At 36.7% G+C, this 72,089-nt stretch overlaps 1 protein-coding gene across 6 annotated transcripts; it reads right to left on the reverse strand.

Moving 5' to 3' along the window:
• Window positions 1-6,632: 6,632 nt before the first annotated feature.
• LOC145000364 (homeobox protein knotted-1-like 11) lies at window positions 6,633-27,116 on the reverse strand. 6 transcript variants are annotated; one of them, XR_013661202.1, is made up of 8 exons: window positions 26,488-27,116; window positions 16,439-16,750; window positions 15,818-15,938; window positions 15,518-15,711; window positions 15,183-15,314; window positions 14,938-15,074; window positions 14,677-14,799; window positions 6,633-7,024 (listed from the first exon to the last, which is right to left on the reverse strand). XR_013661202.1 is itself a non-coding variant. In XM_078959576.1 (7 exons), exons 1-7 carry the CDS (start codon window positions 26,983-26,985, stop codon window positions 14,785-14,787), a joined length of 1,398 nt encoding a protein of 465 aa, XP_078815702.1. In that variant the 5' UTR covers window positions 26,986-27,116; the 3' UTR covers window positions 14,486-14,784. The 6 variants fall into 6 exon arrangements, 3 of the variants coding, with proteins under 3 accessions (XP_078815702.1, XP_078815701.1, XP_078815700.1); XR_013661204.1 differs by lacking the exon at window positions 6,633-7,024 and adding an exon at window positions 13,494-13,662; XR_013661203.1 differs by lacking the exon at window positions 6,633-7,024 and adding an exon at window positions 13,494-13,684.
• Between the last annotated feature and the right edge of the window lie 44,973 nt (window positions 27,117-72,089).

Raw genomic sequence — 72,089 nt, forward strand, 5'->3', positions numbered from 1 at the left:
GAAGTGAAATAATCATAAGGAGGATGAATTATACTTACTAAGAGTGGAAGAACACTTGAAAATCAGCCTTGAATCTCGAAATTGGAGTGGGAAAAGTTTGAGAGAAAAGTGGTGTTTGATACTTAGTGAAATGAGGGCAAATGAGAGAAATGAGGAGAGAGGATGTTTGTTCCAGCTCTAAAAACGTGGGAATGAGTGTAAATTGAGTGTGAGGGACATTGAAGTGACCTAGGTAAGGTGGGGAGGTGTGGTTAGTCAAAGAGTGGGTTTGGGGTGGTTGCTTGTGACATTGGATAAGACAAAGTGAACACTCCACCTTTAATAACTCACCCATTTGATTTTTTTTATTATTTAGATAATGATTTTCATCAAAATATGTTTAAATTATGAATATTTAGAGTTTATTATGTTAAAATATAATTTCTGGAGAAAATCCCGCTTTAAAATCACGAAAAACGGGCTTAAAATGTTAAAAATATCAAAAATGGGCTAAAAGTGACAAATTTCCGAATTCTGGCCGAGGTTCGGTCTTCTGATGCTGAACCGAGAGAGAGGGAGGCAGAAACCGAGAGGGAAGAAGAGAGAGGGAAGGAACCGAGAGGGGGGAGGAGAGAACAGAGGGGCGCGAAGAGACAGAGAGGAGAGAAGGAGCAGAGACCGAGAGAAGAGAAGAGACAGAGAGGCGAAGTAGAGACCGAGAGGCGGGTAGAGACAGAAAGTGGAGAAGCGACAGAGACCGAGGCTCGGTCCTCGCGTGCATTAGCCAACAGAGGCTCGGTCCTCGCGTGCCACAGCCAACAGAGGCTCGGTCCTCGCCTAAGAAGCCTCTCTTCTTGGTTTCGGTTCCTAAAGCCTATTTTTCTCGTTTTCGCCCCGTTTTGAGCCGTTTTTGACCCGGTTAAGGGTCGGAATGACCCGAACGATTCCAAAAAGTTACGGGAAACTTTTGAGAGAGATTTGGGAGAGATTTCTCACACTTGGAGAGATTTGACATTCTTGGAGAGATTTCTCATACAAAGAGATATTTGCGAGAGTTTTCACATACTTGGAGAGATTTGGGAGAGATTTGATATTCTTGGAGAGATTTCTCATACAGAGAGATATTTGAGAGAGATTTCACATACTTGGAGAGATTTGGAAGAGATTTGACATTCTTGGAGAGATTTCTCATACAAAGAGATATTTGAGAGAGATTTCACATACTTAGAGGGATTTGGAAGAGATTTGACATTCTTGGAGAGATTTCTCATACAAAGAGATATTTGAGAGAGATTTCACATACTTAGAGGGATTTTCGAGAGATTTGACATTCTTGGAGAGATTTCTAATACAGAGAGATATTTGAGAGAGATTTCGCATACTTGGAGAGATTTGGGAGAGGTTTGACATAGATAGAGATAGATTGAAAACAATTGAGAGAGGTTCCATGTGGGATAGTTGTGAGTGTCCGGCATCGCAATGCATGGTTTGTAAACTCTGTTAAGCCTTGTTTAAGGATCTTACACACTCCCGATGAGTATGCAACATTGTTTTATCGGTTTGGCTCGCCACGTACTACCGTTTTAGGTTAAGGAGATCTAGATGTTCGCACTTTTTGCTTTATGATTTCTCATTAGAATAGAAGTTATGTAGAAGTTTCATAGTGTGAATTTTAGTACTCATGGGCAAATTGAGTCAAACGGTTTGACTTGCTGACTTTAGTTGACTTTGACTTGATCGAAATTTGACGGTTGTCACATCATCCCCCCGTTAGAGGGAATTTCGTCCCGAAATTTGAATTTAGGCAAGGAGTAGGCATGAATAATCAAGCCGAGAAGTGAGGATACTTCCTAATCGACTAATTCTCGCGCTCCCATGTGACTCTAGGTCCTTGGTTAGTATTCCAGCGAACTTTCACTAATGGGAAGTGACGTTGTTTCATCCGCTTGACCTCGATCCATGGTCACCATGGTTCTTCTAAGAAGGTGAGGCTCTTGTGGAACTCGATCTCGTCGAGGGGAATTGCAAGAGTCTCGTCGGATAGATACTTCCTGTAAATTTTGGGACGTGTTGGGTAGGGTGTACTTTACCAAGCTCGCAGGAGTAGATTGAAGTAGTGAGTTACATGGCTGATTCTGACAAGAATTTCGGAAGACACAATTATTTGGCATATTGGCTTTCCATGCTTTCCGAAGCGTACTAAGCCTTCCCAGAGTGAGTGTTTCTAGAGGAATTTGGTCGGTTATACCGGCGTTCTAAAGGTTTCTTCCTCTTGCTTCTCTTCCTGTCAAGGGTTGCTCCCTTTAGGGTCAAAGTTGGGAGGGGGTCCGTATTTTTCGAGAAGTTCCAAAGGAAATAAGACGATAGATCAGCGAGACCCAGAGTTTTGGCGTATTTCTGCTAACGCCTTCGGTGCTGACTGTTTCTCAACGGTTTTGATCAATTGAAAGGGTCCTTATGAATTTCCACCTTGGTAACGATGTGTCTTGCGAATTGAATTCCTCAATTCCAAAACTCGTATCTAGAGAACTTCGGGTAATACTTCTCTGATCGTATTTCTTCCGTGGTTTGTTGTAGCTGCTCTCCTTGGTTTCCTTCTTACTACGAGGGTAGATAAGTAAGTCATTTGTAATGCCGATGATGAACTGATCCTAGCAAGAAGGGTATATCCTATTTATTACGTTCATGACTCCAACGAGTGGTTTGGTCCTATCCGAGGGTTATCACTACGAACTTTCAGCGTCTGCATCGAAATTGGAGGATTGTTCTCGGATATCCTTCTTCAATACTCGTGACTGGTGATATTCAGATCTTAGGTCCAATTCCTGAAGGGTACCTCGTTTCTTGAGGTTGGTCGGCCTATTCGTCAATGCGAGACACATAGTAAAGGTTTCTATTAGAGATGTTGTCGGGGCCTCTGAAATCGATGGAATTGTGAGCAATTTGTCTTTCTAATTTGAAGAATAAGACGAGAGCTTTTCAGGGTGAGAAACTTGGTTCTTCAATTTCATTGTTGAGTAGTTCGGCAGGTTTTCCCTGACAGCTCTTGTAGCTGGGTAGGAAGTATGTGGGTTTGGTTCGCGCGACTATGACTTTTTGAATGGTAGGACATTTACTCGTCCTTTTGGGCAACCTTAGCCTGAAGCTCATGGCAGGACTCGTACTCTATCTGTCCCAAGCTTCTATGCTTAATTTTTGTTTGCTACATGCGCGGCATTCCCGAAGGTCTCCCGTATATACATGTGATAAGGCTTCGGGAAGTATGACACTCCTCTGATTCGTGTTTTGGAGTTCCACAGCGAGAGATGACCCAAAGGTCCGTGCTGGGTGTTTATGAGAGACGATAGTTTCGATATTCAGGGGTTAGGCGAAAGGCCCTTTTGTAGTCGTTTAATCAGGAAGACGAGGGCAATATCAATCAAAATTGGAATACGACAACACTATCTTTTTAGATAACATGAGATAAGTTGTATTCAAAGGAAGAGATCAATAGAGTGATAGAGTGTCCTGTATTTCTTTTCTGTGTGTTCCGTTTTGTTTGATGTTATGATTATTGTAGATGATTCCTACCACAGTGTCTAGCACTGGTAGTGGGTGTGTTTTCGATAGCCAGTAATGATACTTGATATCATGATTCCTGACAGGTCTCCTTACGATCGAGCGGTATATGATTTGTCGTATGTAAATTGACATCGTGCAATCGTCGAGTGGGTGACCCCACTCAACCCCTAATACTAGACATGGAATCGGAGTCAGGATGGAATTATCTGTTTCAAGAATTTAGTATTTTGGTTTTAAATTAACCCCGATGTATGGACAAGGTCATCACAACTTACAAGTAATGCTCCTAAGGTCACATATGAATGTCTTTGGTTTGATTTGTATGAGAGAGAAATTATTTTAGCTACTTTTTAGAAGGAAGGTTACTTTAGTAAGCGTACCAAATTCATTACAAACATATAGTACTTAAACGTATTGTCGTTGGGAACATTACAAAAGTCCTAACATGGTTCCCTTGCTGCTCTTGTTGGTGTGTTCATCACATTCCTCCTGTTCCTTCGTCATTCTTCTCAGTTGGACATTCTCTCTTGAAGTGTCCCGTTTCACCGCATAGGTAGCATACTGGGCCTAACTTGGTGCAGGTGATTGAAGGGAGGTGATGGGCCGGGGCCCTACAGAAACGAACGGTATGCCCTTTCCTGTTTCAGTTTTTACAGTGCATCTCCCGGCAAGCCCCATGGTGATGAAAGCCACATTTGTTGCACTTTGGGAGTGATCCCTCATATGGTCTGGCAGGCATTTGGGTGGCAGACCCCGAGGCTAGTATCGAGGCATGTGTCATGACTGCTGTTGTAATGGTAGGGGCGGCCCTAGGTTGTTGTCTTTTAGTGTATCCCTTAGATTGGTGGCGCTCTTTCATGTCCCAAAACTTTCTCTTCTTGTTCGTAGGTTCGTGGCCTGGGGTATTTTTGTTGGTAGGTACCCATTGGTGTCCCTGATTGTTACCACAATTTGTATTGTTAGTACTGCTTCCACCCCTGTTGACGTTGTTAGTATTGAAATGCACCATGACGGCTGCCACGGCTGCCGTGACTGCAGCTTGAAAAGTAGCAGCGTCTATCTGAAGTTTTGGCGCCTTGCTAGTTGGTTTGTTGCCTCTTGGTGAAGACATAGCTCTGTTTCATGATGAAAAACGACTTCGTTAGTGGAAATGATTGTCTTAAGTGCATCCTTACAATTTATATTTACGCATATAAATTTTTGCACATTACTGTACTATCCTTAGTGTTTCTGCTAACGCTCCCGAGATGGAGTTATGGCAGTAGGTAGGAGTAGGTTTCATACGGACGTTAAGCTTTACTCCTCTTAGAATCATGTTTGTCCGAACACACTTGGCTGAGGAATTTTGATGGGATCCGGTGCATTAGTCCTGGTATGATCGCACCCATAGGTCTATGAAGAAGAAACTTCTCAACAAATGCTTAAAGGTGAGACGATAATGAGTTTCTAGGATGGCTATATGTCGCGAGTTTTCTAACTAAGTTAATCTCATATCGATTTGTATCAAAGTTCGGTTGTTTAGGGTGTTCTGAAAACAATTTATAACGAGATTCTTTGTATAATAAACTCATGTATTTTAGTAGTTCTGTATCCAAGTGAAACCTTATACTTGACCCAAGCTAGGTCCTTATCACGACCTATTGATGTATGCTTAGTTATATAATTAAGGCTAGATATTCCTTCGAGTCTGTTAGGTACATCCTAAGCCCATCTTGTTAATATGACTCTAGAAATCATGGTTTCAGCGAAAATTTTGACCTCGATGCAGGTCTACTTCACATTTGTGCATGGGCGGGCTCTGATAGTAGATAGATTTCTCGATTAGTATGACCACTTAATTTGTAGTGTCGTGATTTTACTTACAATAGAGTAGCACCAGCGCATACTTATGAAGCTAATTTACCAGGTCTGGTGAGCGGCATGAACTCTACTTACGATGATCCATCCCTTGTGATGCCTGAGGCAAGGTCGATGCAATTTTGTAGCTTTGCCAATCAACGCTTGGCTACAATCATCCTTTCTTTGAATGCTGTGTGTCCTACCCTGTTACTCTCTTTCCTCTTCATGAGTGGCGATAAGGTCCTAAAAAGAGAGTTGGTCTCGGGAATAGTAGTATAATTCTGAGTCACCGGTACATGAGATGGTGGGGTCTATAGTAGCGCGCAGTTTTCTGAACTCAGATTGTAGTCTTCCTGTTTTGATCCACGATGATCGCGATCCGCCGGGTCTTTGCCGGGAGGGCTCTGTCCGTCAGTCCCCCGTGGTTGAGGTCATAGCACCCTCGTTGGTCTCCACATGGTGGTTGTTTTCATTGTTGTCGACATTCAACCCTCGATCACGATTGTCCAAAGGGGTACAGGTTCGATATAGTCGAAACGGTTCGCGGAACCCTTGCTATGCATGGAGGATTGATTACCTCCGGTCCCGCTTATGATTCTTCTCATAATCATTCACCATTCCTCGAGTTCGGATTAGGAAAGTAAGGGTCGTCCGGTAAGTAGGATTTTGTTACGCCGTATTTGCGAGAATAGAAGTGGAGGAGATAAGTACTATGCATCTAACCCTATTCTCAATTACTTATAGGGGTAATCCTTATTAGTTACTTCTATAATGACATAGTGCATACTAATTACATATAACAAGATACGATAGACCTTTGAATAAGTGATCCCACTCTAGGTCCACATCCAAACAAGGAAAAGGAAGTAAAGTAATGACCACAAATTCTAAGTCTATAATTTCTAGGTTATATATAACCTTAAAGTATCCACTTAGGGACTATAGACCTATTATTAAGGATCTATTTACTTTTCATATAAGTTATGATATTACAAAATACTCCTATAGTATTTTAAACTCATGTTCAGTTCTAATGTTCTCATTGTGGTAGTGTTGGTAAGTTTTTAGACTTGTTGCCATATCACAACTATTCTTGGGCATGTGCTACTCACTCCTCGGACCAGCATAGTTGATCAGGCTATGCCACTCCCAAGACTGACCATACATCCTCGAGCTTAACTGTGATATTCAACAATCATTACTTTTCTTTTATTCTAGAGTGGTGCTGACCTTAATATGTATGTATGCATGTATACCTTTAATAAGAAACTATTTATTTCTAAAAGTATAGTTGTTTTGAAACTTTAAATCAGAGACTTAGTCCCAATGCATTTATAGTTTCTATATCTTATGCGGTTTGATATACTGAGTTCACTATAAACAATGCTCTGATACCAATCTGTCACACCCCCAAACCAAGGATGGCGGAAACGTCCGGGGGTGGAGGACTTCATGTAGAGTATCACAACAATGAGTATAATAGTGCTCAAAGTAAATACAACCAACACAAATATAATTGAAAACGTTACATCAACGCACATGTTTACATGATTCACCTCAATTACATTATAATACAAAATGAACTGTTTGACGATTTATCGTCCCATCCTCAAAACGTTGTTGATTTCCTGTTTTCACTGAATTCCTGAGAATACAAGTAGTTTTGAAAAGTGTCAACACACAGGTTGGTGAGTTCATAAGAGATTTCGTTGGAAAAGTAAATCGTTTTCCTTGTAAAAGCGTTAGAATATGTATCCAGAAAATCCGATATTTTCTTTAAAATCTGCGTAATGTAGTCTTATGACTGAAGACCAAATGTATAAGTAACCTTTCTTATTAATAGAAAATGTTATGTACTTAAATGGACATGGACGCGTTTGAATTAAATGAAATTTCTGTATGTTCTCATGTTCGTTAATACTTTATATATATGTAGTCCTAAATTAGAGGACCGAGAAATAACAAGTATTGACCATACTTAAAAGTATAAATGTGGTTTCAAATGATGTGTAGTCGTAACTACCAAAACCAAAAGTGTACAGTAATATCTGTACTCATAGAGATAAAAAGTGATTTTAAATCGACATAAAACTCATTTAGGTTTTAAAAATAAAATCCCGTAAACTTATGGATTGTTATATCCCTATGTGAGTCGCTATAATCATACTATGACTATGTGAACCTGCCACGACGTTCTCAGGTGTCGCGAAAAATAAAATGACATTTGTCACCCGTAGACCTGCAGGTCCAACTGTAGCTAGCAGCAAGGTGTGGGGTGTCAAACCCAATATAGATCTATATACAAGTATCACGTTCTCCCTCAAGGAGATTCTGATTATAACTACCAGGAATTATATCCCACACTCGGACGTACGGGGAGAGAGAGAGAGAGAGAGAGAGAGAGAGTCTCACAATATAGGTTAACAAGTTTACGTGAAATGTGTGTGAATATAAATATTTCTTGTATGAATGTACCCTTCTTGTACGAGTGTGTTGAGTGATGTATTATAAACTATACCTATTATAGTTTATCTAAAATGTATGTAATATGTATGAACTCTTTTATGAAAATGTATTAGTATTATGAATTTATCAAACTATAGGTTAACAAATTTACGTGAAATGTGTGTGAATATAAATCTTTCTTGTATGAATGTACCCTTTTTGTACGAGTGTGTTGAGTGATGTATCATAAACTATACCTATTATAATTTATCTAAAATGTATGTAATATGTGTGAACTCTTTTATGGAAATGTATTAGTGTTATGAATTTATCAAACTATACTTTTTATAGTTTAATATACGTGTTCTAAAATGAATGAATAATATTTATTATGAATGCCTTAGTTTCAGTTCATGATGATAAACTAACAAAGAAACACATTCAATAATTAGAACTTATGATTATACACTTTGCTCAACATATTACAAAGTGTTATGATATTTACATGTTGTTGGCTAAATTTAGCCATTCTGCCCTGTTTTGGAAAAAATCATAGAAAAATCATACAAAGTCGAAAACTAGATCCGTAAATTCTGAGAGTTCACAAAATGTGTCTAGTTTACTCATAATTTTTATCACGATTTTTAATGACCTCCAACTTGGGTGAAAAAGTCCATAATCACAGACTGGTCCGGATTGTTGTTTGAAATGATAGGCAGTTTTGTAAAAATCACCATAAATTGTAGAAATATCGTATGGAGATGTGCAAGTAGTCATTTTAAAGCTAAAAACTTGAACTATTTGCAACTTGTACAGTTTTGAAAACAAAAATGTTGAAGATGCCCAAAACAGTCCGTGAATGGAGTTGAACTTTTCTGATGAAGACTGTTAGAAAAATTTAGTTATGTTCTTAGTGTTTTAACTTGTATTCCCCCCCCCCCCCTAAAAACTTGAGAAAACATGAAAATTTAGGGGTATGAACTCACCTTGAGTGATTTCAGTAGATAAGTGTTGAAGAAGAGAAGTGTTCAACCCAAGAACACTTGAAGATTCGAAGCTCTAACGCTAATATGATGGAGTTTGTGTAAGATATTCATGATTTGAGTAGAATGAAGTGAAATAATCATAAGGAGGATGAATTATACTTACTAAGAGTGGAAGAACACTTGAAAATCAGCCTTGAATCTCGAAATTGGAGTGGGAAAAGTTTGAGAGAAAAGTGGTGTTTGATACTTAGTGAAATGAGGGCAAATGAGAGAAATGAGGAGAGAGGATGTTTGTTCCAGCTCTAAAAACGTGGGAATGAGTGTAAATTGAGTGTGAGGGACATTGAAGTGACCTAGGTAAGGTGGGGAGGTGTGGTTAGTCAAAGAGTGGGTTTGGGGTGGTTGCTTGTGACATTGGATAAGACAAAGTGAACACTCCACCTTTAATAACTCACCCATTTGATTTTTTTTATTATTTAGATAATGATTTTCATCAAAATATGTTTAAATTATGAATATTTAGAGTTTATTATGTTAAAATATAATTTCTGGAGAAAATCCCGCTTTAAAATCACGAAAAACGGGCTTAAAATGTTAAAAATATCAAAAATGGGCTAAAAGTGACAAATTTCCGAATTCTGGCCGAGGCTCGGTCTTCTGATGCTGAACCGAGAGAGAGGGAAGCAGAAACCGAGAGGGAAGAAGAGAGAGGGAAGGAACCGAGAGGGGGGAGGAGAGAACAGAGGGGCGCGAAGAGACAGAGAGGAGAGAAGGAGCAGAGACCGAGAGAAGAGAAGAGACAGAGAGGCGGAGTAGAGACCGAGAGGCGGGTAGAGACAGAAAGTGGAGAAGCGACAGAGACCGAGGCTCGGTCCTCGCGTGCATTAGCCAACAGAGGCTCGGTCCTCGCGTGTCTTAGCCAACAGAGGCTCGGTCCTCGCGTGCCACAGCCAACAGAGGCTCGGTCCTCGCCTAAGAAGCCTCTCTTCTTGGTTTCGGTTCCTAAAGCCTATTTTTCTCGTTTTCGCCCCGTTTTGAGCCGTTTTTGACCCGGTTAAGGGTCGGAATGACCCGAATGATTCCAAAAAGTTACGGGAAACTTTTGAGAGAGATTTGGGAGAGATTTCTCACACTTGGAGAGATTTGGGAGAGATTTGACATTCTTGGAGAGATTTCTCATACAAAAAGATATTTGCGAGAGTTTTCACATACTTGGAGAGATTTGACATTCTTGGAGAGATTTCTCATACAGAGAGATATTTGAGAGAGATTTCACATACTTGGAGAGATTTGGGAGAGATTTGACATTCTTGGAGAGATTTCTCATACAGAGAGATATTTGAGAGAGATTTCACATACTTGGAGAGATTTGGAAGAGATTTGACATTCTTGGAGAGATTTCTCATACAAAGAGATATTTGAGAGAGATTTCACATACTTAGAGGGATTTGGAAGAGATTTGACATTCTTGGAGAGATTTCTCATACAAAGAGATATTTGAGAGAGATTTCACATACTTAGAGGGATTTGGAAGAGATTTGACATTCTTGGAGAGATTTCTCATACAAAGAGATATTTGAGAGAGATTTCACATACTTAGAGGGATTTGGGAGAGATTTGACATAGAGAGAGATAGAGTGAAAACGATTGAGAGAGGTTCCATGTGGGATAGTTGTGAGTGTCCGGCATCGCAATGCATGGTTTGTAAACTCTGTTAAGCCTTGTTTAAGGATCTTACTCACTCCCGATGAGTATGCAACATTGTTTTATCGGTTTGGCTCGCCACGTACTACCGTTTTAGGTTAAGGAGATCTAGATGTTCGCACTTTTTGCTTTATGATTTCACATTAGAATAGAAGTTATGTAGAAGTTTTATAGTGTGAATTTTAGTACTCATGGCCAAATTGAGTCAAACGGTTTGACTTGCTGACTTTAGTTGACTTTGACTTGATCGAAATTTGACGGTTGTCTCAAAAGTCCCGAAAAATCTACCAACAGAGGAGCCGACTCGTCGAGTCAGGCAATGGACTCGTCGAGCAGCCCCAACTCGTCGAGTCCCATAATGGACTCATCAAGTTCATCAGACAAATTGCATATTTTGATTTGCTTCAACTTTAAACATTCAACCAATGCATCAATACAACAGAAAACACCCTAAGCTCTGATACCACTAATGGGTTTTGAGCACCACAACAAATCTTATGGTGCACATGCAACCCTAATGCTTTGGATCTAGGTTTTCTCAAGTTATACATGCAATACTGAATATCCAAAGCATAAACCCTAACTAGCATATAATTTTTGAGAATTACAACATAAAAACAAGTTAGAAGAATACCTCTTTGACATATATTAAGCCAAAATTAACTTGATAGAAGTGTGGGGCTCATTAATACCTTTTCGTGAATATAAAGATCATCAAAAACTGAGTTGAAACGAAGAAGTTATGGTTGTTAGAAGTTGAGGTGGATTTAGGTGAAAACCGTCACCACAGTGTGGGGATCAGAGTCCACGGCATGGCAGTTTGTCAAGCCCAAGCCCATGATTTTAGGGTTTTCAATGTATTTAAGCATAAGGTTCTGTATTTTTGGGCATTTTAGCAGCCTCCACCACCTCTAGGACCCCTTGGGAGAAACCCTAACCTCCATCTTCAAGATTTGAGCTTCTCCTCTCTCCTTTCTCCTCATTTGGATGCTTTTTTGTGTTATTTTGATGAAGTTTAAAGATCAATAAGGTTCTTTTGGTTGCAATGAATGATGCTTCAAGTTTGGATCCATCAAAGACACTATATTTCTAGACTATTGTAAATATAAAGTTCCAATCTTACTATCTAGTTCTTTAGGTCTTGTCATTTGGGGGTTTTGGCACTTTTGGTCCATTTTATGGCTGATCTTGAAGTTGAGTGGACTCCAACATCTTTTAATCAATTTAAAATGCTTTTTGGACCTCATGGACTAAGAAAGTTATGATCTTTTTCCTTCCTTTCTAGCCATGCAAGTTATCTTGGTCCTTTAGGTCATTTTGGTGTATTAAAATTTAGATCTTGAAAGTTAGTGACTTTGTTCTGAATAAAGTTGGAAACTTTATCCATCTAAACACATGTTGATCCAGATCTGAAGGTTAGAGACTTGGACTTAATGGATTAAGTTAAGAAAGATGCATTTTGGGTCCCTTTGAGACTTAAAGTCCACATTTTGGTGGTTTGGACCTTCCTAATGGATAAAGTTATAAACTTTATCCATTAAGACCTTGGAAAGGATCATATATGAGCTTTGGAGCTATTGAAATCGAAAGAAAATGGATTAAGCTCGTTTGAGCGGTTCAGACCGATCCCCACGAAGTGGCCTTAGGCTACCATGACGTGAAGACTGGAGCGTCAATGATTATTTTAGCATCCCACGACGTGGCCAAGGAAGGCCACGATGTGGAGAGTTGTTGTTGACAATTTTGACATTAGCTTTGACCGTTGACTTTTTGACCACTTTGACATTTGGTCAAACATGGGTAGAATTGAGTATTTGACTAAGGGATGGCCTTGATTTGGTTTTGGGAAGCTTGGATTGGTTGTGTTGTTGTTGAGGTTGTTGTTGGGCTTCTGTCAAGTGGTTCAGGTAAGTCCTTCTCATTGTACTCGTGGGTCGAAGGCACCAATGTCAGCCCACTAGGTTATGTATCCTAGTATATAGGATGTTGTTATGCTGTAGTTACCTGTTATATTGGTAGATCTATATGATTGTCTGCACTTGTTGATTATTGTTTATCTGTTGCATATGTCGACATATTGGTGGTTGGGTTGAGATATTGCTTCGTGCGGTGGACCAACAAACCCGGATGGTTAAGTTGAGACTATGTGTCAACAAACTCAGATGGTTGGTTGGGGCTCTGGGCCAACACACCCTATATGCATTTATTGTAATTGTTATTGTATTTTGTGTTGAGTATTTTGGGGGAACTCACTAAGCTTTGACTCACAATTTGGTTTCATGGTTTCAGGTACATCAGATGATTAGGGCAAGACGAATGTGTGATCGTACACATCATCCTTGGTATTTTATTGATAGATGATTTTGGGATTCTCTGATTTATGGCTATGACTTTTTAGAAACAATGTTTTGTATGAAGTATGGGTTATTAAAAGGTTTTAAAAACAAAAAAAATTATCATGAATTTTGGGATGTTACACTGTCATATCACATTAAATAGCTTGCATGTTTTGTTTGATTGTTGGCTTTGACAAAGTTACTAGTCTCAGTGTGTTTCATAAATTCCGCATAAAAAAGCGCAATGGCCTGACAAGAACCTAAGATTACTAATTCGATCTCATCGATTCCGTCTTGTTTCAACACCAAAATTCCCCCATTGTTTCTTGTTGAGCAAAACCATATGAATTTTGAAACTATGGGGACTATTCGCATAATTTTTTTTGAAAGAATGATTTTGTGACTTTTAGTAAATTATAGATACAATTTGTTTAGTTTTATCTAAGTATTGCATATTTTTATAATTTACCCAACATCAAGCAATAAAACATAACATTTTATTGTTTGCAAATCTTTTAATGATGATAAACTTATATTTCAATAATAATGTTGATTTTAACAAAGTTACTAATCACAATTGATCAATTGAGATTACCATTTTATTGAACAATTTTTGTTACTCTTATTAAAAAACAATCATCAATGTCAAGTAAATTAATTAAATTTTTTTATTAGGGGTTGAAAAAGACATATGCGTTAAATATTTCCAAACTAATAGGGGAGGAATAACGTAAAGTAAAATCACGAATCTCCCATCAATACCACCCCCAAATCCAAGAAGCTCCGTTCAACCCCACAATCTCTCTCAATTCCTTCCAATGAATTAGAATAGATCTATTATCAAAGTTTAGTGATTTTCGTGGATAGTTTAGTATCTAAATTTAAGACCATGGACAAAATTTTATATAGTAATCACTTTAACCCGTTTTAGCACGTCAAATCGGTTGAAATAGGAAACAAATGTCAAAGTTTTAAATCATAAAGAATACCAAAATACAATGACTTGTACACATTCTACCATTTTTTAATCATCCTTCCATCAAATGATTTATCATTTATGATTTTTATTTATTTGACAAAATACATAAAAACTACTATACTTTGGTTATTTTTGTTGGTTAATTATTATTTAAGGTTAATGAAGATCATCAAGTTTGTCATTTTTTTTCAATTGTAGGTTAAAGTAGTTACAATAGAAATTCTATCAAAAATTTAGTGCCCTTAATTGAATATTTAATGTTAAAATTTTTAATAAAACCATTAAACTTTGATAAAGTTTTATGTAGTGACTACTTTAACCTGCTATTGCAGATCAAGGCGATCAACATTGTAAAACATTGGTGACTTTCATTGTGGAAACTAAAATAACATTGGTTAAACCAGAATAATAACTAAACCACAGTTATTGGTTTTTATGTAATATGACTTTTTGCATTTATATATATATATATATATATATATATATATATATATATATATATATATATATATATATATATATATATATATATATATATATATATATATATATATATATTCCAAAAGGTACCTTTAAGACAGTTTAGTTAAAAAGATTTTCTAAGCTTAATTTTTCACATAACCATTTGTAAAGTTCATTATTATTAGTTAAAAATCAATAAAAAAACATAATATCATACGCAATACGAAGAGTGCCTATGAATCGGCACACATAGACACTATAAGAATCACTAACATAATTATTATGATATACAACTGCTATCAAAAACACAACAATAATACAGTTAAAAACTATATATATAGTATTAATGGATCATCATATATAACTTTAAAAATGCAAATCTCACCATTTTCATCTTTTTGGTTTGAGATTTGTTGCATATCTGTGTGTGGGTTGGGCTCGTAGATTACATGTACAGGTTTGCTTGATTTACATGATATGATCACCATCACGATCACCTGCATTGCTTCTTTTTGCGATTAGGGTTGGTGTGTGCCCCTTTATTATTATTATTATTATTTTTTTTAAAGTACATAAGAAACTAATTTCTATAATTCTTTTACATAAATTAAATAGATGATGCTGTTGCATTAAAATATAATAATACCTTTTGCGTTTGCTCTTCAAGACTGTAGAAGAGGAAGGATTACTGTGCCAGTTTCGTTTTCTCTGATTGATAAACCAATTGTTTATCTGCTTCAACTGTAGCCCTGTTTCTTGAACCAATCGTGCTTTGTCTTCTTCCTACACAATAAAGTAATTCAAAAGCTATCAAGCTTTTAAAGTAGTAAAGTAAAGTAGTCGTTGTTGATTTTAAAGGAAGCTTAAAAGAGTTGTAGGCTGAAAAATTACAGTAGGGTATGGCCATTTGGCATGTGATTGCCACCAAGCTTTTAAAACAGAGGTAGTATCACCAGGCAGTTTTCCTGCCCTCCTTTTGCGTAATATTTCCTCCCTTATGTCCACAATCTTCTCCTTGTAACCCTAACAACAAAAAAAAAAAAAAATCAAGGATTTAATGTAATGATAATTAGTACATCATGACAAAACAGATTATAATGTGTTTGAGTTCATGCCAAAAGATGGGACAAGTATTGGTATTGATTTATTGTGTGTGTAAAAGACGGAAATGCCCTTGTTACCGTAGTCAATTAATTAAAATAGGTGTATGAGCTCATTTGTCTCACCTGTTTGAGTTCATGCTTTAGCTCTTGCCTAACACGTTCCATCAGTGACCTCTCACTCTCTGTTGGGACAAGAGGGCCGAATCCCATGGTGTCATGTCCATCAAGACTTCCATCAAACAAATTGGCATCACTATCCACCTGATCTTCATCATCATCGGACATTGTTGCCCCTGTGCCTTCTCCGGGGGATACCCCTGTTCCAACCAAAAAGAATAAATGAGGGCAATTTTGTAACAATTCCAGACTGTAACATTTGTTTGAAGTGATTTTGGGAAAGAAGAGTAAAACCTTATACGTCACCTGTTAAGCTTTGTAGGGACTGTTCAATCTCCCAACAGGCCATCACTGCTTCCATTGCATGAACTCGAACATGTTGCTGTAATTGTTCTTTGAAAGAACAAAGCAACAAAACATAATGTGTCTGCATTGTGAATATATAAGAGTACATAATATCATTGTTACATCAATTTTAGTTTTGTGCCTTTTTAAGATCTAATTAATTGTGAAAAATGAATATAAAACAATATTATAACTAGCGTAACTGTGATGATTACAAATTTACAATGACAAGTTGACAACGATCAATTATTGGTACCCCATCTACATCTTCACACAATTATATGTGGTCCTAGATGTCTAGATCAAAGATCAGAAGGCTCTCATTATGGAAATGATAAGACTGCTTTTGGTTTTTGATACACCAACAGTTTACTGATTCAATGGAATTTGAAGCAATTATGGCATTCGACATCAGAATTAACAATTTCTCTAAGGCTATGCTTTTTCTTCACAGCTTAAACCGATAAATCCATTGCAACATACAGAGTCAGATTAAGCAGAAGTTACTAAAACGATTCACTGATTTTAAGGATCATTACAGATAATATTTTAAGAAAAAAAAAATGAAATGAAGAGACGTACCATGAATTGATCAAGCTCCTTATCATCATGAACAAGATTACCATGGCCACCAAGAGCCGAATACTTCGAAACCACCTGCTGCGACTGCGCAAGTTGTGCATCAATTCTCGGCAGCTGATCCACCGGCGTTGCGATGCGCAGACAAGCCACATGAGCCGCTAGTAACTGTTCGTACAACGGATGCGACAGTACCTCTGCTTTTTGTCTCGCATTTTGCCAATTCATTAACGATCCACCACCACCACCGCCGTCGCCGCCACCTGCCTCGCTCTCTCCGAGCTCTCCTCCTCCTCCTCCGACATTGTTATCTACCTGTGATAGTTTCATCATTATGAGAATCGTAACCGACGGATTTGGTTTTGAGAGGAATGACACTTTATTTGGCTGCTTGGGTTTGTCATTAATGTACAAGGAATGATGCGAAAGGAACAATTATTGATGCACAAATGATAAAACTATTGATAGATTTGTTAAGAAAAGGTGGGGAGAAAGAAAAAGGATATATCCATAGCCAAAACACAAAAGGGTAAAAACGTCCAGAACACTTTTTTACCTTTTGTTTTGACAAAAAATTACTTGATAAAAGAACATATTTATGTATAATTTTAAAAAATTATATTATTAATCAAAATTTTAACAAAAATTTTAGAACAGATTCGAGAATAGTTTCCGTATTTTGGATTTTATCCTGTTTTAACCTTCAAAAGAATTTTTCTACTTAAATCTTTTTTGTTTAAAACAAAATCACTAAATAAAATCTTAAGTTTTATAAAAACATTAAAGTTTAAAAATTGGTTTGTTTTACGACTTTGAAGATTTTTTTAATGAATTAACCATTACAATTGAATTTATATAAAAACCATCTTTAATTAGAAAGTTAATCTTACGATTAACTTTTGCCATTCATTACTAGGAAAAAAAGTTCTATCGGGGAAAATTGAAAAAAAAAGGATTTTAACAAAAATAAAACTATAGTGGTTTGATAAAAAAAAATCAGTGGTTAAAAGAAAAGACACTGAGTTTTATGGAACTTAAAGAAAAGAAAAAACCAAACTCTAAGAAAAAGCAATCTTATCAATTTTCTAGTAATATTGCTGATAAATAAAAACAAATACTAGAACTAAAAATTTATAAAATTTTTCCCCACATCCTTTCATTTCCCTTGTTAAATAGAACTCAAAAACAAGAAGTAAGAGTTATTAGTCAGGAACGAAATCTACCAAAATAATATTTGCTAGTTATGCCAAAAAAAAAAAAAGAAGCTTAATGGCTCTTAGATAACAAACCATGTATTATCGTATAATCTACAAACTACATATGTGAAATTCTTCAAAGATAAGTTTTCAAAAGATATAGAATCTGAATTCTAATCAAGTATTGTGATTTGGTTGGAATATCTTAGTGGAACTCATAAACGTGTATGAAACTGAATACACATTATATTCCATGGCGATGCTTTGCATAAGTAAGGTGGGTCAAATGATCCACCTAATATTTTTAATTTATCTAAAATTTCTATAGAATTTTTTTTTACCTATCTTCGAAAAATTTAGGATTTATCTTACCAATAAAATATTTGAATGTGTATAGAAAATATTCTATAGAAAAATTAATTAACTGTATGGTTTTTAGTCTAGATTCGCTACTCGTCGTACCTAGGAGTTTAAGAAGGATACGGCGACACAAAAAGATAAATGGCACAAGCGATTAGTGGATGGATTTATACTCTAACTAGAGGGGAACCATTTATTAGTCGAACAAAAAACAAAAATGTATAACGCACGTGACTATGAAAGTCGACTTTATTGTCTTATATGTGTGCGGAAAAGCCAATTAAAGTTACATAAATTCTTGTTGATATTCGCATGTATGATGCTTAAATGCCCTTTATTTCCATGCACTATAATAATGATGGTATATTGTCTAAAATGTACAATGTTGTATATAAGGGGAAATTAGACAAATTAGTATTCAAAAAAATTATGTGAGACAATTCAGAATTGTACCATTAGTGTTTATTTTATCAACTCGTTTGGGAACATGGTTGATCCCCTTGCTATAAATGATATGCTAGTGTAAAGTATAAATAGTACACTGTTTTATAGTAAGACACATGAGTCTAAAACCATAATGGAAGCAATTAGTGATAGGAATTGGAGTTAGATTTATTGATCTTATCTCCTCATTTTAATTGATAATAACAAGTTACGTGATTGATATAAGGTATTATTATTCGATAAACCGATGTAAGGTATAAATAGTACATCGTTGTTGAGTAAAGGTTGGGTCTATGCTCTTAATAAAGTTTTGAGACATCTTAGCATCAAAGATGTTATGTGAACTTTAATTGCATATATAGTGTAAAGTTGGTGTTACCTCAAATTACAGAGTATCCGTTTCTCTTCTATGTGGCCATGAAACAAGATTTTAGCATGGTCATATTCATGCCAACTAAGATTGCAAAGACGGTACGTGGTGTATGTGGGTGGGCCAAAGAGGTCACTAGGTTTCCGATTTTAATAAAAAAGGATACCATGGAATTGATCTCTTATTGCACAATCGTAATCAAATAGGATTTAATCTTTATACCACCTATGTAACATCATTTATCGGAATATCAGCTAAAATTTGAAAATGGTGGGGGTTATTGGAAATTTAATGGGAAATGTTGGAAAAATTGTTCACCCGTCATCCCACATATATATTGTAACTTTCCATCAAGGGATGTTACATATATGTAGAAAAATAAAACTACTATTACACCCCGTTCCCGAATTCAACTTAACGGGAAAAAAGAAATGAAATGGGGGAAATTAAGAAGAAAATAAAAGAAATTGATATTCCCAAGTTTCATAAAGTACGTGGAAGGAAGTGGAGGGAAATAGGAGGATCACTTTCCCTCCTAGCTTTCCTTCCGATTTGGGAGGATTTGGAAAGAAAGAACAAAATGATTTATTTTCCTTCCACTTCTCTCTAACTCGGAAATATAAAAGAAAATTTTATTTTCCTTTCATTTCTCTTCTTTTCTCTCATGACTTCTTTTCTCTTCTCTTATTTTCTTTTGTTAAACTCGGGAACGAGACGTTAGGTTTATAAGAGATGTGTTCCCTTTGCCCATTTAGATGAATGATATGGTGTCATACAAGCCTGTGTGTGGTGTGAGCATGGACGTGTGTTGTGAAATTCGTAACGGCATGTATACACATATTGTGCACTTTGCACATATACAACATAATATTTGGAGCATTTTCATTTTAATTTGAAATGTGTTCTAGAGATAACATGTATTGAACATGAACATATTAATGCTGAAAGTTGATGGATCCTTTAAGGGGCCAGGGGAGGCCATGCCCGCCCCCCCCCCCCCCCCCCCCCCCCCCCCCCCCCGTTTTTCACCACATCTATGTTATTTGCCATAGATGTTTCAGAGGAAGGATGTCAGAATGGTTGTGATCAAGGCAACTACCCAAGGAAAAAAAAGGTGGGGAGGCATATTTGTTAGGGAATAATTTCTAATGAACACTCAAGGTGTAAAGATGCAAACAATGAAATGGAGAAATGACTGAAACATGATCGCTTCTTCCTTTCAACCACCACCGATTTCATATTGTATTCTTTATATCTCTTTCTCTTTCTCTAACTTTTCCTTGCAAACTCTAAGTTCATACGATTGTGGTTATGTATTAGATGTTTTTTTTTAATATGTTGATTTGATCTCTTTATTGCTTGAGAAAAAAATTATACATTGATATCTTTTGTACCACAATTTAATGTTGCTGGAAATGAACATGTGGAGTTGCACATGAAGTGTTTGTGAAAAATCCTCAATGAGGTTTATTTTGTGAAAATAAGTTTTGATGAACATATAAAGTTTCAAAATTTTATCTCTAAGCTCTTCTTTACTTTTTCCATTTGGAACTGATCTAGTGGTCTTTTATATCTATGATTAATATTATGGGTCTAACTAGAAAATGTGGTCTTGAAATTTTACATGCTAAGTGTTTTGATAAAAGTGCCCAGTGAGGGTTTTGGAACTGATCAGAAAAGGTCACCCTAATATTTTTATATATTTTATAGGTTTATCCATAATTTGAACTATAATTCCTCTTATGCAAGTCTATACAACCATATATGTACACATCATATACATGTATAATTGTGTCTATATGTATATACCCGTTCAAAAAAAAATGTATGTGTATATACATATAAACATGAACGGAAGGAGATACATACAACTATAACCTCATTTTTACTATGAACTTATTGATTGATATATTTTGTCATACTTACATGATTTTGTTTTACTGGTTAGGCATTTTTTTTTTGGAAAGGGAACTTCCCTAACGAGGGTTTCCGGGCCAGCTTTCGCGCACCGACTAATCCCCCGCTGCAAACATAAAGCTTTGCCTCATGCCCTGGAATCACTGCAGGCGAACTTCCATGGCCACAAGGGCTGTGTGGTTTCTAATATGTAGTTCCTAAAACATCTAACATCGACCTTTGGACAAGTAAGTGATGAAGTGTGTTTAGTTCTAGTGAAACTTTTTGGCACCACTCAAGGGCAGAACACGAATAATAAAACTGGGGTGTCAAAACCAAAACTTCATTAAATGTACAATTTGTGATCATTCAAAAAACATTTAATGAAGTTTTGGTTTTGACACCCCAGTTTTATTATTCGTGTTCTGCCCTTGAGTGGTGCCAAAAAGTTTCACTAGAACTAAACACACTTCATCACTTACTTGTCTAAAGGTCGATGTTAGATGTTTTAGGAACTACATATTAGAAACCACACAATACAATTCAAATCAATACTCTCTTTATTTATTTGATTAATCTCATCTTCTTTAATTTTTGTTGTACGATGGTAGTAGAAAACGCTGTCTTTTCTATGGTTTCCAGAGTCTTCTACGTTGCAATACCTTTGTTGTCACGCCATCGAATATCCATCAAATTCATGTTTATCGACAATAGATGTATAGCATTTTAGAATGTCAATGAGCCTTTAAGGAAAAAAAGTTTCATTCATATGGATGTCATGCTGGTTAAATTTAATCAAAGTTAGAATTACATCATAAGTATTGTAATTTATATTTTGTCTATCATCAATATATATATATATATATATATATATATATATATATATATATATATATATATATATATATATATATATATATATATGAACATGATCGGGTAAGGATTATTTATAAAGTGGGGACTCGTGAGGACATTTTAAAAAAATTGAAAAAAAATCTAAAAAAAATACAAATCATAAATTGAGCATAATACTATATCAGAGAAAAAATTTGGAAAAAAATTTTTGGATCATTAAAATTGAAGGTGGACTATTTTTATATCTATGATTCAATTTTTATGATATATATATATATATATATATATATATATATATATATATATATATATATATATATATATATATATTGTTTCTACCTCTTTCCTATATCTAAATTGACCTTGAAGGATCAATTTTGATTGTTGAGGTTTTTCTTCCGAAATACATAAAATTAATATTTTTTTAAATATGACTCATCCTTATAGTCACATGATTTGTTATGGATTTGGGCTACTATGTACACATAATTAGTGATAATCCTGATAAATATAGTTATATTTTTATAATTATATATAAGCTCGTTCTAAAATGTCTAAAGGTTGTATAATTGATGAGGCAACCTCGCTATCTTTTAAGAATACGGTGAAACGCTACGATCTCTCACAGAGTTTTCTAAATGATCGACGCCATCTGGTCACAATAAATGTATATGAAGGTATTTCATGGATATAGCTTATTGTTTTTTATTGATAAATAGTGAGGTTAAACATAATAAAATAGAAATACATAAGAAACCTAATCTAAACCCTAAAAGGTTTGAGCGTAAATCCTAATCACTAACAATAACCATATAAATATATTATATTATAAGTCTTCAGCCTATATGGATGGTCAAAATAATATATGAATGTATAACCGGATGTTACTTAAGACACCTTAAGAGAAAACTTTAACTAGATGAGAGGAAGACACGATACAAGCATTCCCAAGGATAATCAAACTGTTCAATAAGGAAGTTGAAGAAGTGATGTCGAGTAAAGTCACAAGACAAATATGTAAGCCGCCAAGTACTCAATGGTTGATCAAATGGAAGGATTACTACTAAGTGAATCGATTTGGAAGATTGAATAAGATCCAAATTGGAAAATTCCTTGACGCAATTCAACGCTGGAAGATGTTCATAAAGGCATCACGATTCACAAGAATAAGTGGGAAGAGTGTCACCTACCATACAAAATATTGCATTTTGAGTAGACAAAATATTCTACAATGACCTAAGAAATTGTAGAGAACGAGTCTTTTACCAACACTAGAAAACTAAGAAAACAATATTGATCGATTTAACGACGAAGATAATCCATTGTTATAATATAATATTGATGCCATGGATTTCTACATTGAAAACTTAGGACGGATGAACGATAGATTATCATGAGTTTCCCATACCATCCACTACGAGGTCCCTAGGATTTGAGGCTTTAGGGATGAGATCTGAACCCAAAACCTCTTTAATTTGTGAAGGGTTTATTCAGATAATGCTCTATGTAAGAACTTTGTAGAATGAGGACAAAAGTAGAATCCTAGATTCTTCCAAGAAATGGTATCACACCATAAATAGAAGACATCCCCTCGTTTATAACAACCACACATCCAAATGAAGGTAATCAAAGTAGTTTTTGGACATATCCTCCTACATTCTTCTTTCATACTCCATGTGACATGTTTTTCTTTCTTAGGTTTGATACTAACAAGTCATAAAGGACGATAAGTGTTATGGCATCATTCACTTAAAAAAGTTAAGCAACAACATAATGTATTAATTCTACTCATATTGATTCTTCGCATAAAGACGTGAAACCAATAAATGCTAAACAATAACATTTTTTATTCTTATTTTCATGCTCCTAATTTAGTTTTATCTATGTAAGAATATCTTTTCCGTTTATTATTATTTTTTTTCTACATTTTCTCACATTTAATCAATAGTTATGTAGTTTGGTTTAATTAAAGGATCGATGTTGATTTGTTTACATTTGAACATTTGTTTTATTGTAGGGTTAAGTCTTGATAGTGGCCTTGACTTAAATAATTGCAATACATTATACATAATTACTATATACTTTATGATTTATTTATATCCAACTAGATAAATTAGTTCGGATATGGAAACTTTAAATGAACTTCATCGGATAAAAAATGGTGATATTTTGTTAACAGCACACAATATATAAATAGGATTAATTTCCACTACTACGTACTCTAAAAAATAATAAAATAATAATATAAAATTTTAAAATATAACTTATTTTGATCATGTAATTTTTTATATAACTATTTATATGATAATATATATAGTTCGATCAAAAACACTATTGACAGTTATGAGAATATAAGCATCTTAGAACATGATTACTTCATATGAATTTTTTTTCGCACGCGTGACTATTTTTAGCCAAGGACAAAGTTAAAATTTAAATGATTTAACAATTGCAATTTTAAAGCAATGATTGGTTTTATGAAGTAGATTATAAAACAAAACACATTTGTAATCATAGAAACAACTAACATATTATGTTTTAAGATTTATTATAAGCCTTTGTTTTTAGTTCATCATTGTAAAACGGATTGTGTTTTAAGATTTGTTGCAAGTCTTTGTAAAGTTCATCATTGTAAAACTGATTGTGTTTTGAGATTAGTTGTAAAAACTCACATTTTAGATAGGTTTATAAAAGAAATCATTAATGTTTCACATGTATGTGCAAATTATATATATATATATATATATATATATATATATATATATATATATATATATATATATATATATATATATATATATATATATATATACACACACACTTGTTAAAACATGATTGTTTAATTATTTAAATATGACTATTTTTACTAATAACGAATCTAAATGTGATTACTTTTATTGACAAATATTAAGGTGTGTTTTTTTTTCAATTTATCTTTTATACAAGCTAATCAATTACATCATAGTACAATTAAGTTTAGATTAATTTGTATTAATATTGTTTTGTACTCATTACAGGTATATATAACTAAATTCTTATTACCCTTGTTAAAATAACGAGGAATTAATTTAATCTTTTTTCAGAGTATTTCAACATGTTGAGTCTATTATATTTAATAATTTTTACTAAAACTCAATACGAAATATGAGATACTAGCAAAATCTTACAAAGACTACTACTTGGATACCACATTTAATTTTTTTTCTCTATAACAAATTCAAGCCATATGATAACTTAACTTTTAGAAACCACATAAGATGGCAATGCCTATTATATTTCTTTACTTCACATTTAGTTTTGATGAATATGTTTAATTTATTTTGTAGAAGATATGAAAATATTCTGCTTTTTACACACCAGATGCTATATTGAACTGTTGTCTCAATATACTTTCGTTATGAAATATGTCTATCAATAATTTAGATATAAATGTGATTATTAAAATCTTTTCATGAAGTTCAATGTAGTATTTTATTGTTATGCTGATTAATAATAGCTATACTATCAAGATATATACTATAAAAAGTTATATATTCATAGTCCAAAAACCAAACTTATACATGCTAAAGTTGCAAGAAAGATAATATAGAATTCAAAGTTAACCAAATCAAATAATTTAGTACGTATAAATTATCAAGAAAGAAATTAAGTTAATTCGAAAAAAAAAAAAAAAAAGAATAGTGTTACACAGCAACGCTAAAAATATAATAAGATTCTATTATTGTTTGTATTTTAGGCTTAAAGAATCAAAATAAGAATTTATTTGCTTATTACTTTTACTGAAAAGTTTTGTGACTAGAATTGTCTATTTTCTGTTTTAAAATGCAAATAGACATTAATTATGTGACTCTCGTATAAGAATGAGAACAGAGGTAGCGTTTTTTTTTTTTTTTTTTTTTGAAAACTAATAAAAAAATTCTTTATCAGTTATCAATAGATAAATAAACTGAAGGTGCTTATTGTGGTTCATAAAAAATTTATATTTTCTCTTTGTTTAGATTTTTATGATTTTTTTTTATTATAAAAAATAAACATTATAGATTTAGGTTCACTATCATTTTGATGGCTGTCATCGAATTTGTGTTTAAAATGATTTCATCAATGAAAAATATTAATATTCATCATTAATTATCTAATATTTATTGTTACTTTCAGCGATAAAAAACGAAGAAAACTCCATGCATTAAAATCGATGTCACCAACAGCCTTTAATGACTTAAAATGGCCAAATAAATAAATTTAGATCCTCTTATCAGAAAAATCAAGGCATTATCACAGGAAAGTTAAAGAAAGAAAACACACACACATATATATATATTACGAATAACAACATGACTTTTTTAACTTTGGCTTTATATATGAATCTTGTGTTATCGGTTTTCGGTGAAATAATATGGAGATAAGAACTGTGGTATACGATTATGAGTACTATGAATTAATGATTGGCATCATATATTTTTTGTTAAATGAAATAGTTTCCTTTTCATTCTACAAAATAGTTTGGTTAATTACTTAAAAACAAATCATAATGAGTTGAAATGCCAACACCTGTTTTTGTACGTTTAATTTAGTAAATGCATATGATTTTTTTTTTTTTTTTTTTTAATCAAAACAGTCCTATAGAATATTACTTCAAACTTATTATATATGCATAATTTTGGAAGTCAGAAATTTGTTTCAAATCAAATACTACTATTCAAGTTAATGACGTGAAACAATGAGGTTGATAAGGGGAAAACCTAATATTTCGATCGTATCTTTCAATATGGGGAAAAACGAGAGACTTAATTAATAATTTATGAATTAATAAACCTACATGAACTTAAAAGTTAAATCTATACTTCATTTTTGAATGATACCGGAAGTAGTTGAAAATGAAGGATATACGAAAACTTGTGGAAATCTGAATTTCAGAGTGGAAAAGTTCAAACCTGACTTGCAGCGATGTTTCTAGAATGATTGTTCAGATCAGGTGAACTGTGAGAAGACATCACGGCGGCGGCGGCGATAATTGAGTCAGTAGAAACTTCCGCAACTCCGTCGTCTCCTCTAACATCACTAACGTTCCTCTGCAATATCGATCTCGATAGCCACTGATTGTTGTTATTGTTAGCAGCCTGTTGATGGTGGTGATGCTGAGATGACGTCGTAGCTGCAGAATCTGAATTATTGTGGTTCGTTTGCAGGTTGAGGAAGATATTATTGTTACCGTCGCCGGTTCCGCCACCGAATCTGCCTTGTTGCCGGAGAATTGCGTTATTGAGCCAGTGGTCTTTTCCGGCGGAACGGGAAGAAGAGGAAGATTGTGCGGCGGATGCAAGGTGGTGATGTTCTGGAAGAATCGTTCGGAGGACGGAATTGTTGTCGGTGTCGGAGAAATGTTGTTGTAGGGCCATATCTTGCGAGATATGGTTAGGATGATATGCCATTAGAAGACTACACCGTATACTGTAGCTTGTATAACAATCGATCTGGCCGGTGACGATGATGCGGCGGAGGTGCTGCAGCAGTCTTTGCTTTCTACCAATCAGGAGAGAGAGAGAGAGAGAGAGAGAGAGAGAGAGAGAGAGAGAGAGAGAGAGAGAGAGAGAGAGAGAGAGAGAGAGAGAGAGAGAGAGAGAGAGAGAGAGAATGAATAAAATAATTTGAATGTGTACTGTCTACACTATACATACACCTACAGCGAGTCACAGTTTAACGATTGCCGGGTAAATTATGAGCATATATAATTATAGGAGTATATATTTATTTACATGCATTACAACATTTGCAATATGATTTTATTATTATTATTATTATTATTATTATTATTATTATTAAAGTTAATAGCTAAATATTATATAAAAATTGGGTCATCTACAGCTGCCCACTTTACCCCGTCAAAACGCCCATATATATAAGAAATCTTCGAAAAAATCTCAATACTTTGAATTAGTTGACGATTTAATCTCAATACTTATTTTTTTTAACAGAAAAGTTACGATTATATAATTTTATATGATAATGTCATTTTCTATTGAAAAACCTTATTAGGTCAAAATATAAAATAATTGTGACTTTTCTGTTCAAAAATAAAATGTAACATCCCAAAATATGACTTAAAAATTTTTGTTTAATAATTACTAAAAACATCATATCAATATCATAAAATAAAACTCGTACATCAATATCTCAAAACCATAGCAAATTATCACGAGAAAACTGTATCAAGATTGTATCAATTCACGTCTATGAAAAGCTAAAACAACTCCCAGGACAAACTGAAGCTGTGGTGTGTGCGATACCATCAACCCGAGCTCTTCCATTTACTTGCGGAAGTACCTGAAACCAAAATTGAAACTGTAAGCACAAAGCTTAGTAAGCTCCCCCAAGCTACCACATACCATACAATAACATATAACACATACTGGGCCTTGCCCACTGCATCGGACCGAAGTCCGGAACTAACCAGGGCCTTGCCCTCTGCATCGGACCGAAGTCCGGGACTAACTGCATCGGACCGAAGTCCGAAACTGACTGGGACCTTGTCCCCTGCATCGGACCGAAGTCCGGAACTAACTGCATCAGACCGAAGTCCGGAACTAACGGGGCATAACATAGCATAGCATAAACATATTAACTAGCATGAACACATAAACTCCATACTGCACCGGGTCGTAGCCCGGAACACATAACACATAAACCCTGTCTGAACCACGAATGCATCAAACATTCTAACTACTGCATCAGACTGAGGTTCGGAAACTACTACTAATTAAACGGGCCGGTATTGTGGCCTTAGACCCGTTCCTACTGGAAGGAAACTCACCTCGTAACGCTGAATGTCGAGATGCTAACTCTGAAACTGTCTTACAGCTGCTCTGGAACTCCCGACTATAATTTCCATAAACACTAAGTCAAATACTTATAACTAATCTTAGGGTAAAATGACTATTTTACCCTTGGTCAAAGTCAACTTCCTGTTTGACCGGACTCGCCGAGTTGGCTCGCCAACTCGCCAAGTCCCTTCCATATGTTCTAGTTTTATACTCGTTCTACTCGTCGAGCTTAGCGAAGACTCGACGCGTTCTTCTTCGATGCACACCTACTGAGTCCAAGTTCATCCGACTCGTCGAGTTGAAGAACAACTCGTTGAGTCTAAGGCAATCTTCATCGGACTCGCCGAGTTGTTCATCCAACTCGTCGAGTCCACGACTATCTTCATAGGACTCGCCGAGTCCATCGTTCTACTCGCTGAGTTCATTCAGTCCTTTTTCCATACAGACTTGATTTGAGCCATGCAGCGGCTCCAAACCACAGATCTAGGCTTTTAGGGCATGCTTATCACGTAAAGTTGCAAACTTTACGTGCATGCATAGCTTTAGGGCTTCAAATGTCTAAACTAAGCCCTTAATGGGGTTCTAAGCTCAAGAGGGACCTTAATCACGAATATGACTGAAACTTAACACTTCTAGAAGGTAATGAGAGTCCAGATCCGATGTATAACCCAACCATAAGGTTCCTCTACAAAGGATTTGGGGTTTTTACGCTTAAAAGCAACAATTTAGGGACAAACAAGATCTAATAGATCAATAATCAAGATGGAAGCTTTATTACCAGAATGGATGGCCACAAATGAATGTATTCTGGATCTAAGTCCCCTTCCTTGACCTCTTCAACCTCTCCCTTCTTCCACTTGCTCCAATGTGCACCAAAAGTCCCTTCACAAGGCAACAATCACTCAAACTTACCAATGGAGGCTAGGGTTCGATAAGGAATGCTCTGAGAGTGATGGAGGTTGAGATGGGGGCTATAAGGATGTTTAAATAGGTTGCAAACCCTAAGGATTATGGTTTCCTCCTAGCTAGCCTACTCGCCGAGTCCAGGTGTGGACTCGCCGAGTAGATCACTTAAAGCCCGCATCCAACTCAACATCTACTCGGCGCATTAGGGCTACAACTCGCCGAGTAGCTCTTCCAAAAGAAACATTTAATCAAAATGAATACATACCAGGAAAGGGGCGTTACATAAAAGTTGAGATTAAATCATAAACTAACCAAAACTATTGTGTGTGTGTGTGTGTGTATATATATATATATATATATATATAAAGAGAGAGAGAGAGAGAGAGAGAGAGAGAGAGACTTGCGGGGATAGTTCAATACAAAATGCATGAACCCTATAAATTCTAGAAACGGTAGAAAAATAATAGAAATACATAAAAAAATGCTTTCATGTATACACACACACACATATCACGGTAATAAAATTTCAAAATGTCAAATCATCAAATTTCATAATCAAAAATTGTATATATCAAAATTCCAGGATCCTCTCAATCATAACTCAATATTTGATGTGTGTACAATCAACTCGGCGCCTTCCCGTGATCCTGAGAAGTGCCTGAAACACATAACACAGAACACGGTAAGCACGAAGCTTAGTGAGTTCCCAAAAATATCACATACAAATCATTAGCCACTCAAGGCTATAACTCTATAGGACACTCCGGTCAATGTGTCTCAGTGGGACCCTCCACTCCCACAACTATGATGGACCCTCCGGTCTTAACTCTGTGGACCCGTCGGTCCTAACTCTGTGGACCATCCGGTCCTAACACTGTAACTCATAATAATGCATGGCATAAATCACACAATGCAGGATATCTGAAACAACCCAAAAGCACAAGCTAAAAATTTCGTTTTTAAAGTTATTTAACAACTATACTATCATCATCATCAAACAAATTCATCAAACATGTATCTCAAAATCTCATAAAATCTGTCAACATATAACTATCTCATATAAAATATCAGAGTAAGCTCCCAGGCTTATAAAACTGTGGTGGGTGTCATGCCATCAACTCAAGCCATTCCCTTTGCTAGCTGAAGTACCTGAAACCAAAACTGAAACTGTAAGCACGAAACTTAGTGAGCTCCCCCAAACTACCACATACCATACAAAGCACATATAACAATTTCATCGTGCTTACAATTTCATAACTCTGGGACTAATTGTTTTATGTGCATGAAACTAAGGGTTAATTGACCAAATTACCCCTGCTCTAACTTTGGACTCCCTCCAAGGCCCAAATCCAACTAATCCACCTAAGTCCACCAATAGCCCACTAATGGCCCAATTTTCTAAATTGGGCCTAACTCCTTATATGGGCCCTACATAAGCCCAAACATGCCCTTGGTCCAAAATCTGACTTCCGATGGACTTACTGAGGCCCAATAACTGACAAGTCCAACAATTGGCCCAATTCAAGGTCCAAAATGCAAAGGCCCAATTCTAATGAGTACGCGGGGCGTACTCATCTGTACGCAGCGCGTACATGCTACATGGCTTGTACACTGCCCATACTGGCTGGTACACCCAGCGTACTACCCTGTTAAGCTCCTTTCCACATTAAGCACTTAATACTTAGTCCTAGAAGCTACAAATGCAGATCCAAGTCCCTTTCATCATTCTAATCCATAAAGTTGATCACTTTGTGGCTTGCAACCCACCAAATGAGCCCAAACATGGAGTAATGATAACTAACTCTATAAAAGTGGCTTGATTTCATGCATGGCCTTATAATAGCCTTAAATCTTGCAACTTTACAGATAAAGTAACTCATTGAGCCTCAAGGGTGGCAACCCTAAGCTCAAATTCGAAGTTGCATGATCAAGATCCAAACTTTGGACCTAAAGAGGTCCAAAACCTTAGATCTAGACTTTAAGGAAGAAATTTAAGAGCTTTATACCTCCTCTAAATGCCAAATGATGAGTTTAATCCAGATATTTGAGCTCAAGGCACTCAAAGGCTTCTCCCCCAACCTTTCCTTTTCTTCTTCAAAGCCTTCCTTCACGAAAATGAGTTTACAACGGTCAAACACACACAACAATGGAGTATGGGTCGCAATAAGGGTTTTCTGAGGGTGATGGGACTGGTAAGAAGCCAGGGGTGTGGCTATAATGGGGGTATTTATGTGACTTAAACCCTAAAAATTAGGATTTTCTATCTGCTCACGTATGTTGCGCGTACGTGTGCGCGTCCCCTGAATCCGATGTAGATCACTACGCCCTGCGTACACCCAGACTAGGCCCAACGTACGTCTTATGGGCAACCCAAATGCTTAAGTCCAATCCAATAGTCCTTTTTATCTATACCTGGCCTAACCATAAATTAAGAAGAAATAATTAATCAATACCTCGAAAGTCGATCGTTACAATATCACAGTACTCAAATAAACATGTAAGGCCCTCCGATAACACACAACTCATATTACCACTCTAAGTATGTATAGTGAGAAGACTCACCTCGTAAGCTAGCAAGTAAAAGTTGCGTACTCGGAAATCTCGAACTAGCATGCGCCTAACACATAGGATAAGCATCTCTAATTAATACTCTACTCATACTCAAATACACCAAAGGTTGTTCTCTCTTTCTCTCTAACTCTTGGAATGGGTAAAAGACCATTTTACCCTTCCATGGTCTCCATTATTCATGTTGACCAAACCCTAAAGTCAACAAAAGTCAACTCGAGTCAACAGTCCAAGTTTGACCTGACTTGCCGAGTGCACTCATGCGACTCGTCGAGTCCACTCGTTCCTCATAAGTCTCGTGAAGGTCTAGCTCGTCGAGTTAACCCTTAACTCGCCAAGCTATTGCATGGTCCAACTTTTCGGGATAAACCCTAACCGACTCGCCGAGTCAGTTCATGGACTCGGCGAGTCCATTCGATCTGATTTCTCATTCAGACGATTTAAGGCAGATCTATCACTCCAAACACTAGATCTACCATCCTAATGCTCGATTGTCACGTAAAACTTCTATCTTTACGCTCATGCATGGTAGTTTTGCTCCAATTTTACAATACATGTTCTCACAAGGTGTTAAACACCATACTCCTCACATGGATGAATAAAGTTGGGACCTTTGGGCTCTAGGGACCTCACAAGGTCCAGATCTGCAGTTTAAACCTCTAGATAACTTAGTATTCTCGAAGTTCCAAATAAAATGTGATGAAAACCTTAACTTCTTAAACTCATGAAATCTAACCAAATAAAGGGGAAAGATTCAAGCTTTTTACCTTCCTCTTGAAGCTCTGGACGAAATGGCCTGAACCCCCAACAACTCCATCTTGTTCCTTGCTGAACAAAATCCTCTTCCTCCTCAAATATGCACTAAAATCCTTCAAGGTTATCTTGGATTATAGCCAAAAATCATATCATTCCCCTCTCACTTTAATAGCCTCTAACTTCTAGTGTTTGGGTGTGAGCCATTAGAGGCACGAGATTTCTGATGTTGGCTTTCTGAAGTTATACAGAGAAGGAACTTAAGTTTATTTACAATACTGAACTAAAATGTATGTTTTCTAATAACCTTTCTCATATTTCGACAATAGAAATCTACTTTAGGGTTCTTGAAATGAAATTCTTGTTTGCATATCATAGTGCGAACATAGACCCTTTAGGTTGTACATGAATTTAAGGTTTTATGTTTTCCCCCAAAAATATGATTTTTGTTATCTATAAAATCCATAAGTGGTATCGGAGAGTATGTTCTCTGTGATCTTGCACAAAGTTGAATAAGATCAAAAACCTTTTCTTGATGGTTTTTGATTTGGGCAAGGGTTTTATGAACCCTAGCGTCCCTGTTTAATTTTCGAAATTACTAGGGTTTCGGTAGGGTTTCCTTGTTTTTGATAATTAGTAGTTTTAAATGACTTAAAATTGGATAATTATAAATTTGGTAAATCCTAAACCCTAATTTAGAAATTATAGGGTATTGGATTAGGATTAAAGTTTACTTGATTAATTGATTAATAGTAAATAAATTGTTTAATCCTTATTGGTTTAATTTAAATTGAATTAATTAATTTAAAAAATGTCAATTAAACCTAGCATTTTTGAAAAAAGTTTTTAAAACACACATTATATGTAATGTTAAAAGTTAATTACTATATGTATACAACTAATTCAGTTGGATCCCTAGTATGCCTCATTCACAAAAAGTATGTTAATCCATAAAATTGCACATTATGATTTATAGTAGTTAGTGGAGGGCGTATGGTTAATCGGAACACTAATAGTGGCTATAAATAGTAATAACGGGCATCTTAAAAATTATCATTGATTAATGAAGCCCATGTGGTTAACCGACACATTAAAATGAGTTGATAAATGACATCAAGAGTGCCTAGCATATTTTTGTGGTTATTCACATCTAGTTTGTAATCCTAGGTCTCCCTATCACAAATAGTAGAGCAAAATTTAAGATTAAACATGTCATTGATGGACACAATGAATCTCAAAAGATCTAGGAATTTCATATTTCAAAATTGGTGAATTGCTTTTACATACCTTCATAAATTCGGAATAAGATTAAGACATCCCTCTTCTTAGTTGTGAATTGTTATTTTGGATCATAGACTTAATCATTCATTATGGGTTAAATATTAAGGATAATTGTCATCTAACTAAAACTGTTCTTTTTCTCTATAGATGTATGCTCCTGTTGATGCTTCTGCTCCATCATCATCTACCCACCACTTGGGTTTCTCCCTACTCTCCATCATGTCCAAAATAACCTTTGATGGATCCAAATACGTTGATTGGATACGCAACATAAGGATGGATTTTCGATTCGAGGACAAAGAGTATTGTAACAACGTGAATTTCCAAAACAAATGGTTTTCCATTTTTAAAGCATAATTTCATTCATAAGAAATATCAAATCCAATGTAACACATGTCCTCCACACAAAACAATCCCAAGATCTCAAATACATAAAACTCCATTAATGTGTACAGATCATGTCGGCGCCTTCCCGTGATCCTCGCTGGTACCTGAAACACATATCACATCAATGGTAAGCATAAATTCTTAGTGAGTCCCGCAAAATATTACATACAAGACATCCACCACTCAAGGCTACAACTCTACAAGACCTTCCAACCAATGTGTGTCAGGGGACTTCCATCCCATAGTCATGGTAGCCCTTCCGATGCCACTTCTCCGACCTTCCGGTCCGTATCATCTTGACCTTCCGGCCCATACACTGTTGACCTTCCGGTCCATATCATAATACTCATAACATAACATAGCACATACATATAATATAACAACATGCATCACATACTCATCATAGCACATAAGACCTTCCGGTCACACATAATTACCACTCTAGGTAAAGTATAGTGAGACGACTCACCTCGCACGATGTCGGATAACCTCTCGTTCTTGATAACCCAACCTAGCCTCCTCCTATCAACATTATAACATCTCTAATCTATACTTTCTCTTGTCCGCATTTCTAAAGCATGGGTAGAAGACCATTCTACCCCTCCCTGACCTCTCTTGAACCAGCTTGACCAAAACCCTAAGGTCAACTAAAGTCAACTCTAGTCAACGGTTAAACTTTGACCAAACTCGTCGAGTGCACTCGCGTGACTCGGCGAGTCCATGCGTGTCCTCTTAATCCTCATAAATCCTCACTCGACTCATCGATTTAACCTTTCACTCGATGGGTTACCACTGGTCACGAATCACAGGGCAATCCAACTCGACTCGTCGAGTCCCCTTTATGGAATCGGCGAGTTCCCTCCATGGAAACACTCAAAAGACCTTCTGAGGTCAGATCTGCTTCTCTAACCTATAGATCTGACCTTCCAATACACAATAATCATGTAAAGGTCCAACCTTTACACTCATGCAACACTCATAGGGCTTCTTTTGGTGAAATAGCTTCTAAAATGGCAACCTAGGTTCATATCTCCAAAGGAATAGCATAAAGCAGGATAGATAGGACTCTCTGGACCTCTTAAGGTCCAGATCTAAGAAGAATTCCACCTTGGGACCTCATATGCTTCGAATTCAAGCTAAAGAAGGCATAAGAAACCCTAGATTCAAGTAGATCACCATATACAAGAGAATGAGCATAGATTTATACCTCTAGCAGCCTCTTCTGATCAAATGGTAGTAGATCTGAGCTCCTCAATCTGCCTAGCTTTCCCTCCTTCCTTCTTTCTTGCGACATCACACTAGAAATGATGAAAACGGCTTCTTTCCTTACTCACAATGCTCTCTGGTGCTCTCAAGGGTGATGGTGGTCGTAAATGAGGGCCATAATATCCCTTAAATAGGGTAAAGGCCCAAGGATTTAGGGTTTCTGTCCACAGCGCTGACTCATCGAGTCAACTTGCCGACTCGTTAAGTCCATTCACTAAATCCAGTCAGCAATCGCGATCCTACTCGATGAGTCTAGGCGTCAACTCGTCGAGTCCCTCTTCTTGACACAAACTAAATAATTAAAATATGATAGTTGGAATTTTGGATGTTACAATTCTCCCCCACTAGAATCAGACTTCGCCCTCGAAGTCTCGCTTTGCAAACAGTTTTGGATGTTGCTCCCTTATTTCCAACTCCGATTCCCAAGTCAACTCGGCCCCTCTCCGATGTTGCCACTGGACCTGAACCAGGGGCACCTCCTTGTTCCACAGCACCTTGATCCTTGGATCCAGGATCGCAATCAGCCTCTCAAGATATTTCAGGATCGCATCCACCTAAATATCCTCTAGGGGCACTACCACTGACTCGTCGGCTATACACTTCCTCAACTGAGACACGTGGAAGGTATCATGTATCTGGCTCAACTCCACAGGTCGCTATAAACGATACGCTACCCTACCCACCCTTTCGGTCACCATGAAAGGACCAATGTACCGGGGTCCCAGCTTGTCCCTTTTCCTATTTGGATCACTCCTTTCCAAGGAGATACCTTCAGGAATACGAAGTCACCAACCTGAAACTCGAGCTCGGATCGTCGCCTATCCGCATAAATTTTCTGGCGACTCTGAGCTTTCAACAACCTTTATCTGACCTGCTGTATCTGCTCAGTCGTCTGAAGCACTATCTCAGTGCTACTTATCACTCGCTGCCCTATCTCTCCCCAGCCGATGGGAGTCCGACACCTCCTCCCATACAACAACTTGAAAGGAGACATACCAATACTCGAATGGTGGTCGTTGTTATATAAAAACTCATCCAATGGTAAGTACATGTCCCAACTTCCTCCGAAGTCCAACACACATGCTCGAAGCATGTCCTCGAGAGTTTGAATCGTCCACTCACTCTGTCCGTCCGTCTGTGGGTGGTAAGCGGTATTGAAATGCAACTTCGTACCTAACTCCTCAAGGAATTTCTTCCAGAATCTGGAAGTGAAACGTACATCTTGATATGACACAATCGAGATCGGTACTCCATGCCACGATACCACCTCTCTCATATACATCTCTGCCAATATCTCTGCGGAATAGCTCTCACTGATAGCAAGGAAGTAAGCGCTCTTCGTCATCCGATCAACGACCACCCATATTGCATCGACACCCCTCGCGGTCCTCGGCAATTTGGTGATGAAATCCATAAAAATTTGTTCCCACTTCCACTGGGGAACCTCAAGTGGCTGCAACTTGCCATGAGAACGCTGGTGCTCGGCCTTATCCATGCGACACGTCAAGCACCTCTCAATAAACCATGCAACATCCCTCTTCATATAGGGTCACCGATAATCTCTTTTCAGGTCTAAATACATCTTAGTAGCCCCAGGATGGATCGAGAACCTCGATATGTGCGCCTCCTCGATCAGGATGGTATGTGCCCCGCCTGTAAACGACACCCAAATCCGACCCTGAAAGGTCATAAGCCCTCAGCTATCGGTAACAAACTCAGATACCTGCCCAATCACCTACTCTCTCTTGCGGTTCTCTAGTCTTACAGCCTCTACCTGGGCCTCTCGGATGGTATCCGACACCAAAGTCATCACCGTCACCCTCATACAAATATCTTGTATCGGGGCACTCTCCGCCCTATGGCTTAGGGCATCGGCTACAACGTTAGCCTTGCCCGAGTGGTATAGGATCTCGCAGTCATAATCCTTTACCACATCCAACCATCTCCTCTAGCGCATGTTTAGTCTGGGATGATCCATCAAGTACTTCAAACTCTTGTGGTATGTGTATATGATACACCGAACCCCATACAAATTATGACGTTATACCTTGAGGGCGAACACCACGGCCCCCAACTCCTAATCGTGTGTGGGATACCTCACCTCGTGAGGCTTCAGCTGCCTCGATGCGTACGCTATTGCGTGCCCTCTCTGCATAAGCACCGCACCCAACCCCGATATCGATGCGTCACAATACACCGTGAAATCCTCCAATCTATCTAGAAGGGCTAACACCGAGGATTCGTATAGTCTCTGGCGAAGAGTCTCAAATGATATCTTCTACTCTGGACTCCAAGTAAAAGCAACGCCCTTCCGGTTCAACCTGGTGAGTGACACAATAATCTTGGAGAAATCCTTGATAAATCTCCGATAGTATCCGGCCAACCCTAGAAAACTCCTGATCTCGGTGGGGGATCTCGACACCTCCCAACTCATCACCGCCCCAATCTTGGTTGGATCGACCAATATCCCATTCCGATTAACGAGATACCCCAAGAACTGGACCTCTCGTAACCAGAAATCACACTTGGAGAATTTGGCATAAAGCCTCTCCGATCTGAAAATCCCGAGGATCTCCCTCAAATGCTCCTCATGCTGCTCTCGGGATCTCGAATATACTAGGATATCTTCAATGAACACAATCACCAAACGATCCAACATCAGCCTGCACACCCAGTTCATGAGATCCATGAACGCTGCCAGTGCATTGGTGAGTCTAAAAGGCATCACCACAAACTCGTAATGCCCATAACGAGTCCTGAATGCCGTCTTCGGGATATCCTCACCGCGCACCCTCATCTGATGATATCCGGACCTTAATTCAATCTTGGAGGACCAAGATGCACCCATCAACTGATCGAACAGATCGTCAATCCTTGGTAACGTGTAACGGTTCTTGATCGTTAACTTGTTCAACTCACGGTAATCAATGCACATTCGGTGTGAACCATCCTTTTTCTTGACAAAAAGGATCGACACTCCCCACGGCGAGCTAGTCGGTCAAATAAACCCTTCTGCAGCAGCTCTTGAAGCTGTGAGGATAACTCCTGCATCTCCGGCGATGCAAGGCGGTAAGGCATCATGGCGATAGGCGCTGCTCCCGGATCCAAATCGATGTGGAACTCCACTTGTCTCTCGGGAGGCACACTCGGAAACTCCTCAAGAAAAACATATGGGAACTCACACACTATCGGAACATCATCAACCGAACTCAGCCTCTCTACGACTACTCATGTATCCATCACATAAGCTAGAAACTCGCTGCAGCCCTACTGTAAACTCTATCTCGCTCTGGTAGCCGAACAAAATGCTGAACCACATCGGGTACCCTCGCCATATATAGTCAGCACTCCCCCATTATGGTCTTGTATCGTCACCATCTTCCGCTCGCAGTCTATAACCGCCCCAAATCGGCTCAACCAATCCATGCCCACTATAGCGCAAACGTCCCTCATCGCAATCGGGATCAGATCTATCGGGAACTCAACATCGAAGATCTCGAGTACACATCTTCGAATCACGTCAATAGCATACACCACTAGCTCATCAGCTATTGATACTCGTATAGGTTGACTCAACGCCTCTCGTCGAATACTGATGTGCCGACTAAATGCTAACGACACAAATGATCGACTCACACCCGAGTCAAATAACACCAAAGCAGGTATATAATTCACAAGAAAACTACCTACGCATATCATAATATAAGCACAATATCTCAACTCAACATAAATAAATGAAAGAATACATACCAGCCACGACATCGGGCGTTGCGCAGACCTCATCCGTTGTCAACTATAAGGCTCTCCCGCGAGCCTTCGGGAACTCGGCCTTCACTGGCGGACCCTCAGTAGCTCGTGCAATAGCAGGGGCAGATCCATGCACTGATCCCTGTAACAACTGTGGGTACTTGGCCTTCCGGTGAACTGTCTGGTTGTAATGAAAGCAAACCATAAACCCCTTGGGGCAATCCCTGGCTATATGCCCCTCCTTGCCATATTTGTTGCAAGCACCCGCTCAACACACTCCATCATGTCCCTTGCCGCATTTCCCGCTAGTGCGGCCCTTTTGGCTTCCAGATCTCGTATAAGTGGGCTTAGCCCGCTTGGCTTCCGGCTGTACATGTACCGGTTGCGTGTCCCTCTTCTGAGACTCGGCCTTTTCCCTAGCCTGAGTCTCTAGCTCAATCTCCATCATTCGGGCATTTGCCTGGAACTCAACAAATGTCCGGTAAGTCGAGTTTGCCAAGAACTACCGAATGTCTGTCCTCAGAATGCTCAAATACCGGCTCATGTGTGCGTGCTCAAACGACACGTGTTCAGGGCAAAACAATGCCTTCTCATGAAATATCCGTGTAATCATAGTCACAGACTTTGTCTCCTGCTTGAGGGACAAGAACTCCTGCGCCAGCTGTTCCTTCTACACCCGGGGAACATACTCATCTTGAAACATGGTGGTGAACCTCTCCCAGGTCACTGTTGTAATCTCTGCAGAAGTGAAATCAGTCGTCACAAATTTCCACCAATCTTTCACTCCCAAGCGAAGCTGGTTCAAAGCGAACCGAACCCTCAGATGCTCCGGACAGGAACTGGTGTAGAAGCGTCCATCAATGTCTGAAATCCACCTCATAGCGGATATCAGATCCTGAGTCCCATCAAACTCTGGTGGCTTCTTGTTGCTGAACTCTCGGTTCATCAATGAGTCACCCCCTGTGTATAAAACCCATCAATGGTATCAGAGCATTAGGTTTTTGTTTTCAATTAGATTTGATACATATGTATGAATATGACAATTAGGGTTTATGGCTAATAAACCCTAGAGGCTTAATTTTTTAAATTAAGGTTTCAAAACCCTAGATGTCGAAATTTTGGTAGGGTTTCCTAAACCCTTTCCTTTGGCCCTAAGATTTCGATTTTAGGGTTGTCTAACCCTAGAATTTTGTAATTTGCCTAATACCCTAGATAGGTTTCCCAAATTTTAGGGATTTGGAAGATATGGTGGATAACCTATTGACCCATGTTCAAATCCCGGCACTACTAAGCCCTTGTGGCCATGGAGGTTCACCTGCAGTGACTCCAGGGCATGAGGCAAAGCCTCATGTTTGCAGCGGGGGATTAGTTGGTGCGCGAAAGCTGGCCCGGAAACCCTCGTTAGGGAAGTTCCCTTTCCTAATTTTTTTAGGGATTTGGACAATTTCGTATCTTGTAATTATCCTTGATTCCTTAAATAGATAATTAAAGATCTTATGCATTATCCCATTCCATAAAATTTTCAAATCTTAGGGGATATGGGATTAGATTAAATTAATTGTTTAATTAATAGACAATCCTACAAGATTTAATAATTTTAAATTAATTTTTTAATTTTGGATAATTATTAAATCAATATTTTAATATTTAAGAGTTTAAAATTAAAAAGTTTTAATTTTCGAAAAAGTTAAATATGATTAAAACCCTAGTATTTTAAAAGTATAAAATACACCCTTATACTATATGTAACATTAAAAGTCTAATATTATATATATATATATATATATATATATATATATATATATATATATATATGAGTAAAGAGTCTTACCGTTAGTAGGCCTCATTCACGAAGGTGGTCTTATAAGGGGTGTTTCAGGAAATTGCCTATAAAATGACGATTGAATGGGTATCCACTCTTACCCACCGCACTCTTGACTAGTGGAGGATCGTTATCCGAACGGGTAGGATAGGACAAAACCTTCCATTATAAGTATAATTAAGAACAAATTAACTAAATGCTTTTACACATTCCCAAATCATAGTTACTTTAGGCAAAATGTGAAATTCTATGCTAATCCATGGAATTACACTTCGTACCCTTGTTAAACGATAGTGGAGCGTGCGTGGTTAACCGTCACACTAATTTGGGATTGACATTGGTAGTGAAGGGTGGCTCGATGTTTATTATAGATCAATGGAGCGTGTGTGGCTAACCGACACATTGATTAGGTGATAGTAGCATTGAGTGCACCATGTTGATTCGCATGGTTATTCACACCTTGTTTGTGATCCTCGGCATCCCAGTCGCAAACTTGAAGGGCATAATTTAGATTAAACATGCCATTGAGAAGTTCAATGAATCTCAAAGGATCTAGGAGTTTTCAATACATTTAAAACTTAAATTTCTTTTTCGTTTTTCGTGGTGGAAATTGGTAAATCGTCCTTTACCTACCTTCAAATATTCTGCAACTAGATTACGGCATCCCTCTTCTAGGTTGTAGAGTATTGTGTTGGATCCTAGCCTTTATGTTTCATTTGGGTGTTACATCAAGGATCATTATGAACTGACTTGAATTTTCTCCCGTTTTGTAGATGTCTAAATCTTACAATGGTCTTCCCAAATTCCTTGGAGCAAGTTTTCCAAATGAAGATGACGTTCCATGATACGGTCAAGGAAATGAGAGTCATGCTTCACTTCCTCCACCTCCTCCTATTGTTCTCCCTAACCCACATGAACGAAGGCTTGAAAAGTTCAAGCTCACTGAAGCCCTAATGGCAATGAAACATGAAGATGGACAACATGTGTGTACACACATCTTAAAGATGAAGTCACACATTGACAGGTTGAGGATGTTAGGTGTAGGGATGTTATTCAGGTCGGAACCGAACCGAACCAAACCGAATAAGGCTAATTGTACGAACCGAAAACCAAACCAAATAAGCAATACGGGTTCGGTTCGATTCGGGTATTATTCGATTCGGTTCGGTTCCGACCCGAATAACCCAAATAACCTGTGCAAGATGATTAAGGAGTCAAATAACCCGAATAACCCGAATATTTTGTAGTCAAATAACCCAAATAACAATAATAGCCCAAATAACCTGAATAACCCGAATAACCCAAATATTTTGTATTACTTTTGAATCTTATGATTTCATAAATATATAACCCGAATAACCTGAATATTTTGTAGTCGAATAACCCGAATAACCCTAATAGCCCGAATAACCCGAATATATTACGATTTTGGTGTAATTGGCGATCAAACAAATTAAATGTCGACAACTAGAAGTAGAATTCGGCACTTGGCAGCAAGAAGTAGAATGTTCTTCGATTCGGCAGCAAGAAATTTTCAATGTTCGGCTAGTAGAATCAGTCGAATGTTGATCAAAGAAATCGTCAGCAAGAATTTTTCAATGTTCTTCGATTCGGTGTAATTGTGTTCGTCGGTTCGATTTGGTGTAATTGTGTTTGGTTTACCCGCTATTAGGATTATGGAATCGAATGGGAGAATCATTGAGACGTCGACTGTGAGAGGGAGTCGTATAGGATAATTGATTCACGGCTCACGCAATTGAAAATAGACGCTTCATATTCGGTTCGGTTTTTTGGACCGAATAAGTCCTTATTCGGGTAACCCGGACCGAATAACCCGAAAACCGAATAAGCCATATACAGATACCCGAAAACCGAATCAAATTGTTTATTCGGGTCTTATTCAGTTCGGTTCGGTTCGGTTCTCGGTTCGATTCGGGTTTTCGGCCCAATTTCTCATCCCTAGGTAGGTGTCGATTTCTCAGAGATGTTGGCTATAGACTGGGTTCTTCAGTCACTTCCTGACTCATATAGTGAGTTCGTAAGAGAGTACTATATGATGGAACACGATGTGACCCTCGTGGATTTGACCTATTTGCTAATTACGGCCGAATCAGCGATGATTTGGCGCACTAGTAAAGAAAACTTGATTGGTCAATCGAACTCCCAAACTTCATTGGACATTGGCAACATTGGAAGTCCAAAAAAGGCTGAGATTGTCCCATATGCTAAGCCAAAGGAGTCCATTTGCTTTTATTGCAAAAAGAAGGGGCATTGGAGACGAAGCTGTCCTGACTACCTGATAGATCTAGGATATGGGAGAGTCAAAACGTATGGCTCTACTTCAGGATCGAAGAAAAGAAAGGAAGCTTAAGGAAGAAGCATGATGAATCTGATCATGAAGAAATGGATTTTGATCGCACGGATTCGAAGATTAGATTTGTGAGCTGCTACTTTAGAGTTAGCGTAGATTGCTATGAGATATGTAATAGCATAGTTTTTCATTTGAATTGGATTGTAAGGACAAAGTTTTTCCGCAATAAAATAAAATTTGTTTTTGTCTTATTTATTTATCCTTGCAATGACATGTATGAAAAATTGATGTTTGTATATTTATATTGTTAGCAATAATGGATTTGATTCTTAATTATGTTATTTTTGGAAATGTTGAGAATTTGTCAAATTAGGAAAGATTCTCATCCCCCAAATTTCAATTGGACAGAAACTTGGAATCGTACAACTTGGTTTGTGTGATGAATGAGAAACTTTATATTTGGAAATTTAAGACTAATTCATTGACAAAGAGTCAAGTGAAGGACTAAGATATCAAGTTCGCAATGTTGTGCAATGGTCTAGTCCACCACAAAGAAAAATATTAGATTCGTCATGATTTTCCAAAAGCTTGGTGAATATGGTTATGCTTACAAGTTTAAGTATAATTGGAAAGGTATTAATGAAAGGCAGGACGAATAGAAGGATCAATAAGGCAGAAGGATAAAAGTTTCTCCATTCTAAGAAGAGGGGAGAGTACATTTTATCATGTTTTATGATTGAATTAATGATTAAGAACCATAACTTAATTGATCCTCTAAGTGAGTATTAGTGCATTTGTATGACAAAGAAGAGGAACTGGAATTGTTGAAATGGTTAAAATCGAAAAAATTGATCATACTTCGTTCCAATATCGAGTCTTATAGTTAAGAAGGTGACATTCAGTGACACACTTTGTAGGTTTATAACACTTATCAAATGTGGAATAAGGAAAGTTTCTTATTCCTGCACATTTGAAATTGGTAAGTTGTGATATCTTACTGAAGACAAAGACCAACCAGAACCAATTGAGTGAAGTGATAATCTTGATAGGATTTCATACTAACTCTTGAATATTTGTTTCGTCAAGAAAAGTTCATTGACAAGAGAATCATATATGTTAGGAGGTCAATGGGAGTCTTAATTGTCTTGAAAAGTTCAAGAGCTAAATCAAGAATAAACCGATAGTTAATCACTAGAACACAACTTGAGGTTTTGAGCTATCGTGTTGACATAATCTTTTTTCTATGTCATTCAAGTTTGAGTCAACTATGCATATGAGTTTTATGAGTTCTCAATTGATTGCATAGAGGCAAGGCACCCTGATCAATGGAAAGTCAATTGAAAGGAAAGGGTGAGCTGCTTCACAACCAGGAAGCAATGGTGGGCATTCGTGGTGCCATATGGCGAGAAATCAAGATTGAAAAGGTTCGATCCATAAGAGTTAGATTTGTCACAAACATTATCTTATGATTATGTTATGACAAATTCATATGGATAGGAGCACATACACCAGATAAATTTAAGTGTCATAAGGTTTCTCTCCATTCATGAAAATGATTATGAGGAAACTCTTTCTCTACGAGAGATTTTAAAATGATAGTGATTGTGAAAATTGTATTCTCAGATTCGATTATGATTACGGCATCCCTTTTCATAGTTTGAATTGTGAGATTTGGCAATTAGTCTGGATATTTAGGAATTATTAATATAAGTTCTGAATTAGTTTAGATGCACATGTGAGCTATTAAAGGATAGGTTTATGAGATTAAGAAGCTTAGATAAAGGCTTATCAAAGCATCAGGTATTAGAAATATGAACTTATGAAATTCAATAAGCATTGTTTTCTGGAAGTTCAGCTGTTTTCTGAATACATGTCAAAGCTAGTGGGAGCATAAGTTTTATGCTAGTGATGAGATAATCATCATGTTGGTGGGAGCATGATTATTATTTTAAGTATTGCAAGTTAGCAATATTAATTATAGAAAACAAATATTCACTTTTCAAAGTTGTAGGGGTTGAAAAGTTGTTTTGCTATAATTAAGGGGGTGAATATTATACTTCGTTTCAAAATCTAAAAGCTTAGATCGAGAAATTTTAATAAAATTTAGTCAAGGATACACAGTGCATTATCAAAATTCGATTATGATTACGCCATCCCTCTTCATAGTTCGAATTGTGAGAACATAGCACATAAAATGTTATGGCAGAAGACTAATAAAGTATAATGTCTTTATGAGAGACATTATGCATCGTGTCCCATACGCTTCTGGTATAGGATCGATTGCATATGCTATAATATTTAACCATTCTAAAATTTTCCAAATGCCTAGGGCATCGAAAAGGGAAAAGGGACTAGAACCGATTTTGACTAAAATAATTAAACAACTATCAAAGGACAATCCAAAGTTCGCTGAGGATTGGTCGCTTGTGAGTAGTTGGAAGTATAGTATTGGATGAACCATATTGACATTATAGATAAGATTCTATTTAGAATGAGTTGTCATATGGCAAATATGGAAATGTTTCCATAATTGGGAGTTGGAAATTAAGAATTTATGTCTAGATTAGAAAATTTTATGCAAAAAGGATGTTCAAAAGAATGTACTTTGAGTGAGAGACATCACATCTAAAGAATTGTTTTGTAACAATTTCTGATAGAATACTTTGTAATTTCATTGGCCAAGTCTTGGTGACTTTTTGTTGTGACATTACGAAAGGATCATTGCATAAAATGTTATAATCTGACATATTCTAAAGTGGCAAGAATTTGGTATTCTTACACTAATGATGAGGATTGGGGATTGTGAAATGAGTTTCATTGGAAAAGTTTTTCAATTGATCTATTTCACAAAGTATGGACCATAGGAAACCAAAGTGTGTATGCTTGGAGCATGGGACAATTGTGGTTATAATTCAAGTATAAAGTTGATTATCTGAAACATTAAACAATGAATAATGATTAATCAATATGGTGATTAAATAAAGTTGTTTTATTAATACTCACAAGTTTGGGTCATATAGGATTAAGTATTATCATTGTGTTTCTCTTTGCATGTTTTGACTTCCAGAATAACCGGGTTATTCGAACCTCCATAGTTGGTCATACATTGGAAGTAGGTATGAAGGAAGGCTATCATGAATCTGTTTGTAGATTGTCTAATGTGTTTGGGCATAGTGCAAGTTTGCTGCAGAGTTCATGAGTGCTTTGATAAGATTAGAGTATTGGATTAAACCCACACTCTCTTGAATCACTTCATGGATTTATCACAGGTGTTTAGTGAGACGGTAACATTGTATATTCTTGAAACCGAGACATGTGAGTTGTTATTTGTTGGTCGGTTGCACATTGATAATATGTAAACGCACCAGTAACTTGGTGTTATAAAACTTATTGTTGTGTGTGATTCGATCAGTAGGTGCAAGCGAACATTTGAGTCGAAGTTTATCCATTCCTTTTACCCAAAGTGGGATAAAAGTGATATTTGTGGCCCCATCGATGATTTAGTGATGACATCCTAAAGTGCTTGGCCAAGCCAGGACTGATTTGATTTGTTCAATCAGTCATGGTCGTCATTAATCGGAAATCCGGAAACAGAACATAGACTGAGAGAATGATCAAAATCCATGTCTCATGTCTATACAATATCTAGAATAGAGGAATATATGATCCCTTATCTAAAGGTCACGTCACTGATAAGATCAAAGTTCGACAACGGCTTTTGGTAGCTAAAATTTTCTAGTCAATTTTTGAAGTTATATTGGCATTCCAACCTGGGGTATTCTATCCGGATGGATGACTGGACCCGGAGGTTGATTGGGCCTGTGGTATGCCAACCCGATGGTTGATTGGACTCGACCCATTTGTCATTGTATACGGTGAGAATGGGATGCTTCGTGCGTCAGTCAACAGGCCTGGGGTATTCCATCCCGATGGATGATTAGACCCATAGTATGTTGGCATTTCAACCCTATGGTTAAGGGCCTCGGGTATTCCAACCCGATGGTTGATTTGAACCATAGTATGCTTTTTTGTGGTAATATGTGTATTGTTGTGTGTATGAGGATTTTGGGGAACTTACTAAGCTTTGTGCAAACAGTTTCAGTTTATTGTTTCTGGTGCTTCAAATGACTCGGCAAGGTGAAAGCGTGACCGTACACATCCTTGTGATTTGGGTTTATGGTTTCTGGGATACTCTGATATGAAACTATTTTGAAAACATTTTGTAATAACTAATGACTTTTGGATGTTTGAAAAAGTTTTAAATTGGGTTGATTTTTAATGGGTGTTACATAAAAGACGTGACCCGATGCCAAGCAGAGCCTGTGACTGGCATATCATTTACCGAGCGGGGCTCGATATTTGGTAGGGCCTGATGACTGACGGGGTTCATTATATGTTTGATATGTATAATATGTGGTATATTAGGGAACTCACTAAGCTTTGTGCTTACGGTTTTCAATATATATCTTCAGGTACTTCTGTTTCGAAATGGAAGAGCTCGGGATGACTGCATTGCACACACCACATTATTCCACATATTAGATGTAACGCCCGGGTTTTCAGGGCTAAGCATTTTTGTCAATGTAATAGTCTAGGTCAACTATTGTAACTCTTTTTGAAGTAATAAATATGAAATATTTGAGTATTATGTGAATTATGTGTGTTTATGTGTTTATTATTTAATTATAAATGTATAATTAATAAAGAATAAAAATGAGCGTCAAAATTAAAGTGTGAGATAATCCCGATATCTATACATAAAGTTGTAGAATATGTCTCAAGGTTTCCGTGCATATAAAGAATGCCGAAATCCGAGCTATAAAGAAGAAGTTATGGCCCGCCGAAGTTTTACGACAAAACCGGCACGACACCGGGAAACGTAAATAGTGAATTTACGATAGAAGACTTTTTATCCTTAGCAATCTAAACAAAAGTCGTAGAATATGTTAAACTAAGAACATCGATAAAAAGAACGCCCAAATCTGACTTCGTATGAAGAAGTTATGATTTTTCTAAGATTCGGCTTAGCAGTGCACGGCCTGAAACTCGAATTTTAGTTCGAGCGGTTTTTGGCTTACGCAACATAAATGAGAGTTGAAGATCTCATTAATAGGAAATCAACGGTAAAAAGACAGACAAAAACAGAGTCCGTATGTAGAAGTTATTAATTTTACGCAGACGTTTAACAGTATAATCTCCTTGTACTGTTAAATTTAAGATCGGTCGAGAATTAGCTGACGGTGTCAAAATGAAAGTTGTAGATCTTATTATTACCTACGCGTGGATATAAAGAACGTCAAAAACGGAGGTCGTATGTGAAAGTTACGGATTTTAGAAGTCGGAAGTGTGCTGTGCGAAAATGGGTGATGTGGCACAATCTTGGCCATTGCTTTCTCCCCAAGGCTTGCCACCAGATGGTGACATGTGGCACCAAGTTCAGCCACATTTCACCCTATAAATACCACCTCTCCCACCCTCATTTTCTTCACACCTTTCCCATTCTTTCTTCTCTTTACTCTCTCTCTCTCTCTCTAGAACCTCTCTCTAGCCCCGAAATCCCCCGAAAAGCCTAGGGAACCTCCCTAGCACGAGGCGGAAGCCCCGGAGTGCTCGAAGGCTCCGAGAAGAAGAGATTTTCGGCTCGGGAACGCTGCTCCAAGCAAAGCCCGGTTTTCTATAAAACCCGCTGTAAGTGAGCTACGCCTACGCTATTTTTAATATAACTTTTATTTAATTATAGTAACGTTATTAGGAACTTATAATAAATACTTGGGCTATTATTATGGGTTATATAAGTATTTTTTTTGACGCTTATATAATAATAATAATAGCTAGACTATTAATTAGTCTCGACGAATAATAAACTAAACTCTAGTGGTAATAATACTAGGTTTCGTCGAAGAAAAATTCTTTTTAAGAAGCGAAGCGCTGTCTGAGTTCGGAATCACCACCTTTTCCGGTGAGTGCATAGTTACCTTCAACTTACACATAGATATGAATTATTTTATATAAATTACGTGCTATGTGTGCATATTATCTGAATACTTGCTATCTATGCTAGATGAACGTTGTTATACATGTTTTCAATGATTTAAACTGTATATGTATTTTATATCTACGAAAATGTTGGGGTAAAACATGGGTAGATGTAATAGGTGATGTGTGATAAAATGATGAGAGGCCTCGATGTTGTTGTTGTTGATCCAGTCATCTAGCGGAGTATAGATGACGACCACGGACTCTTCTAGACAGTCCAGTGGAACACTAGCAGGCTCGCAACCTGTAGGTGTTGTGAACGATGTGTTCACCGGTGTACTCCATCCCCCACATGGTTGCCTATTAGGACATTTATTGCTGAGGAATCCCCTTAGCAGTAGTGTCCGTCCCGATGATGATCCTTAGGCTAGGTCCCTTATGATAGGTGTTTAGGGACGTAAAGTGAGGATAACGGGAACAGGTAATCGGGTTATTGTTGATTGATGAAATTAAGAAACTTATTGTGGGTTGAAAACCCTATGTGCTCACCAGGCTCCCAAGCCTGACCCACTCAGTTTTATGCATTACAGGTAGTGGCGCATGAGCATAGGTGTGATGTTTTGGACGAGGGATTACGGATATAGGCCTGTAGATATGAAATAATGTAGTAAGGCTTATATTGTATTGTTTATACTTTTGATCTGTACGAACATGACATCCCGAGTCTTTTAATGAAATACATTTCTATGGAAATGCTTTTGATAAATCTTTATCATATTATTGTTTTGGGACAAATTCCGCAACCCTTTTATTAAAAGATAACTCTGATTTTGAAATAAAGTATAAACAAAACCGGTCTTTTCTGGCCGTGATTTTGGGGATGTCACAGTTGGTATCAGAGCATTAGTTTAAGCGAACTAGGAATTTGTAGGATTTCTAGACTTAAACTTAGAATGCTAAGCGATGATTGTGAGGTGTGAGCACTAGCTTATTTTAGGAATTGTGCCTAAAATGCTTTTATGTGCTAAATGTTTTATGCATGATATGCTGTTATTTTGTTCGGGATCTATGGTCTGTTGCCGACCGGATCTGGAACCTTATGTGTTTAGGATTCTAAACGTACGACTACGATATTAGAACTAGCATGTAAACGTTTCGGAGTGATAAGGACGATTTAAAACGTCTCTCCTAAATAAAGATCTAAATCCACCTTATTCGGTTTATAGATCAAGATGGTAAGGACCCGTAGCGGAAACGTAAACGCAAATGGGAACGGACACCAACCCCCCGTGATCGAGCAAATACCAGTTGTGGAAGCCGCTGCCGGACCAATAACGATGGCCGGAGTGCAAGCGATGATCCAGGCAATGTTGGATCGTCAAATGGAGGAAACCAGGCGTTTGCTCCAGCAAAATCGAGAGGAAGCGACTATTCAGCTCGAACAGCCCGAGTTGAACGAAGGGCAGACTGAAGAAGGAAACTACAGTGGGACTATTGGTCAAGCCAACCCACCGATAGTTAGGCAAAACCACCAGGATGGAGGAAATGATGGACGTGGATGCAAATACAAGGATTTCATGGCATCCAAGCCACCGAGTCTATCCGGAAGCCCGACGCCGGTGGAAGTCATGAACTGGATCTCTGAGATGGAGACAATGTTTGAGAGTTGCGAGTGTAGCAATAGGCAGAAGACTGCTCTTGCAGTTCCTCTATTGAAATCTGGAGTACTAAGCTGGTGGAAGCTATTAGCTGATTCAATGCCCAAAGGTGAAGCAAGCAAAATGTCGTGGGAGGATTTTCTGGTACAGTTGAAGATGCAATACTGCTCTGAGCAGGATCTTCTGGAGATCAGCAACGAATTCCAGAATCTGAAGAAGGGAAGAATGAGCGTTACTGAATACGCTGCAAGCTTTACTGAGAAAATGAAGCTTGTTCCTCACCTCGTCCCAACTGAACTCTCCAAGGTTAACAAATTTGCCCTCGGATTACCAGCGGACTTCGGCCCAATGGTCAAGCAAACTACCACTTTGAAAGCTGCCATCTGGGCTGCTAAGAATGTGGAGACCCAGATACGAGAAAAGGGTCTGGAGAGAGCGGAAGTGGGATAGAAACGGAAATTTGACGGATCCTCGAGGTCCGGTAAGAAAGGTAGATTCTCGAAGTCTAGTTCGAGAGGAGGAGGATCAGAAGCAAAGTGGTGTGACAAGTGCAAGAAGAAGCACTCTGGGAAGTGTGATGGAGGGGTCACTTGTTACAAATGCGGAAAGCCTGGGCACTATGCCAACGAATGCACTCTTAACCAGAAGGCCTGTTATGGGTGTAATGAAGAAGGGCACATTTTGAAGGACTGCCCGAAGAAGAAGGAGGCAGGAAGACCCAACATACCACCAAAGCCGAAGGTGAGAGCCTTCCAGATGACGCTCGAGGCTGCAAAGGAGGCAGCAGACGTCGCTTCAGGTACCTTTCTTGTAAATGGTTTACCTGCAAATATACTATTTGATTCCGGAGCCAATTACTCCTTTGTATCGCATAAATTTGGTGGAAGATTAGCATTGCCTGTAGAAAAACTAGATAATGCCCTGATTGTAGAAGTTGCCAGTGGCAAATTCGTACCTGTTAGTAATCGTATTAGGAACATCGTCATTAACCTAAACGGAAACGAATTCCATGAGGAACTATTACCCATAGAGTTAAACGGTTTCGACATCGTTTTGGGTATGGATTGGCTTAGCGCCAACGATGCCGAGATATTATGCCGAAAGAAGATAGTTAGGATAAACCCACCCGGAAAGGAATCATTTATGGTGTACGGGGACAAACGCAGAGTGAATTCTGGAATCATCTCCTTGATGAAAGCCAGAAAATGTTTGTCCAAAGGATGTGCATCATACTTGGCATTCGTAATCGATGCTAAGAAGGAAAAGAAAGAGGTGCAGAATATACCGGTTGTGTGCGATTATCCGGAAGTCTTTCCCGAAGATCTTCCTGGATTACCACCTGATAGGCAAGTAGAATTTCGTATAGACTTATTACCAGGAACAACACCGATAGCAAAGGCACCTTACCGATTAGCACCGACGGAGATGAAGGAGCTCATGACGCAACTTCAGGAGCTGTTGGACAGCGGTTTCATTCGACCTAGTTCATCACCCTGGGGAGCTCCGGTGTTATTCGTGAAGAAGAAGGACGGAAGCATGAGGATGTGCATAGACTACCGAGAGCTGAATAAGGCAACGGTGAAGAACAAGTATCCATTGCCGAGGATTGATGACCTATTCGATCAGCTGCAAGGTTCAAGCTACTTCTCAAAGATCGATCTTAGGTCAGGATATCATCAGCTGAAAGTGAGAGAGCAGGATATTGAGAAGACTGCATTCAGAACAAGATATGGACACTACGAGTTCTTGGTTATGTCATTCGGACTAACCAATGCTCCCGCAGCATTCATGGATTTGATGAACAGGGTTTGTAAACCATTCCTCGATAAATCCGTGATAGTGTTCATCGATGACATTCTCATATACTCGAAAAGCCAGGAGGAGCACGACAAGCATCTACGAGAAGTGTTGGAGGTGTTAAAGAAGGAGAAGCTTTTTGCAAAGTTCTCCAAATGCGACTTTTGGATACGGGAAGTCCAATTCTTGGGTCATGTTGTTAACCAAGAGGGAATAATGGTTGATCCCGCCAAGATCGAGGCTGTAATGAAGTGGGAACGTCCGAAGAATCCCACGGAGATTCGAAGCTTTCTAGGATTAGCCGGATATTACCGACGATTTATCCAAGGCTTTTCTTCGATAGCTGCTCCATTAACAACTTTGACCCATAAAGGAGCTACGTATACATGGAGTGAGAAACACGATGAGGCGTTCGAGAAGCTAAAGAAGAAGTTATGTGAAGCGCCGATACTTTCTCTACCCGATGGAGTCGAAGATTTCGCAGTTTATAGTGATGCATCTGGAGTCGGGTTAGGTTGTGTTCTGACCCAAAGAGAAAAGGTGATAGCATACGCATCTCGACAATTGAAAGAGCACGAAAAGAACTACCCCACTCATGATCTGGAGTTGGCAGCGGTAGTATTCGCCTTAAAGATATGGAGGCATTACCTCTACGGCACGAAGTGCAAGCTCTTCACTGATCATAAGAGTCTCCAGTATCTCTTTAATCAGAAGGAGTTGAACATGAGGCTACGACGCTGGCTAGAACTTCTCAAGGACTACGACTGTGAGATACTTTACCACCCAGGTAAAGCAAATATTGTTGCTGATGCTCTCAGTCGGAAAGTCAATCTTGAAAGAAGAAGGCCGAGAGCGTTAAGAATTGAAGCCGTCTCGACGATTGTGGAAAGTATCAGGAAAGCTCAAGAAGAAGCCTTAGAAAAGAATGACCGAAAGGAAGAACGTTTGGGAAAAACGTTAGTGTTCGGTACGAACAGTCGAGGACTGAAGGTATTCCAAGATCGAATTTGGGTACCTAAGACGGGAGGAATAAGAGATCTTCTAATGGAAGAAGCACACAAGACCATGTACTCGATTCATCCCGGTAGCACTAAAATGTATAGGGACCTAAAACCCTACTACTGGTGGCCGACGATGAAGCTCGATGTTGCGAAGTATGTGGCTGAGTGCGTAACATGTGCGAGGGTTAAGGCACAACATCAGAAACCGTATGGGAGTTTAGAACCCTTACCTGTACCCATGGGTAAATGGGAAGACATCACCATGGATTTTGTGACTAAACTGCCCAGAACGAAGAATGGTCACGACATGATTTGGGTAGTCGTGGATCGTTTCACCAAGAGTGCACACTTCATAGCAGCCAACGAGAAGTGGTCTATGGATAAGCTCGCAAATGCTTACGTGAAGGAAATTGTAAGACTTCACGGTGTCCCTCTTACTATTGTGTCAGATCGTGATAGTCGTTTCACATCGAGGTTTTGGAGGAGTCTACAAGAGGAGTTGGGTACAAAGTTGTGTTTGAGTACTGCTTACCATCCGCAAACTGATGGTCAGAGTGAAAGAATGATTCAGACGTTGGAAGATATGTTGAGAGCATGTACCCTCGAATTCCAAGGGAATTGGGACGAGCACTTACCTCTGGTAGAATTTTCCTACAACAATAGTTTTCACTCGAGCATCAAGATGGCTCCTTATCAAGCCTTGTATGGGCAGAAGTGTCGTACGCCGTCTTTTTGGCTTGAAGCCGGAGAGAAGCAGTTTATGGGCCCCGAGATAGTCCATGAGACTGCTGAGAAATTGAAGGTGATTAGGGAAAGAATGTTAGCAGCTCAGGATCGTCAGAAGAGCTATGCCGACAAGAAAAGACGACCGATAACCTTCGAAGTTGGGGATTCCGTTTTACTTAAAGTCTCACCGTGGAAGGGACTTATACGATTTGGGAAACGAGGAAAGTTGAGTCCAAGGTTTATTGGACCATTCAAAGTTCTTCAGAGGATTGGGAACCAAGCTTACAAGCTGGAATTGCCCGAAGAACTCAATGGTATTCATAACACCTTCCATGTGTGTTATTTGAGGAAATTCATGGGAGATGTTCCCGACATAATTCCAATCTCGGAATTAAGGATGGATGAGAATAAAAGGCTGATCGAAGAGCCTGAGGCAATTATTGACCGTAAGACTAAGAAGTTACGACGCAAGATGGTCGACTTGGTGCTAGTCCGATGGAAACATTCGAATGGGCCGAATCTCACTTGGGAAATAGAGGATGACATGATGAGTCGCTATCCACATCTGTTTGCTGATGCATGATTCCGGGACGGAATCATCCTAAGGGGGTGAGAATTGTAACGCCCGGGTTTTCAGGGCTAAGCATTTTTGTCAATGTAATAGTCTAGGTCAACTATTGTAACTCTTTTTGAAGTAATAAATATGAAATATTTGAGTATTATGTGAATTATGTGTGTTTATGTGTTTATTATTTAATTATAAATGTATAATTAATAAAGAATAAAAATGAGCGTCAAAATTAAAGTGTGAGATAATCCCGATATCTATACATAAAGTTGTAGAATATGTCTCAAGGTTTCCGTGCATATAAAGAATGCCGAAATCCGAGCTATAAAGAAGAAGTTATGGCCCGCCGAAGTTTTACGACAAAACCGGCACGACACCGGGAAACGTAAATAGTGAATTTATGATAGAAGACTTTTTATCCTTAGCAATCTAAACAAAAGTCGTAGAATATGTTAAACTAAGAACATCGATAAAAAGAACGCCCAAATCTGACTTCGTATGAAGAAGTTATGATTTTTCTAAGATTCGGCTTAGCAGTGCACGACCTGAAACTCGAATTTTAGTTCGAGCAGTTTTTGGCTTACGCAACATAAATGAGAGTTGAAGATCTCATTAATAGGAAATCAACGGTAAAAAGACAGACAAAAACAGAGTCCGTATGTAGAAGTTATTAATTTTACGCAGACGTTTAACAGTATAATCTCCTTGTACTGTTAAATTTAAGATCGGTCGAGAATTAGCTGACGGTGTCAAAATGAAAGTTGTAGATCTTATTATTACCTACGCGTGGATATAAAGAACGTCAAAAACGGAGGTCGTATGTGAAAGTTACGGATTTTAGAAGTCGGAAGTGTGCTGTGCGAAAATGGGTGATGTGACACAATCTTGGCCATTGCTTTCTCCCCAAGGCTTGCCACCAGATGGTGACATGTGGCACCAAGTTCAGCCACATTTCACCCTATAAATACCACCTCTCCCACCCTCATTTTCTTCACACCTTTCCCATTCTTTCTTCTCTTTACTCTCTCTCTCTCTCTCTAGAACCTCTCTCTAGCCCCGAAATCCCCCGAAAAGCCTAGGGAACCTCCCTAGCACGAGGCGGAAGCCCCGGAGTGCTCGAAGGCTCCGAGAAGAAGAGCTTTTCGGCTCGGGAACGCTGCTCCAAGCAAAGCCCGGTTTTCTATAAAACCCGCTGTAAGTGAGCTACGCCTACGCTATTTTTAATATAACTTTTATTTAATTATAGTAACGTTATTAGGAACTTATAATAAATACTTGGGCTATTATTATGGGTTATATAAGTATTTTTTTTGACGCTTATATAATAATAATAATAGCTAGACTATTAATTAGTCTCGACGAATAATAAACTAAACTCTAGTGGTAATAATATTAGGTTTCGTCGAAGAAAAATTCTTTTTAAGAAGCGAAGCGCTGTCTGAGTTCGGAATCACCACCTTTTCCGGTGAGTGCATAGTTACCTTCAACTTACACATAGATATGAAGTATTTTATATAAATTACGTGCTATGTGTGCATATTATCTGAATACTTGCTATCTATGCTAGATGAACGTTGTTATACATGTTTTCAATGATTTAAACTGTATATTTATTTTATATCTACGAAAATGTTGGGGTAAAACATGGGTAGATGTAATAGGTGATGTGTGATAAAATGATGAGAGGCCTCGATGTTGTTGTTGTTGATCCAGTCATCTAGCGGAGTATAGATGACGACCACGGACTCTTCTAGACAGTCCAGTGGAACACTAGCAGGCTCGCAACCTGTAGGTGTTGTGAACGATGTGTTCACCGGTGTACTCCATCCCCCACATGGTTGCCTATTAGGACATTTATTGCTGAGGAATCCCCTTAGCAGTAGTGTCCGTCCCGATGATGATCCTTAGGCTAGGTCCCTTATGATAGGTGTTTAGGGACGTAAAGTGAGGATAACGGGAACGGGTAATCGGGTTATTGTTGATTGATGAAATTAATAAACTTATTGTGGGTTGAAAACCCTATGTGCTCACCAGGCTCCCAAGCCTGACCCACTCAGTTTTATGCATTACAGGTAGTAGCGCATGAGCATAGGTGTGATGTTTTGGACGAGGGATTACGGATATAGGCCTGTAGATATGAAATAATGTAGTAAGGCTTATATTGTATTGTTTATACTTTTGATCTGTACGAACATGACATCCCGAGTCTTTTAATGAAATACATTTCTATGGAAATGCTTTTGATAAATCTTTATCATATTATTGTTTTGGGACAAATTCCGCAACCCTTTTATTAAAAGATAACTCTGATTTTGAAATAAAGTATAAACAAAACCGGTCTTTTCTGGCCGTGATTTTGGGGATGTCACATTAGATGACTATGATGTACTTGGAAAGAAGAGATGGAAGAGACAAAGAAAGTGCGGGAGGCGAAACAAAAAAACTCATGATTTGAAATTTTTAACAAAACTAATCGATTATCTCACCAGTAACAACTCGATATTGTTATGAGGGCTAGAACGAATATCATGAAAAATATTACAACTAGTCGTATTTTGTAGTCGTTTTATTGTAATCGCCGTATTTTCTATGTAGTTGCTTTATTTAAATTATGGTTTTATTATTGTAGTCGTTTTAATAAAATTAATGAAATATATATTTTTTAATTTTATAAAATTTAATTTTTATTAAATTACATTCAATTCAAAAAAAAAATATTAAAAGAATGATAAGGTATGATATCACACATGAGTTTTATTGAGTAAGTGAAAATGTAATGTGTTATAAGGCTAAAGGGAATGATGTCACGAGAACCGCACTCCCTTCTCCACCATATATAGATGCTAAGTAAGTGTCATGTCAATTTTACCATACAAAGTGTTGTTCTTTAGGTGTACCCTACCAAAGGAGGATATGAGAGAGAAACAATTGAAGAAAAAAAATAAAGAGTAGAAGGAATGTGACACTATTTTGGATGAAAAGAGAAAAATTACGGTAAAAACCGCATAAAAGAAACGGTATTTTGGGTGAAGATGTGGGGGAACCGCGACTACTCTCCTTGGTCTAAGGCTGGAGGGAGTGGTGCCACCGAAACAGCACTCCCTCCCTCGTCACGTAAGCGCCACGTCACTTTTTACCACTTAAGTGTGGTTTCTTGCCACACCAAGGGTGTGGTGCCACAATTTTAGTTTTATTTTTTTTCCTTTTTTTTGTTTGTTTTTTTTTTGTTAACTATTTTAATTTAATAAAACTTATTTTTTAATAAAAAAAACATAATTTTAAAGACATAATATTTCATTAATTAAAAATACAAATACCATACATTACTTAATTTTTTAAAAAAAAAACCCTAAAAATTTAGAAAAACAAAGTAGAAACAAAAAACCAACAACTTAAAAAAAACACACAAGAAACCATTAAAAACTTGAAAAAAAAAACTAGAAATTAGCCACGATTCATGTAACGGTTTTTTACTTCCTCCTTCACCGCCAAAACCACTTCAAGCTCGGCCCCGGTCATATTCGACATGTCCATTGCTAGTATTCGCATATCGCTCTCCCTTTGTTTCCGAAGCTCTTTTTCAGAAGCAATTTTCAAAATCTTGTCCATTCTCTCTTTTATATCCTTCATGTTGGTTCCCATTTCTTTCAAATCATTTGAATCCGACGCTTTGCCTTTGCCTTTGCTTTTTGATTTGTCTCTTCCCAATGGTCGGGAAGGTGGTGAAACTGGAACAGGTTCATCTTCGTTCAGATCAAACTGAACACGAGCATCTGATGTAGTGTAGTCGAACTCAGATGTTCTGCTGCGTTTTGACCCACTGTCGATATGTTGGTCAGATGTTTTGCTACTCAGCCATTTCCTGTTATCTTTCAAAAAATTCCAAACTTCAAGAAATTTGAAAGCCTTCAGATTTTATTTTGATACACTTTCAACGCTTTCTTCAAAATGACTTCATCGCTTTCTCCACTTTTCCATTGACGTTTCATGTTGTTCAACAAGTCATTAAACAACATGCCTTCCTTGTTTATCTTTCCCCATTTTGAGTACACTTGATGTTTTGAACGATATTTTCCACGGTTCATTCCTTTATGAAACTTGTGTAAAACGCGAATCCAAAAGCGATCATGCTTTTGGTCTTTTCCAACTGCGCATCTTCTGAAATATCAATCCAATATTGTGCCAACACTAACGCTTCCAAAGGTTCCCAACATCTAGCATCTGCCTTCTCTTTTCTTTTAGTCGCTACTCGAGTGGGTTGAGTTTCTATAACGTATTCCGGTTCATAATCAGAAACAACTGTTCTGGTTGTGTTTGTGTTTGTTGAACAAACTCGGGTTGGGACAAAAAATCAAATGGATTAAAATCCGGGTCGGGTTGTGGTAGTGGTGGTGTTTGTGGATGTGGTTGCGCTGGTCGTTGTGGAAAAGAAGGAAACAAAGCAAAGCTTTATGTTTGCAGTGGGGGATTAGTCGGTGCGCAAAAGCTGGCCCGGAAACCCTCGTTAGGGAATATCCCTTTCCAAAAAAATACGGATGTGAGAAAATCGGTTGATCAAATGAAGGTATTGGGGTGTTGGTGTTTCTGACTGGTGTTTTTTCTTTGCTAGGTCTTTTGGAAGAAGATATTTTTTCAAAGAAAATTGGATGAAATGATTGTATTTATATGTGTTTAAAGGTTGTGTAAATGTAAAAGTGATAACACATGTATATATAGATGGAGTAAAAGGATAAAAAAAAAAAAATTAATTACACGAATTTTTGAACGGTCAAAAGAAAAAGGAATACACAATCAGCAAATGTGATCTTCAAAAGCCACAGTGCATTCTCGACCGCCACAAACTGCACCCTGGAGGCGGTGTTCATGTCCCACATGACGCAACCGCGGTTCCAAACCGCATACCACACCGAGAAGCCTAACATGATTGACAATGGAGTAGTGCGGTGAGTGGTCTCACAACCACCGATCTAAGATTTGTACCATATACCAAAGGACGAAGTCAAATCAAGCATTGGGACCGAAGACACGCGGCAGAAAAGCATAGTGATATGCGCGCCGCCAGTAAAAATAGAGGTACGACAGATGGCGGGACCATTTATATTTAATTATTTTTGTTTGAGTTTGTTTTACGTGGACCCCAAGTGACGAATAGAAAGAAGGTTGCTTTTACTTGTTGGATATGGCAAAAGCTTTAATCATGGTTTTTTTTGTAAGGAATTATAGATTCCATTTAAAAATATTGGCGTTTTTCGTGATTAATAATATTCTTTTTAGTGTATAGCAATACTGGAATTGACGTTTTAAATAATATTGTATATTTAAACTTCAAAATGATTTTGGTGCGTTTTTTTAAACATGCTTGAGCATAGATGACACGCTGGAACTAATTTAGACACGGCAAAAATCGATTTAACCCAAAAATCCAACCCAAATCAAATTTAAAATTAGCTACGAGACCCGTTGGTTTTGACACTTTCCCATGTCGAAATAATATAATTTAAATGTGTGGGTTTCATAGGTAGCATTTTATTTATATGTTCATCAAAATGAGTTTTTGTTTCCTTTATTTAGTCAAAATAATTTTAACCATTTCTATTGGAAAACATTAACTTTAAACTGTTAAATTTTGATTTATATAATTTAAATTATACGAATGGTCCCTGCGGTTCGGGGTAATCTATACGTTTGGTCTCTAATTCTTTTTGTTAACTTAGCCGATCCTTAAAAGATATTTTTATTTTTATTGCGCATTGGATCCCTTACAGACATAAAATAACTAAATTATTCTCTTTTATTTTTTAATTTGTTCATAGTTTATTGAGTAAATTATATGAATTGTACTTCATGCAGGTACCAAAAGTTTATATTTTAAAAAATAACACGGATTTTCCCTCATTTTGTTTAGACTTGCATGCTTCATCACTGGAAGATTTTTTTTTTTTTTTGCAAACTTAGTCCGTGCCAGAATTAGAATAACCATAAATAACCCTTGTATTTTTATTTTTCGATTAGTTTTATGTTTTTATTCTTACTCCTAATGAAAAAAAAAGTCTCACTACAACAACCTCTCCATCACTTCCCTAACCCTCCTGATCGGAGATACACGCATGTGAGTATCTGTTGATGCAACACCAAGAGAGACGAAGATATATCAGGATGACATAGTTGTTGTTGTTTACCCCCTCAAACCACCATCATTATCAGCCTCCAAACCAACACTGTCCTCTCCTGCAAGCCACTGACATCGTTTGATGATAGATCATCTACTCTGCTTTCAAGTTATCTCTTCATCCCTTGCAATCCACCCCGTCAAATGTCACACCTGAAAAAAATGATTCTAGGTTTTGTGGGGATGGTTTTATTGTTTTTTTGTTGAGTAAGTGTTTCGATTGAATACAAATATTTTATAGGTTTCTAGTGAGGGTCTCTCTCTCTCTACCATGGTTATATTGTCCGCTATCAACAATGAACACTACCATCACTACTGAACTTTGACATCACTATTGTCTCTTACCTTATTGGACCATCTAAGATCCACAACCATTTTCAATTGCTGGAACTATCTGGGTTTAAAGTTCTTTTATTTATTTATTTTGATTTTTGAAATAATCTTATGGGTTGGATTTATTTGGGTTGGCTTTCAAATGTAAATTCCTATATGGTTTTTGATTAGATCATTTGATTTGAGTTAGGACTAAAGCTTCAACAACTTTTAGGTCTATGATCTTTGTCGCTATTGTGGTTTGATTCCATGTATTATTTTAGACAGAGGCAGTATGTGGTGTTGAATCTTCATAAACAATTAGTTGGAGGACTAATTCAAAGTATATATATATATATATATATATATATATATATATATATATATATATATATATATATATATATATATATATATAAAGAGAGAGAGAGAGAGAGATATGAGACCCATAAATACTTAATATCCATTAAAATAAATATATAAATAAATTAGAGGCATTTTAAATGAAATGAAAACATTAAAAGAAATTTGCAAGGGCAATATAGTCGTTTGATGTCTCAAGAGATCAACCATGCAAGTTTAAATCAAACGAGGGATGGTCCGAGTTAATTTTTGAAAATAGGTATTGAACGTGCCTTTTAGGTATTGCACGAGGGACGATCCATGTAATTTATGTTTATTTGTTATGTATTTTATTAAAAATCCAGTTAATTCATAAGATGGGAGCCACCTTACACCCTTACCCTCTCAACAATCTCTAACCTTGAACTACCAATCCATCACTGGCCACGACTAGCAGCACTAGTTCACACCACCTCGCCGGTCATTGCCTCCGACCAATATCATCGGTCTCCAACTCTAGCCAACATCACCGAAAACCAACCCATCATTAATCAAAGATTCGATAAGCAACACAACTTATCATTGGTAACCATCACTCATTTTCGCACCCATGTCTACCTCCAACAATGTAATACCCGTTCTATAAACATGTGTTATATTATATAAATATGATCTTAGTAGGAGTATTATGTCTTTCCTTAATTAAAATAAGGAACATAGTGTAAAAGTACAATTGGTTATAGCCTAATGATCAAATGTGAAGAATAACACATTTTTGTGTTAGCCATGACATGGCAAGAATACGGTCACGATGTGGGCTCACATTGGTATACTGAGTGACATAAAATAAATAGTGATAGCAACTTACTTTGAAATTTGCATGACATGGAGGTGTCTGGCTGCGATGTGGGAGAAAGTAGATTACCCATTATTTTTAGTGGCAGATCGAGTATTGTTGTCAGTGAGAGGTGTCATAAAAGATATGTCATGACGTGGCTACTGGAGTAGATTAAAAAATATGACCTGTAAATTGGTCAGTTCGATAAACACTCCTAAAAACACACATCAAGGTGCGATTTTGCCCATCCACGCCGTAGGAGTCTCGTTGTTGATGAAGATTTTGGATTTAAGCTTCTATTTGGAAGAGTAAGGTAAGAATTACTACTTCTAACACATCAAATTTGATTTAGATAAACATTATGATGTTAATGATAAAACCCTAAGTGAAGGGTATAAACTTGAATGATGAAATTGAGGTAATAGCTAATGTTAATAATATATATATATATATATATATATATATATATATATATATATATATATATATATATATATATATATATATCAATTACTGCTTATTCAAATGTTTATGAACCTTATATGTGAGAAGTAAGAGTTAAGGTAGAAACTTAATCCATGAGATTAAGATCTTATAGATGAAGAATATGACTTAATGGATTAAGCCATTTAGTAGTAAAATAAGAGGTGCCTAATGATCATAATTGATAAAATGAACTCGTTAAAGAGTATTAAATATTTGATATGTGAAAGATTGTGAAAATTTGAGATGATGATATGATTTCTTAAAAGCCATATGGTATATATAAGTTCATCCATGAATGTGACTTAATCAATGATCTAACCTAATAAATGAAAATGATTTTTGCCACATGTCATGTTTTCCATTCATTTGCCACATGTAATTTTGTGGGTTTTTTTGAATAAAATTAATTCCACATGTCAATTTGTTGTGTTTTTGTAATAAATGATTAATTAATGTATTTATTTGATTAATATGCTATATTTCCAAAAATGAAGAATACATATGCTATATTTCCCTTATTTTCCTAATATGTCATCAAAATTTATTCTACCAATCTCAAATTCACACTAATCCTATATCCTTTCCAAAATAATACAATATTTCTTATATGATATTTCAACTTACCATATAATTAATCACGCATATTATTTCAATTTCACATCACATACTACTTACTTTTCCTACAAGGAAATGTGATTTGAATTATTCAATGGACTTCAAGCCATTGTATCAAAACATCAACTATTAAAATAAAGGTTAAAAAGTAACATAATAATATTTTGTTTCCTATTAGTCTAAATGTTTTTTTACAAAGGTAGGTGCAAAAGTGATTAGTCACCAAAATGATCAATACTTCTTATAAGGACGTAATATATATTGTTGAAATGTTAGTATTACAATGAATATTTTGTGAAGTAATTTCCTCTAAACATATCTCTTTTCCAAAACAGAATGTGAATGAATCAAAATGAACTTGTGTTGGAGATTATTTATGTTCTATATGAATTTCATCCAATATTACTGGAAAGAGTATAAAACTACCTCTTAAACCCTCATAACCATTTTTTTTTATTTTTCTAATATCTTGATATTTAATATTTTATTAATCAACCCGTTTAATACACGGGTCTTACACCTAGTTATTATAAAATGTTTTGGTGAATAGGAAATCAAGAGAATAGGCTAAATAAGGAACTACCAAGTTTGGAATACCATCCGCATAGGCCATAAAAAAGGTGAATATATCTTGATTTAGTTCATCAATTTGATAAATAGAGTTTGAACCTATCTATTATAGATTGTGAAATTGTTTAGATAATAATTATGTAAATGATGTTGGTACATGATAGAACTTCATTGATTATATGAATCATACATGGTGAACTCATGAAAGATGAATGAGTTACATTATGTAATACCCATGATCTCATACCAAGTAGTTATCACAAGGATCGTACTGGCCTTAAGTACAAGAATGAGTCGAGCGTCACAATAATATACTTGCAAAACAAATCATCACAAAAACATAAGCTTCATGGCTTAGTGAATAACAACTATTAAAAACATACTTACATAAATCAAATAAATCATATTATCACTTATTTTTCTAAATAGCTTTTAATTTATATCATTTGGTGGTATTCTCATAATTAACCTCTCAGTAATAATCTATCACTCATTCATAATTTATCTCTAAATCAATAATCTGTCTCTCAGTTAATAATCTATCTTTAAATGGCGATCACTTTCACGATTAAGTGTGTGTCTGTGTGGGTATATATATATATATATATATATATATATATATATATATATATATATATATATATATATATGTATTACATATATATAGGATATAGATCCGGTAAGAAATTTTTTTTGGTAGGAAGGTAAGAAGTTTTTTTTTTACATATTTTTTGACGAACAAAAAAAATGAATCACTAGCTGATTCATTTGTAAGATGATTCACAAGAAAAAGTTCTCAAAAATACATCTTTATGATTCATTTTTAAGTAAATTAAGAAAAAATTTACTTTTATGATAATTTTAGTGAATAACAACAAAATCATTATATAAATAAATCATCGAGATGTTTTTTTGAAATTTTTTTCTTGTGAATCATCTTACAAATGAATCATCTAATGATTCATTTTGTTTGTTCGCGAAAAAATATGTAGAAAAAAAACTTCTCACCTTCCTACCAAAAATTTTCTTCTTATTTGATCTTGACTCTCTCTCTCTCTCTCTCTCTATATATATATATATATATATATATATATATATATATATATATATATATTAATTGCATTGGAACTCAGACAAATCAAACCAAATTACATATAGAATATATTATCGATCAAAATTATATATATATATATATATATATATATATATATATATATATATATATATATATATATATATATATATATATAGGAGTAGGATCAAATGAGAACACCAAAAAAGTTGAGAATGCAAGAACAAAGTATATTTATTTGTGATTCCATGTATAAATTTGTAGAAAAATGATAGATTTATACGCCTTTAATTTCAAATGAAGAAAAAAATCATATTCATGTTGATTGTACATAAAAATTTATCATTTCTCTACAAATGAATACATGGAATCACAAATGAATATACATGTTCTCGCGTTCTCAACCTTTTAGGTATTCTCATTTGATCATTTCCCTATATATATATATATATATATATATATATATATATATATATATATATATATATATATATACACACACACACACACACTCACACACACACACACTCATAATAGTCAATAACGGCTATTAAATGTTTAATAAATAATTACATATATATTATATTTGCAATGGCATCAAACCGCCCGCACCGCATAACGTGGTTTACAACAGTCGCGGTGCGGTTTCCAAAAATTTCAAACCGCACATGCGGTGCGGTTTGCAATTTTGACTCTAAACCGTACCAAAACCGCACCACGCACACTCCTACAATCTATACCCCTCATGATTATATCTGTTATGAGAACATGTATTACACCAAACATGTTTTATAAAAAAAATATTAAAATTTATGATTATTTCTCCTTAATTTCTTCATAACTCAAATAGATGCTAATATATATATATATATATATATATATATATATATATATATATATATATATATATATATATATATATATAAAAGAAATAATATAATATAAGGAAATATCCAATAAAATGTTAATATTTTGGATCATTTTATAATTTAATTTCAATATTTATTCTTTTGAATAGAAATCTCAATTATCTAATTTGATAACATAATCTTTCATTTTCTGTTATTAGAAAATAATAGTTGTTCGTTAATTTCCGCAAAATATAAAATAATTTTAATTTTTTGTCAAAAAATAAAAGTTCGGATTAAACTGTAAACTGATGTAAAATATTATGATTTTATCAAAATTCTTCCTATAATATATTCTATTAGTTATAACATAGTAACTCTGTATCATAAAAACTTAATTACATTAAATAAATATAACAAATTTGACGCTAAAATTGTTTGATAGCATATTAAATATTATCTTGATTTTAAAGCTGTCTAAAAAATTACAATTTTATATGTTATATAATTTTTAAAATTACATTATATATCTTCTATAATTTACGCATGAAATTAATCTTAGTATGCTGGTTTTATTTCAATAATATATTTTTTTATTTACTTACACAAAAATTATGATGTTTTTTTCTAGATTACTAGAAGTGTATCAACCACAATTTACCATTTAAAGACCATAAATAAACATCAACATTTAATAGTCAAAGTACAAAGTCTATATATATTTCTCATTCGTGAATTTTTCTATTTTTCGTATCTAATAAAAATATTTAATTAGCTGTTACTAATTAAAAATAATATTTTTACTACATGACTTGAGTAAAATATCATTATTTTGAGGGTGGTAAAAAATAAAAGTTTTCAGAGGAGATGGAGAGTGGACAAAATGGTCCCCGACTGTTGAACAGGCAGTCATCCGGCAACTGCAAATACCGTCAGCGATACGGCAGTCGACAAGGACAATTTGCTGCCTTGTCAGCAACCAAATCACTTCACAAAAGCTGACCAATTAATTCCAACTCGGGCCCTCGCTAATTTAACCACATGTACTAGTTTGTAATACATCATCCTAAGTTAGTAATTTCCAAGGGATTCTAGTTTATTTGATATGTACGTCCAATTGTTTAGGATATCCTTCTTATATAAGTAGGTGAATTTGTGTGCGTGTGGGGTATTTTTTTAATGAGTGAAGTAAAAATAACACTTTTCTAGTTTGAAGTAAATAATAACACTTTTTTTTAGTTTTATCAACTAAATTTATCTAAGGCTTAATTTAAAAATAAAAAAACCAACCAATTTGGAGGGTAGTGGTGGGATTCCAAGGAGCAGCTCTCCTGATGGGATCCAAAGGAACGAATATAACCTGCATTTAATATCTTGCTAAAAACAATTCATTGCTACTCTCGGGAACAATTGTGTTCTTCCTTCCAAAATTACCTAAAACTAACTTCCTCCGTCTCCGTATGAAGAGGTGTTTCATTATAAAGAGATACACATTAAAACATAATGTTACTCCCAAGGTTTCTATTTCGAAAAGCATCAAACAAATTAAGGTGTTTATGTGTTTAGATATCTGATTGGCCTGAAGTTGAGATTTTATTGTTCTTGGATATCTCGAATCTAATTTCCTGATACCCTAAGTAATATGATCGAAATCATAAATTTTGAAAAATGCTTCGTACACAATCCTAAAAGACCAAAACGAACACCTTCAATGCATCATCTTATATCAATATGTTATCAAAGTTGTAAGAGTCAAACTTTGTATCAGATGATTTGAGTTCAATATCTACATCGCCAATTAAGTAGAACCTTATTATTCAAATACACAAGTGAGTTTTAAACATATAATTAGTTATATATTAAATTTCAGCTTAATTCCAAATACACAAATGATTTGAAATATATAATTAGTTGAACTCGAGTGACTGAAAACTTAAAGTAGTTAATAAGTTGTTTAGTAAAAGTTCACTAGCTATTTATTATGAGAGTTTATTCGTACATAATAGTTTTTCTCGAAACACAACAATTTATGTTTTAAAATTATGTATTATACAACTCTATAGTATAAGGACATGAAAAACAATATAATGATTACAATGTTTCGATCACTTGTCTTAATCCGTTATATGAGTCCTTAGAGATTTCAAATCCACTACTAGGGATTTTTTTTTCATAAAAACACAAACAATAAATAGAAGTGTTAGCCCTAGTCTTGATTTGAATTTGATATTTGAAAATGTAGGTTAGTTACTGCTGGAGGTATGTCCAGTGGCACAATAAATTGATGACAATGATAATAAATACATAAGTTTATTAGGTTATACACAAAAGCAATCAAAATGAAAAAAAAAATCTATAACTAAATATATTAGTTTGTTACTTATCTATAAACATTCAGATTATCAACAGCACCAATGTTCATTAGCCGGCTAAAAATGTTAGGCTTCGGTTAAAAGTATCGGCTCACTGCCTCCATCTTTTAATCAACCATGTCCTATCCATCTACAAAAATCAGAATGTAACGATCCAAATTTTCAAAAGAATTTTTCCATTTTGAATTAATCAAACACATTTCCATAAACCATGAAATCTCAAAACAATTGTTTTCAAATCAACATCCAATACAACTTTATTTAAAAATATCAGAGTGACTATAAAATATCGATGAGAGAGTGCACGCCGCACCATTAAACATTGTCTTTGCCCTTGGGCTCAGATGTACCTGAAACAAATCCGCAAACTGTAAGCTAATGCTTAGTGACTCCCCCAGAGCATACCCCCCACACAATCCACAATCCACATATCATATTATCTATAAAGGCTACATATACCACATAAGCCATGCATATAGACATATAGGGATGTCGTGGAAACCTTCCAGGGTCTTACACTAAACGCCACGGGAAACCCCCACGTGGTCTTGACTAGCCACCACTGGAACCCCCACGTGGTCTTGGCTAATTGCCGCGGGAACCCCCACGCGATCTACACAAGTCATGAAAATATCATACGAGCTAAACAAATAACATACTAAGAATCCATGGAAACCCTCCAAGGACTGATACTAGATGCCATGGGAACCTCCTCATAGTCTTAATATACTGCCACGGGAACCTCCCGGGGTCTTTCATACAAATGTCCTAGTGAAATATCACATAATCAACTATCAATCCGTATAACATTAAATGGGTCAGCCTTGGTGCCTTAAACCCGTTGGTATGGTGAAAAGACTCACATTTGTCTGAAGAATCCAAAAGCTGCTCTCCTAACTGTCCGTAACCTCTCGTGTTGAACCATGATAACATTACCCAAGGTTAGGGCTAAACATAATCCAATTGAAATACCCGAACTTCAAGTCCTTTCCTAATGGCCCATAAGGTCTTCCTTAGTTAATGGGCCCAAAGTCCATATTCAAAATCATTAATGGGCCGTATAGCCCAATAAAGCCTAATCATAACATCCATGGCCTAAAACATATAAACTGGTCCACTAATCTCAAAACATAACCAGGCCCAATGACTAATTGAAGCCCAAAAGCTCAAAGGCCCAAAACAAATTCTAAGTCCAACTGATGTGCGTACGCTTAGCGTACCACCCTGGTACGCACGACATACTGAGTCCCTGGGCCTTACGCGTTGTGTACGCTAGGTTACGCCCAATGTAGTAACATAAAAAGTGCTTTCTCCACTAAGTGCTTAATACTCGATTTTCTCACGTCCAATAGTCAGATCTAAGCTTATTAAGACGACCTAGGGCATAACGTTGGCTACTTTATGCCTTTGCATGTCTCATATGTTCCCAACAATCCCATTAAGACCTTTTTAAGGGTCTTAATCCATGCATGAGGTCAAAACACCCATCAAGACTTCATTTTTATGTTATGAATGGACCAAAGGACCTCAGATCTAACATTTCCAGCCTCTGGAGTTGCTCAACTCACAAGATGGAAAGATTAAAGCTTTATACCTCCAGAAGCTTCTTAAGGTGAACTAGGTGCAGATTCTTGAAGCCCAATGTCACTCCAAGATTGCTTGACAACTTCTCCTTCTTGAATGGACACTATAATGGCCACAAATGCACTCTCTAAGCTCAAAAATGATCTCACAAACTCTCTCTGGAGTAGAAGGACGAAATAAGGCTATTAAGGTTGTCTAGGGTTAGGTCCAAGAGGCTTAAGGATGTTTAAATAAGCCTTAAGTATGGAAATTAGGATTTTGGTCATCCGTCATGTACCCCCAGCGTACGTGCCGCTCCTCCGCGATCACCCTTGCATAGTACGCTAAGCGTACCCATAAGTACGCCTGATTAGCGTACTTAAGGGACTTATTATGCTATATTTAAAATTATTCAAGTACTTCAAGGTAATACCTGATTTGGAGTGTTACACAGAAGAACACAACCTTTTTTCTTATTCAATACATCAACCTTCTCTCAATTCAATATCAATATCAGTTTTCTCTCAAATCCATCTCTAAATCTCCTACAAGAATGATTTGGAAGATCCAAAAGCCAATAAATAAAAATGAAAGTGCCCTAACAAGTTCACTTTTTCTACTAACAATGCAATTAAGAATGTTATGTATCATCAGTGGCCACACAAAGGTCGGTAATCCCACTTCGTGTAATCTCTTCCCCGCTCTTTTTCCCACCTTATTATATTTTTGTTACTCAATTTCTTCTTAAATTTATAGATTTTATTTGAAGTATTATACAAAATTGATGTTCTACGATACTCTTTGGTGGTCTTTAGAACCCGGAGAAAGAAGACTGAGATGAGATGGTTATGATTGAGGCACCACAGAGTAGTAATAACGTGTAACACCTGCAAATTCAGGCTAGACAAATAAGTTATTGTAAGCCACAATGATGAATTTTAAATAGGAGTTTGTTTGGGGTAAATAATATTAACCGAGTTATAGTATATGTGACGTGGATTTTGAACATATAAAGAATGCTCGAGTCCGACATCGAGTGAAGAAGTTACGACCTTCTGAAGTTTCTGGTTCGAACCGTATGTCATAAATAGTGAATTAGAGATAGGTTTCTTATTAGTGTAAGTGATCTAAACGAAAGTTGTAGTATTCAAAAAAGCAAATTCATGCATATAGAGAACGTCCAAATCTGACTTCGTAAGAGGAAGTTATGATTTTTCTAGGATTTAGCGCAACATTGTATGCACTAACATCAAATTTTAGAATGGTAGATTATTTTGGAAAACAATCTAAACGAGAGTTGAAGATCTTGTCAATAGGAATCCGTCGATATAAAGAACATCGAGAATAAAATATGTATGTAGGTGTTATGCTTTCTACAACATTCTCTAACAGGCTAAGCCTATCAAAAATTTAAAATTTTGATAGAGTGAGAATTAGCTATTGGGATCTAAAAGAAAGTTGTACATCTTACAGGTAGCTTTCAGAGGATATAAAGAGCTTCGAAAATGAAGCTAGTATGAAGAAGTTAGGCCATTTCTAAAATCAAGAAAATCGGGCGCACGAAGTACCTGGCATATATTGATGACGTGGCAACACCGGAGACCGTCATGTAGCAAGTCGACCATTCCCATCCTACAAGAGTTAAGGTGATGTGGCACCACAAAAATAGGACACATGGCACCATGGTTTTGTGACACATACCACACTCTAAAAGGTGGTGAGGTGGACCACCAGTATCATGACACGTGGCAAACAACCATA

Source organism: Lactuca saligna, chromosome 6 (assembly GCF_052625555.1).
Source record: "Lactuca saligna cultivar CGN05327 chromosome 6, ASM5262555v1, whole genome shotgun sequence".
NCBI classification, from domain to species: domain Eukaryota; kingdom Viridiplantae; phylum Streptophyta; class Magnoliopsida; order Asterales; family Asteraceae; genus Lactuca; species Lactuca saligna.

Excerpts from the sequence above, each read along its gene's own strand:
- LOC145000364 (XM_078959574.1), bottom strand. The coding sequence starts at position 26,985 with ATGGCATATCATCCTAACCATATCTCGCAAGATATGGCCCTACAACAA. Across the intron at positions 15,712-15,817 it reads GTCCCTACAAAGCTTAACAG|GGGTATCCCCCGGAGAAGGC; the intron begins GTGACGTATAAG and ends TGGTTGGAACAG. Across the intron at positions 14,800-14,937 it reads TTGAAGAGCAAACGCAAAAG|AAGCAATGCAGGTGATCGTG; the intron begins GTATTATTATAT and ends AATCGCAAAAAG.